At 34.4% G+C, this 72,089-nt stretch overlaps 1 protein-coding gene across 2 annotated transcripts; it reads left to right on the top strand.

Moving 5' to 3' along the window:
* The first annotated feature begins 2,551 nt into the window (after window positions 1-2,551).
* Window positions 2,552-56,917, top strand: FERMT1 (FERM domain containing kindlin 1). 2 transcript variants are annotated; one of them, XM_051975949.1, is made up of 15 exons: window positions 2,552-2,972; window positions 6,550-6,717; window positions 16,767-17,000; window positions 20,409-20,555; window positions 21,633-21,846; window positions 22,873-22,975; window positions 27,235-27,342; window positions 28,116-28,247; window positions 32,671-32,720; window positions 36,004-36,128; window positions 38,987-39,093; window positions 40,467-40,688; window positions 44,411-44,535; window positions 50,621-50,762; window positions 54,955-56,917. In XM_051975949.1, the coding sequence occupies exons 2-15, from the start codon at window positions 6,567-6,569 to the stop codon at window positions 55,126-55,128; spliced, it is 2,034 nt and encodes a 677-aa protein (XP_051831909.1). In that variant the 5' UTR covers window positions 2,552-2,972; window positions 6,550-6,566; the 3' UTR covers window positions 55,129-56,917. The 2 variants fall into 2 exon arrangements, with proteins under 2 accessions (XP_051831909.1, XP_051831908.1); XM_051975948.1 differs by lacking the exon at window positions 2,552-2,972 and adding an exon at window positions 3,273-3,564.
* Window positions 56,918-72,089: the final 15,172 nt, after the last annotated feature.

Genomic DNA, 72,089 nt, shown 5'->3' on the forward strand with positions numbered 1-72,089 from the left:
TATCAGTATTAATTCATTTGTAAAAAAGAAAAGTATTTTATCAGTATTCATTTAATCCAATTCTAAAAATTTATTTTGTCTAATTCTAAAAAATCAAGCTACAAACATTTCAAATTTTCAAATTTAAATTTTAAAGAATTAAACAAAAAATATATGCAAGATAAGCAAACATAACTACTATAACATTTTAGTTACTGTATTCTAGTACCAAAGGAAATACTTTACATCTCATTGACATGTAAATGGTGTGGTCATTAGCATCCTTGATGAAAATGTCAATTCTTCTGTGATTTGTTTAAAAAAAAAAAAAAACTTCCAGAGTTACTATAATCTCTAAAGCCAACAATAAATCTTTTCTAACCATACTGGTCCATTGATAATAGGCATACAGCTAATAAGTAGGCACATTCTTGGAAACATTTAGAGTTTTAAAGGATCTGCCTTTGTGCTAACTTCAGAAATTCCTAGAAAGACTTACATGAACCGATGCTTAATGGAGTGAGTAAAACCAAGAGAAATTGTAGGAGCAATAAGTGTAATGACTCTTTTCAATGATGAGGTGATTGTTCCAAGGCAATTCCAATAGAACTGTGGATGGAAAGAGCCATCAGAATTAAGAGAAAAATCAAGACATTCTACTCAGAAAACTTTCCTTAATCGTTTATTCAGGAAAATAAAAAATAAAAAAAAAAGCTTACTTTCCTCATTTCTGTCTCCTGGCTTCCTTTAAATCCTAGCTAAAATATCACCTTCTACAATAATATTTTCCAGATCCCTCTCAATCCTAATGTCTTCTCTTTATTATTTCCAATGTATGCTCTATATAGCTTGTTTGCACATAGTTCTTTACATATTGTCTCCCCCCATTAGATTGTGAGTTCCTTGAGAACAGGGGCTGTTTTTAGCTTTCTTTTTCCCCTCTTTTTTTTTTTATACAATGATTTTATTGATGTCTTCTGTTTCTTCCACCAGCATAGTTAACCCCAGTATCTTTCGCTCCCTCTCTGAAAGCCATTCCATGTCACAAATAGTATTTCTTTGAGGGGGAAAAAACCCTCTAGCAGATTGATACATTTAAAAAGTCTAAAAATATGCAATATGTATGACTAGTAGACCTCAACCTCCATGAAATAGTAGCTTGGTATTGTCTTCTCATTTCTCTTCATTTGAGTCATTTGATTTTGTTATTTTCACTTCTGATTTTTTGATGTGGTTATTCTCTGTATTTACATTTAGGTGGTTATTGTGCATATTGTTTTCTTGGCTCTACTTATTTCACTCCACATCAATTTATGTAGATCTTCCCATGCTTCTCTGTATTCATTATATACATCATTTCCTACAGCTCTGTAATATTGCATCATGTTCATATACCACAACTTGTTTATCACAACTTGTTTATCCATTCCTCAATTCGACGATATCTCCTCAATTTCTTAGTCTTTGCTATCATAAAAAAGTGCTGCTCTAAATAATTATATGTGTATATGGGGAATTAACTTCTTACAGATAGCTTCCTTGGGATATAAGGATATATAGATTCTCTAACTGAAAGGGTATAGAAATCTTAGTCATTTTATTTGCCAAATTCCTGATTACTTTCCAAAATTGATCTTCTTAGTCTCCAGAATTTAGTACAAGGTAGGAACTTAATACATATTTATTATCATTGACTATTGACTGTAACAGTGGCATTTCTTGTTGTTATTTATAAAGTACAAAAACTGAAGCAATTTAGTCTTTTCTTTAATTTCAACATCTTTTACATTTTGTACTGTAGACCCAGCCATTAGACCTCCTCTCATTTTAAAGTTACTGTGACCAAAATGTATACTGTTATATTACATAAAATTTTTATTTTAATGTAATAAAATTATTTCTTTCTTTTATCCTAAGATTTATTTTATCCATTTTGTTAGGTGTTCTTTAAAAAAAAAAAAAGGCACATTTGATAATAAAAGAACATCATATCCACAGCCAGTGATGGATAACTGTATAGTGAAGATTAAGCAAGCTAGGTTTCAGCTTGTCATTAAAAGCAACCTAGTGTTATTTTATAATTTGCATTAAATGGAATTTCTCCTTATTCTAACATTAGTTCAGAAGTGGCTACCTGATTACTATATCTTTGATGTTAAAACACCACACTTTGTAATATTAATAGAAAATGAGACACTACATGAAAATGATCTTGCAAGCTGGATTGATTTAACAGCCCCCAAATAGCCAAAAGTCAGGGTAAACTCCATCTGGCACTAGATCAGATCGTCAGGATATCTTTAGAATTTGACAGATCATTTACTAATCCTGAAAAAAAGAGTGAAGTGGTAATTAGTGACAAAGATAGAACAGGGATGTCCAGACTTAGCAAATTCACCAGATGAGCCATAACAGGAAATTTGGAGTCATTACTTCATTGGAATTTTTTTTTTGGTGTGGGGAGGGCTGTTAGGGTTAGTTGACAAAGCAGTGGTACATTTCCCTCTTTTGTTGCTTCCCTCCAGTCTGAAAAGGACTACACCCCACGTTAGGGTTGGGACATTATTGGGGGGAGGAGTATTACGTCATTTTGTTACTCAGAAGGATCTTAAATCATCTTTCTTTCCCACCCCTTCAACGTAAGTCTCCTGGATGTGAGAATGGTCATTTGCCTTTTTAACACATTTTTATCTCAAGGAAGCGAAGTCTTTGAACAAGAGTGAAGTCAGCGGCCAAAAAAAGAAAACAAAACTGGCTTTTGAGACCCGTAGAAAAAATCCAGCGGAAACCTGTGGCTGGAGGGTGAGCAGAGTACAAACTTGAATCATCAGGGTGCATCTCTGGCAAAATTCCAGAAGCCCAAACCCGACGCCCCAGGATCTCAGGGAGAAATTTGAAGGAGTCAAGCGGAGAGAACTGCTTAATGCAAGAGGGACTGGGACGATCACGTCCAATCCAGTCTTTCATCCCTAGTTGTAAATGAGGTTCTTGAGGTTAGTTTGGCTATCCAATGTCCAGAATGGAGTCTGAGGAAGGCGCCTCCTCCCTCAGAGGAATGAGACTTAACACGTCTGGGGCTGGGCTGGGTTGGGCGGTATGGGTTCTCTCGTGACCCACCCCTCTGCTCCCCGAACCCTGCAGGCTAACTTTTTGCTAGAAGGGCTGGGGAGAGGAAAAGGGTTTGCTTAGGGGCGGGTGTTACGCGGAGGGAGGTCCCGGGGGCGGTACTGCGGCTGCTCTCCAAAATGACCTGTAGTTACCTGTCGCGGAACAATCTGAGACGGGCCGCCCGGCCCCGCCAGACTAGGCGGGCTTTGCTCCTCAGAGTTGCTGCAGCTTTGCTGCTTTTACTGTGCGCCCAGTTGGCATCCTTCCTGGGACGCTGACCCAGCCTCCCTAGGACCAGGGGGCGGGGACACGAGGGCAGTACCCAGGACTTCTGAGCTCCGCTTGTTCCCACCCTCCCAAGCCTCCTCCCGAGCCCCAGGGAACTGTGCCAAACTTGGGAAGCTATCTCCCCCTCCGCTCTCCAGGAGCTGCAGCTGAGGCTGGGAGGCAAGAGGGAACAAGCCCACAGGAAAGGAGGTGAGCTCTGAAGGGGAGACGAGACTCCTTTTGGGGTCAGGAGGCTTCAGTGGGGCTGGGGTGAGGGGAAGGGATACCGTTTCCCCGGGACTGCTGCGTGGTCTAGCAAAAAGAAATCCAGATCCTTCCTAAGTCTGCCCCGCACTAGTCGTATGATCTTGGGCAAGTCTCTTCCCTTTTTAAAGAATCTCAATTCCCTATTAAATTGGGGGGCAGGAGTTGGATTTGATGGGCCCGTTCGGTTCTAGCTACGATCTTATACATCCCTTAACTTTCATTGACTTTTATAAGTTTAGGTGCCAGCCTATACTATCTTCACCCATTGCCCTTCAAACAAGTTAGCTAACCATCCCACCTCAAAGATGAAAATAAAATATAGAGATCTCTTTTTTCTCCTCCTACTTTCCCAGTGAACGGAGCTCGCTGATATCTCCGAACTGGCCTCCCCTATTTGCATGGATACCTTCTGGTTTGGAGTATCTCTTCCCCAAGATGTGGAAAAAAGTAACACTTAGGGTTTTGTGGGAGGGAGGGGGCTTTTCATCACTTTTACGGTGAACACAGGTGGAAGGTGATGGGCTCTTTTCAGAAGCACTTATACACAGGATATGGGGAGTCCCTGCCATACTTATATTTAGAGTGGATTTGAACTACTCTCTTCTTTTATAAATGAGGAAAAGGAGACCCTGAAAGGGTGACTTTACCATGGTTCACACAAGTTTTGAGAAGAATCAAGGTTTGAACCCAGAGCCTCTGATTTCAGATGCATTGTTGTTCATATACCACAGTCTCCTATTTTTGTTTATTTTCAATCCCAACAGTCCTCGGGTCAGTTATCTCAAAAATTGTTTGCTATAACAAGTAACAACTTGCATGGAAGAAATTATGTTCAAAGTTCATTCAAAAATGAAGGCTTGAGAGGAAAGGCTAGAAAAGGAATGCGGGGGAACCAGATTTTCTTATTTTAGATTGAAATTGTGTTTCAATAAAATAACCATCCCTTCCATAAATCGAATGTTTGTTTCCCTAGACTGAGAAAAGAAGGTCAGAGGGGAAAGTTCTCACTAAATCACCACAGTACTTTATTTGGTTCTTTAAATGCTCTACTAGAGAAATAACGATCTGGATTCAATAGAAGGAGCATTTTTGTTAACAAAAAAAAAAAAAAAAAAAAGATTAAACAAGTACTGTTTGTTAGCTTAATGTGAAGTGTATTGAAGACTTCTCCCATATAAAGATTTAATCAGTCCTGGCAAAGTCAGACCTAAAGTTGAAGAACTTTTCCATGAGCTTTCCCTCCAAAAACAAAATTATATTCAATGGAGTAAGTTGTACATTCATTTATGTGAGAGTGTGTGTGCATGTGTATGTTTATAAATGTTACCTAATATGGCTTTCTCTAAGATCAGGTGATCATTTAAGATACACAGACTACTTAGATTCTGACAAACTATTTTTTTAGTCTGCTCTTAATAGGGGAGCTTCACTATAATTATCTTTGTGCATATTTGCATTTGTGAACCAGTATGACTACTAAATTATGTTGTTTTTTTTAAGTCCTCATGATTTCATGATAGGATAAAGGTAGTGGTTCTAAAGGAGAACAGAATACTTGCTAGTCCTGATTTTCTATTTTATGATTGTGTATTTTGAGTGTTTTTTTGGGGGGGAGAGGGGGGGGGTGAGACTACTTGTCCTTAAAACAGAAAAAAAAAAAAATTCCCTTCACTATTGAATCCTTAGCTTCTTTCAAAGCACCGCTCAGAGACTACCTCCTTCAAAATAACTTTTAAATTCCATCCTCCTTTCCTGCTTCCACCCTCCAAACCCAGTTGTTAGGGCCTTCCCTTGAAAATGACCTAGTAATACTTCTTATTACTTTGTCTGTACTTTGTATCTATTTGTCCAGCTACATGCTGGAATTGTCTGGTTTTATTCTATCCCCTTGGCCTTGCTTACAGAAGGTGTTTAATAAATTCATATTGAACTTAAGTGTTTATTTTTGTTGTTTTGCACAAATTTCTAATTCATATGGGCAAAGGCTTGTGGAGAATACCATATTTATTGAAATTTGGTTATATGCTTAGGATTTAAAAATCTAATATATTTAAATCCTTCGGAAAGTATCTAGATTGTAAACTCTGGGAGGGCAGGGATTGGCTTTTGCCTCTATTTGTATCCCCTGTGTTTATAACAATCTCTGTAGTACTCAATACTATTAGGAACTTTTTTAGTAGAAAAGGAGTGTGATTAGATTCTTCTCACCATGAGACCTGAATGTGAAGGAAGAGTAAATGGAAGGTAATCTCCACTAGAAGGCAACATAGAAGGAAGAGAAGAAAGCTGTCTCTAATTTTGAAATGAGCTGTAGAACAAGAATGGGTTTTTAAAGAGATTATCTCACATCCAGTTTTAGTCTAATGAGAGATATTTAGAGTAGAGGGAGTAAAGAAAGGAAGGAATATAATTGATCTATAACTTTATGGGCCACATGGAAATCTAGCTTCATGATAATCTGGGATCTTTCAGACTAGGATTGGACTGCCCAAACTAGAGCAAACCCCTCAATTCCCTCCAAATTAATTTAGACATAATTCTTGCTCTCAAGGTGCTTCAAATTGGGGACTGAGGGACAGCTAGTAAAATAGTGACTATGTGCTAGATAGTATATATCATACTAGAGTTGAGAATTATGGGAGGAATCATAGCTACATAGGAATCATAGAGAAATATTAGAAAAGAATACACATGAAATAGTCAGCCATTATTTGAAAGAGGAGGATGGAGGAATAGTAAAAGATGGTTGTAGATGCCCTTAAATTAAGATTCCACATTGAATATTCTGAGTTATTGGGGACATTAGAAAAGTTGGTGAGGAATTGACAAGCTTGGAGGGGCAAATTTGAAAAATTGAAAAACAAAGAGGCCAAATTCTCATACTTTTTTTAAAAATACATTATCTTGATTTTGATTTTGATTTGGCAGGTTTTTGTATTGCCGAGATGTTTTCTTCTAGTGACTATGGAACCGCCTCCTGGGAGCTTATTATCCGTGTTGATCACCACTATGAAGAAGAACAAAAAGAATTCACACTTAGAGTATCTGGAGACTTGCATATTGGGGGAGTCATGCTCAAGCTAGTAGAACAAATCAGTAAGTTAATTTTAATGTTTTCTAAAATTTTCACTCTTTCTCCACATGCACAAATTAGAAAGGTCTTGATGAACAAAGTATACTTTTCATTTCTCACTTGATCATGTACTTTATTTCTTATGTGTGTAATCAAACAAATGAACAGGCTATATTGTATTCATCCTCCTGTGCTCAATAGTTTAACAGTTTAACAGTATTTCACAAATGTGGGTACTCACTAATGGCATTGATTAGTCAATGACAAATAGTTGTAACCCAGCCATGCCTTTAAACCTGTAAAATCATAATTTGTACAGGGTCCCTAAATAGTATTATTTCTCTTATACTAGTTAGCTCCAGACAGTGTTAGTAATATCACTTCTATTAGTCATAAAGATAAGGTCTGATAACCAGGTGTTGTCTGATTTGATTCATGATGATCTGTAGTTTTTTTTACAACATTCAGAAAGATTTCTGTTCAAGTAGAACATCAGCTCTGGGCTGCCTCAGCTACTTATGTAATCATCAGTGCCCCAAACCACTCGTCTGTGCCTGTTGAAGTTTTAATAGGAATTGCTCACATGCACACAGGAAAGAAAATTGGGCCACAGGTATGTAGAGGAGAGTAGCAAACATATTGTTTATACTGCCAGTGATTTCATCATGAATTTTGCAAGCAAGCCAAAATTCAGAGTTTGGAGAATGTAATGAAGGCAGAAAATCGAAACATTAAGCAAAGTGTGTTCTAGGCTGAGTTATCTGCCAAGTAATGATAAAATTTTTAAAATGCAGCCTAGAGAAATAGAAATTAAACTTACAAATGATAGCTGATAATGCAACACTGTGGTGGGCACTGCTTATTTAGTTTAGTCTCAGGTGAACAAACCAGTTGTATAAGCAAAATAAAGGATTTTAGCCCTCTCATGTATTCCCACCCTTACTCCTCTCCACTTCTGGGGACATTCTAAATTATCAGTGTATGTCCTTTCAAATAGTTTCAAGACAGTTCATCATAAACCAACTTTAAAGCAAATTCCTTTGTTTTGATTCAAACACAAGTGTTAAAGGATTTCATGGAGATTCTGATAATTTAGTTACAAAGCTCTTTTAAAAGAAAATGTTAGAGAAAAATATCAGCTTACTCATTTACAAAGTAGTCAAGTGGTCTAAATAAGAAGTTACACATTTACAGAAAGTTAAAACTGATATTATAACAATAGCCTTATATTTATATAATTTATATTTGCTTTTAAAATAATGAGGTTAATGCTATTGCAACCTGTGTAGTAGATTTTGGTAAAGACAACTGGATGACCTCCAAACCTCAGGATATTTGTTTGATTTCTGGAACTAAGTACATTAAGTAGCATCCTCAAAAATGTTTGGTTCCATTCTCTGTCATATTCATCTTTCTTTTTTCATTTTTCTTCTTTCTACTTACGCCTTTATTCTTCCATTGGCACCAACAGTCAGCCAGTCAACCAGTGAACATTTATTAAGCAGCTTCTACACTCCAGGCACTGGAGTGATAGGATTACAAAAAAAAGGCACAAGACAGTCTCTGCCTTTAAGGAGCTCACAGCCACAGCTTTTATTGACTATACTCAATTAGCTTGCTGACTTCTGTTCTAGATGACTATAATGCTAATTTGGATTTGAATTGACAGATTTAGAATTGATTTGCTGAACAAATATGCTTTTTCACTGTGATTTCTTCAATTCAGTGACTAGATTCATAAAGTCAATGAAATGTTAAGATTCTGTTTTAGATGACACTATTGAGTCCTTTTGGTATTCCCCTTGCCATCCATTATAAAGAGTTGGCTCCATAATAGAACTATTTTTATTTAATCCATATTCACAACTATCCATAAGGCTTTGAAAGGCAAACTGAAAATTGTTTTATGCTTCCTGTTTTCTGGAGAAACTCTTTTATCTCAAATGATTTAATTGAATTGAGAGAGGATGCAAAAGGAATTACTGTGTTTCAAAATTTTAATTCATTTATTAAGCAACTACTTTATATAATACACGGTGCTAGATACTGGGAAAAATTGTTAAGGTAGGTCCCGGTACTCGTAAAACTTTACAGTTTAGCAAGAAGACACAAATATGCATAACCATGCATCATAACATATACAGATGTCACAAAGAATATTGTAACTCTGTGCAAAGACAGGAAGAGAAGCTGTTTCCAACTAGGGAGGAGTATACCCCAAGAAAGGTTTCCTAAAGGATGTGGCACATCAACTGGGCCTACAATGATAAATATCTTAAAATATAAAGCAGAGAATAAGGCAAGTCTTCCCAAATGTACAGAACAGGCAGGTGGTCTGAACAAAGATAGGACAAAAAAAGTGGTGAAAGTATTTTATAGGATATGGAGTAGTCTATTGTTACTGAAATGTAGTGTAAGTAGAGAACTTTGAATTCTAAATAAAGAAGGAATTTATCTAATGGGGAGAGTTTTCTTAAAAATTTTCTTATATTGAATATATTGTAAGATATGTTTAATTTATTAGTTTTGCTAAACTTTTTTTTCCTCTTTTCAAATTCTCTATTACAGAGCATAGTTCTCTGGGGAAGGGAGTGGAGAGGGAAGTATTTGGAAATAAAAGTGATGTAAAAGCAAAATATAGCAACAAAATTTTTAAACTAGCATAATGAGTCATTTTTCAAGACAGAGTCCAAGATTATTCACAAAAAATAATGATGTTCTACTTACTGAATAGCTACACAAGTAGAACCTACTTGTTCTAACTAGTCATACAATGTTTGAGCATATTGTTCTCTCTTTTCTTTTAAAGTAAATCGTTTTCTACTTCTCTTAAATTATACCCACTTTTTAAAAAAATCTTGATTTGTTTAATCACCTCCACTTATGACCCATTCTTAACATCCAGTTGGGGGAGCTAGATGGTTGAGTAAATAAATTACCAGTCCTATACCAGAAGGACCTGAGTTCAAATCCAGCCTCATAAATTTACTAGCTGTGTGACCCTGGGCAATACTAATTGCTTCAGAATGAAAGAAAGGAAGGAAGGAAGGAAGACCTAGTTACTACAAATACTAATTATGAAAAATTTTAAATGCTAAAAATAAATTTATATTTTATCCTTGAAAGAGTAGAGACCTTCTTGAGTAGGGAAGTCAGAGATGAGCTTTAAGAATACCAGTTTTATAGTTCTGTGGAAGATGGAAGTTAACATGTTATTAGAATAATTAAAAAAAAAGATGATGAGGGCACAGCTCATTGTGGGATCAGTGGAGAAAAGTTAACTTGATATAAAAGATTTTGATGAATCAGCACAACTTGGCAGCTGTTTGGGTATTGAGGGTTAAAAGAGTGAAAAGCCCAAGGATGTGAATTAATGAGTGGGAATATTGTGGTACATATAAAAGAAAGAGGAGGATTAAGAGGAGGAGTGGGTTAAAGGGCAAAAAGTGTTACATTTTTAATATATTGAATTTTAGATGCCTGTGGAACACTGAAGGGAAAATGTCAGCAAGAATTTAGTAATGGTACAGTGTTGGAATCCTTACTAACTGCTAACCAATTAGAGTTATCTAAATGTAACACAGGTATCTTATTAAGCTTGGAGCATTTTGCAGAGAGTCTGAGACTGAGACTGAGAGAGAGAGAGAAACAGAGAGACACCACACAAAGACAGAGAGACACACACACACACACACACACACACACACACACACACACACACAGAAAAAGAGTGATACACAGAAAGCCAAAGTCAGAGATAAAGAGAAAGGGATGGGGTTCAGAAGCTGGGGACAATTAGAAGAAATACATATTCCAAATTTCCAGCATGGTTCTTTGGAGACTTTAGGGAACTCCTTCTTGGGTGAGTTTGTGTTGTGATTTAGTTCAGATGGATCTGAATCGGTCCCTGTTTGGGTGCCAAAATGTGGTGAGCTTTTTCTTCTCAAAGCGCAGCCAGGTGATAAAAGTTCAGATCTTTTATTATCTCCAATATAGCCCGGTTAGCTTAGAGGCCTATCTCTCTGCTTGGTTCCAAGAGCTCTCTCCAAATGTCACCAAATCCAAAGGTCTGGTCCTTCAGCCTCTGCCTCTGCTTTTCTTCAGCCTCCAGCCAGCTCCATTCTTCATGTCATTCTGGTGAAATCTCTCAAAGTGCTCTGTGTCTGTTTCTTTTATCCAAGAGGGAGGAATTGTGGGATACGAGAGAGAGGGATTATGGGTTTTCTCCCATAGTGCTCTCTGGCCCAATGAGCTTTAAGGGAGGTGTAGAAAGTGTACTTTGTGAAGCTAGCATACTTGTGGACTCCAGTGAGTAAAGGTGTGAACACAAGCCTTGTCTTAATTAGTTCTACTTAGTACCTTGTTTCAGGTTCTGCCCAAAACATCTTCTTGTAAGATTAGATCAACTCTAATTACTTAGCAGTTAGTAAGGATTCCAACAGTACAGAGCTAGAGCTCAAGAGATAGGCAAAGAATAAATATGTATATTTAGGTATCTTCTACATTAAGATGATCACTGAACCAATAGAAACTGATTAAATCATAAAAAGTGATGAAGAAAAGACAAGGGGGTCCTCCATAGTATCCTGTAGTACATCTATCCATAGTGATCCAACAAAGGTGACTGAGAAGGGAGAATCAGGGAGGAATAAAAAATGTACGGAGAGAATAGGATTAAAAAAACAATTCCAGGAACTGAAAGATGAGGACTGTGAAAAGGCCTTTTAATTTGTCAATCATTGGTGACCTTGGAGAGAGCAATTTCAGGTTAGTAGTATTGTAAGACAGATGACAAGAAGCTGAGTAGTGAGGAAATGAGGATTTTTCCTAGAAGTTTGGTTGTGAAAGAGATGAGAGAAATAGTTTGAGAGGGATTGTAAGAGTTGAGTCAAGATTTTTAACGATAGGAAAGATTTCAATGCTTTTGTAGATACAGAAAAGTCAATGCTGAGATTTAGAATACAAAAGATTTGTTCAGTGGGTTTTTTAACTTTTCAATATAAAGTCCTTTATACATTGTTAAGTCCTTTCAGTCCCATATGGGATTTTTTGGCAGACAATGGTTTGCCATTTCCTTTACCAAATGATTTAAAAGATGAGGAAAATGCAGCAAACAGGATTGAATGACTTGTCCTGAGCCACACAGCTGGTAAGTATCCGGGCCAGATTTGAACTCAGAAAGATGAATCTTCCTACTAGGTCCAGCACTCTATCCACTGTATGACCTTGAAAGAAAAGGGATCATCAAAATGGAAAATCTTGAAGGAGTGTGGGATCAAGGGCGGAAGTAGAGAAGTTGACATTGGCCAGGAAAAGAGACACCTTTCTTTTTGAGCCCAAATGAAAGGAAGGGAGAATGGGGGGATTTTGAAGGGATTTAAGATGTAGATTTGAGAAAAGGGAACTCATAGTGGGTGATTTCTGTTTTCTTTGTATCTAGTACTAACAAGCATCGGGGAGAATATTTTTAAAAAGCATAACACATGGTGGCTACTCTCTAGAAGTTTACAGTTCATTTGGGAACATGACATCTGTTAGACAAATAAGTAACAATACAAGGAAGCATGTGGTTTAAAGCTAATATGAGGGGTGGAGACAACATGTACTATGAGATTTTGGAGAAGAGAGAAATCAATATGTTAGAGTGATCCAGGAAGCACTCATGGAGAAGGTGAAACTGGAAAGATATCCTTAGAGAAAAGAGAGAGCACAGAGCATGTAGGAGGTCATTCTAGGTGAGGGGAATCAGTAAGAGCAAACCAGCAGAGAGTCAGAAGCCATGATGGCCTATTCAGGGACTATCCCTCTTAAATTTCATTAGACGCCTCACTTGATTGAAGTTATAACTTTAATGTTATGGAGTAGAGGGAGATAAATTTTAATATGCAGGGAGGATACAAATTATGGATAGGCTTTTAGTGCTTATATTTCATCCTACAAGTACAAGAGATTCCTAAGCAATTAAGTGTTTTATAAAATCTGGCAAAAACATATAGGTTCAATCAGTTAAAGAATGGAATGAGGTCAGAATCCGGGTTATCATTTATGTATGAGGTGTTGCAGCAATACCCTAATTATGAATTGATGAAAGTTTAGACTGACTTGCTGGCAATAAGAATGAAAAAGGAAGGACTAAGTGTGAAAGACATATCAAAGTAAGATATAATAAATTAAGATATAATAATCATATCCCCTGCTAACTGTTCTGTCTTAGATGGGGCAATAATAATCTCAGTCATTAATTAAATATAATCTTAGCTCAGGGCCAATGGTCAAAAGCAGAGATGACTGGTTAGATTGTTGTTTAGTTTCAGCCACGAGCAGAACCATAAACTGTAAAGGAGCATCAGAAGTTACTAAAATTTAGAAAATACTAATAGCTAATAGGGGGCAAGTAAGTGGCACAATGCTGGGTTTGGAGTTAGAAAGACTCATTTTCATGAGTTTAAACTCTATACTCAGATACTTCCTATCTGGGTGACTCTAAGCAAGTTATATAATTCTCTTTGCCTCATTTGTGAAAGAACTAGAGATGGAAATAGAAAACCAATCCAGTATTTTTGCCAGTAAAACACCAAATGGGGTTATGAAGAATTGTACACGACTGAAAAAATGACTAAACAAAAACAAATAGCACTGAAAAAGGAGATGGCAACTGGAGCAAAAAATGGCAAATTACTCAAGTATCTTTGCCAAGAAAACGATGGCCATTATGATTCATAGGTTCATGAAGAATTGGACAAAACTAATGGACTGAACAACAATAGCACCTTGGTTCCTTTTGCAGCATAAAAACAAATTAGTATCACCGAGTTAGCAAAGATAATTAATTACAATAATCAGTTCCTCCCTATGTCATAGGCTCCAAATAGTGACCTGTTAGATGGTTTTGTGTCTCCAATTACAAGAATTCTGTCCTCTTCCCAAATGAATTTTTCCTTAAAATTTGGAGGGACTTTTGTTACATGACCCAAAGTAAAACACAATCAGTTTAGCCAGATTTGCGGGGGAAGGATTAGAGGATGTTCTTAATTTTTTTCACCCTGAAAATGTAAGTAGGCCAACTGACATTACCAGTTTTTATTACAAACTTCTACAACATTACAAAAATAACTGGCATTTATATAACACTTTGAAGTTTGTAAAGTGCTTTATGATATTGTCTTTATAACAACCCTAGATGATGGATGCTAAATGCTATTATCATCCTATTTTACAAAACAAGACATTAATCTAAACAGAACTGAAGTGGCTTGCTCAAGGTCACGTTACATAAGTATTTGAGACAGAGGAATGATACCTAATTGAGTAGGTCTTGTAGGTTTCTGAGCAAAGAGATAGCAAAAAGAGAATAGTTTGTCATCATGTGAGCAATAAATAGGAGGTAGTAGAGACTAGAGTCAAAGAGAACAGATAGTTCTTTTCAGTAATCCAGAGATGGGATCATAGAGGTATAATTGATGAAGTTGGCAGAGTAAATGAAAAGAAAGGAGCAAATGGGAAAGCCTTTTCCAGAGAAAGTAACAAGAAGTGAATGACAGGAAAACAAAATTGACTTTCAGGTTTCAGATTTCAAGATAGAAGAACAAAATTACTCTTAACTGAAATAATGTGATCAATTGAAATTTGCACTATTGTTGGCAGTTGGAATAGTATAACATTGAGTTTATAGGCTATTTATTTGTACTTTAATTGGAGATGATTAGCAATTTCTTGCATCTCAGTACTGCTAGGTCACATTTTTGAGAAATAAATAATGTTGGTCAAACGTAGAGCCATGTTTTATTATACTATCTCAGAGGTTAACTGTAAGGAGAGATTTGGCATTGTATCATGAAAAATTTTCTTATCTAAGTGCTTCCTCTACCAAGTGGTTGGACACTGAAGATGAAATTCAACAACTATTAATTTTTTTATTGGTAAGAAATTTTTTATAAGACACTTAGAGAGAAGCCATATCTTATTGCACCTATAGGAAAAAAAAGAGGAGTTTCTCATAAGAAGTTATTGAGGAAGAAGAAAATCTATAAGATTTATATTGTTTCCTCATTCTCCCAGTTTTTATCCTACCTTTCTCTTTAGTCATCTCTGCGTGATTATCTTAGGCAACATCGGGAACATAGTTTGCAAAAGCCTAAATTGCCAAGTTAAAAAACATCTGAATTGTTGCAACTGTGAGACCAGATCTCAGTTTTCTAAGTTTTGCACAATGATAGTAAACTATAAAATATTCTTTGGTTAATTTTTCCATTCTCTACCTCTGGCATTTGTAATTTTGTGGAGGAGGGAAGCCAGTTTTAGTCTCTTTTCATTATAGATATTAGCAAAGGGCAATACATTGCTAATGTTGCTCAGTCAAAGAAGCTGCTAAGCCAGTAGCAAGGTGAAGATGGGAAAGGAAGGGGTGGGGGTGCTAAGACTACTCATCGTGTCTTCTTCAAATAAAAATATAAATTTCTTATTTTTACCTTTCATCAAAACAGCAGCATCTCTATGTCCTTTTAGATTATCAACAATTCTGAGATTAAACTTCTGTTATTTTTTTTAATTGGCAGAGAGATAAACTAAGGACAAGCTAGTTAGTTTAAAAAAAAAAAAAAAAGCTGAGTAAATGGGGGAGGGGAGAGGAGAGGGTGCTGCAATAGGTGGGGCAGTAGATAGAGCACCAGCCTGGAAGTTGGGAAGACCTGAGTTCAGATGTGATCTCAGATGCTTGCTAGCTCATTGTCTTTTAACCCTGATTGTCTCATCTTTGTATTCTCTTATCTCGGGATTCTCTCCACTAGTAACAGAGTTAGAAGAGAAATCAGGTTTAAGGAAAGAGCAACTTCTTTCTTTCCCTTACATACCAAAAAATGATTACAGATAACAAAAACCTGGAACCATGTTTGTCCCCATTTATTTCCATTCTTTGGAGTAAAAAAATGGAAGATATCAGACAGTGATATTTTGCTCCATTCAGGATGAGCTGGGAGGAAAAAACTATATTATCTAAAGAATAAAAAAAATTCCTACAGTAATTTTGTTTAGGGGTCTTGAAGGAACTGATGGGAAGATACAAATCTAAAAAACTCTGTCAAATTGAAAAATTGATGCTGAGTCTAGTGACTTGTGTCATTGATCCCAAGACTCATCCTAGCCAAGTGGGAGGGAGCCTTATAACTAGGTTGTTCACAAAGTAATATACATGCTTTAGCCATGGCAGCTCACAGAAGCTTTTAAAGTGTGGAGCAGTTCTTTGAAGGAAATGACCCGCAGTAACTGGTAGCACAAGTCCTTAAATCATTGAAGTAAGGGGCAGTTTGGTTTTCCACATGGAAGAGTTTTCAAGGTGAACTTTACCTTGTCCACTTACCTCAAAAAAAAAAAAAAAGTTTCCTTTGCCACAGAAATAATTAATACTTTAAAATAGATGGTGTTTCAACATCTGTCACTCATAAATTCTGTAATTATCTATGTATTTTGAATTATCATTTTGTAATTTCTTACAGAAATTCTTACATCTATCAAAATGTATCTGTGAATTTTTGTTTTAATTGGTAACTTATTAGATAAGTTGGTGGGAAAATAATGCTAATGAGATCAAAGTCATGGGTCTTTGAAACCTTTTTGAGCTTTATCTTCATTACTTTCTCAAGTAAAATTGCCTTGTAATTTTAACTCTAGCTAACCATTTCACAAAATGCACATTCCAGCTTTGTTTATTGCCTGCATATATAATGACAGCATGATCTTGAATGAATCATCATCTTAAGACCTCCTCAACTGTAAAATGAGAGGGTTGTTCTTGATAACTTCTGTAAGGTTCTTTTCACAATGAAATCTATGATGATTGTGCTATGTCAAACATACTATTAAGCTAGGACCTATTGAACAAGTATATAGGAATAGCTGTGAACAAGTACATCATTTCTACATCTAAGCATCTTATTGTTATCATTGTGACAAAAAAAATCCTTAAAGTTTGGCATTTTGGTTGATTTTCTCATGTAATAAAATTGATTTTGAAATTACCCTACTCTGTGTTTTTTAATTACCTGCCATTTTATTCATCATGTTTTTGTACTTGCAGATATACCTCAAGACTGGTCAGATTTTGCTCTTTGGTGGGAACAAAAACATTGCTGGCTTCTAAAAACACATTGGACTCTGGACAAATATGGTGTCCAGGCAGATGCAAGGCTGCTTTTCACACCTCAGCATAAAATGTTATGCCTTCGCTTGCCAAACATGAAAACTGTGAGACTAAGAGTCAGCTTCTCATCTGTTGTATTTAAAGCTGTTGGTGATATCTGCAAAACCCTTAGTAAGTACATTTGGAATGCATCTAATCCTCTGAAAATCTCTTACTAAAGGAGGACAAGAATAGTATATCTACTCTATACTTTTCAAAAACAACCTGAGGAAAATGCAGGCACTAATAGGAGAGTGGTGTCTGTCTTTTTCAAGTCTTTTCTCACTTTCAACTTCTCCCTCTCTACTAGATCCTCTCCTCTGCAGACTTAAAAAGATTTCTATTTCTTTGACTATCTCAATTTATCTAACTTTTTACTAGCTACTTACTTTTTTACCCATTTCCAATTTCTGTTCTCACCACTCTACTAAAACAGTTCTCACCAAAAACATTAATTATATTCTTATTATCAATCTAATGGATTTTTTCTTGCCTTTGACCTCTTTGGAATTTGATGCTTTAGACCATTTTTTCTGGTTAACTTTTACTATTCTATCTTTATAGCATAGAATTTTTAGGGTTTACCTCCCACTACTCTGTTCCTTTTCTACTTTCTTAGATGACTTCTTATAGTCCTGCCCCTTAAACATATGTATTTTCTAAGGTTCTATCATAGACCCTCTACACTATTTCTCCCTTGTTGATCTTCACTGTGCCTTCCTGGTGCCTTCAAAATGCACATTTCATTTCCATCCTTAAACTCTCATTTTACATCTCATTAAATATCATCCCATAATTCTCCTTCCTTTTGTGACAAAACTCCTTGAGAGAAATATCTACAGTTAGGGTCTCTAGTTCTAACCCCTTTTAACTTTATCACTCAAATGAAACCACTATCCAGAAATATCTTAATTGCAAAATCCAATGGTTTTTTCTCAATTTCATTCTTCTTCAAAACTCTATAGTCCTTGACATCATCTATAACATTTTTCCCCCTGGATATTTGGTCCTCTCAGACTTTTTGTAACACTATTCTTTCCCAATTCTCCTGCCTTACTAACTGCTCCTTCTCAGTCTACTTTGCTAGATCTTCATCCAGGTTCATGCCCGATAATTATGGATGTTCCCCAGGACTTTTTTTTTCAATTTTTTTTTTTGTATCCTTCTATACTAAGGATCAGTAAACTGTGACCTGTGGGTCAAATCCATTCATTACCTGTTTTTAAAGCACAACCTCAGCTAAGAATGGCTTTTACATTTTTAAATAAAGTTTTATTGTAGTTAAAAGTGAAAATTCTAGACTTCATTTATAGACTGTAATAAAATAGATGATGAGCTTTGTTTGACCCTTAGTCAATAGTTTTGTCAGTAGTTTGTCAGTGTCTGCTTTATACTGTCTTTCTTGGAGATCTTAACAACTCCCATGGATTCAATTATTATCTCTCTATAGATGATTCTCAGCTCTCTTTACTCTAGTCCTAACTTTTTTTCTGAGTTCAGTCTCTTATGACTAGCTACCTTTTGCATATCTGGAACTGGATGTCCATTGGCTTCTTAATCTCAACATATTAAAATAGAGCATTGTAATATCACAATTACTTCATCAACACTTCGCTCTATTAATTAGCTCTATCTACAGAAGTCATTTGTGAAATTTTTATTAAATCATCCCAAAGAGCTTTGAGATACAAATTTTCAATTATAAGTTTATATATCTGTCATGTTGATTGATGCTAGTATTAACAATCATTTATTAAGTATTTGTTATGTGTAAGGTACTTTTCTAAGTGCAAAGGATACCATTAACAAAAGACAAAAATCACAGGCTCTCCAGGAGGTATAAATTTTACACAAATGCTCTTCCATTACAAAGGGACCCACAAAAGATGGGTAATCTACTCCATAGACATTTTTATATTTTGCAATTAGCAAAGAATGTGGGAGGACTATATATAAGGGCCTCAAAGAAAAGAAAAATATGGCAATTTAGTTTATACCAGTCATTTTAATAATAAAAATCAGAAGTGCTAAAATTATTTTCAACATATGGGAATAAATAAGAGACATGAAAATTATCCTCTAGTTTTCAATAAAATACCAATGAGTCAGAACCCATATTTGAAAAGATTGCACATTCCATTTACTCTACTAAAATAAAAATCTTGCAGAAAATAACAGGGTCAACAAACAATGAGACCAATTGGACTTTTTTCCTTAATAATTTTTTTGGTGGTTCTGACTTAATTTTGCTTTTAAGGTCCTCCTTTCAATATATAATTGATATCAGATCATTATAAATAAACAGTTGATTTAAGTATAAATTTGATTAAGGGTACCATGAGAATGATTTTTCTTATAATTGAGAGGGGAAAATGAAAAAGTACATACTAGCCATATTATAGTAAATTAAATTTATACTAAATTATAGTAATTATGGTAAATTAAAATTGAAGTGAAATGAAGTGAATTTATAGTGAATTGACATTGAAAAAAAAAGAGAGAAGTCCTTATAATTCTGAATTCCTTGTTCAGTACAAATGCAAATCAATTATTCCCAATATCCACTGAGGAATTAGCCTTAAAGTAGTGTGTGGATGTTTTAAACATACCCCTGAATAAAAGTAAAAGGACAGCATGACTTCTCAAGAAACCCATTAAGTCTTAAGAGATTTTGTTGTTGGGATAGAGATAAAGGGTGGTTCATAGAATGTATATGGAATTCTGTACTCAGTTGAGGAGTTGAATACATCATAGATTTGTTAAGCACATCAAAAAGCTTCCTTTATTTCTGGGTCATTATTTTCTCTGCCATTTCTTTAAAAAAAATTAACAATGGAAAATTGATATTCAGCCCAATTATTTGTATTTTGAACAGCTGAATACGTAATTACCTAAGCTTCACTCAGATTCATTTCACAGCATAAGGTAACCTCATGCAGATCTTTTTTTAAATCTTTATTCCATCTTCCCCTACCAAAAAAAATTAATTTACTTTTTAAGGACTTTCTGAGCAGTGATGATTTTGATTGAGTAAGCTTTTATTAAAAGGTCTGTTGTATGCAGAACAGAGAATACACTGGGTACTAGAACATTTGGAGGGCTATATAAATTTGAGCTATTGTGATTGGTGGCATTATTAAATAAGATGTGTCCCTGCCCTCATACAAATTACACTCTGGCATAAAAAATGTATGAAATAATGCATGATGAGCTTATTAAAAAAGTATTTGTCAATGTGAAAAGTTGTGGGAGTGGGGGGAGATTACTATTCACTATCAGAGGTTTCATTTGAAACCAACATTTGAATTGGGCTAGATAATAATTTAAAAGATTACTACAGCAATGTGGAAGTTGGGAACAGTATAAACAAAAATATGGTGACAAGAAAATTCAGTATGTTAGGTGACAGTTTGTTTGGAACACTGAATATTTAAATAGAACTATTATGAAATAAAATTAATCATGATGAAAGGAGCAAAATTTTACATTTTTAAATTGCCTTAAAATCTGAATGATAACTTTTTTTTCTTTGTTCTTAAGATATTAGGAGATCAGAAGAACTCTCTTTGTTAAAACCACCAGATGATTATTTTAAAAAGAAAAAGAAAAAAGAAAAGAATAACAGAGAACCTATAATTGAAGACATTTTAAATTTAGACAACTCTCTAACTATTTCAGGTTCTTCAGGTAAGACTACAAAGTAATGCTATATTTGTATTTACGGTATTTCTTAAAATCAAGAAAAGAAATGATTCTTCTTTCTTACACTAAAAAAAAAATTGCTGTACTTAGAAAATATCTCAATATCTTTGAAATAAACTATTTCTAATTTTCTCTAAATTTTTCAAAGCACTATTTGACAATTTATTTAAATGCTATTATTTTTCTAACAAACTACAAATACATTCAGTGGCATAGCTGTAAATTGGAGAGGTACCAGTCAAAAATTTCAAAGAGGTCTTGTTTACCATTTAATAATTATAAAATGAACACGCTTCTCTTTCCCTTACAATACAGGGGCTAGCTACTTGGGCAGTATTTACTCCTAGGGAAGAAGGGAGGAGGAAATTTGTAGCTCCCCTATGCAAACCAAAGCCAGGTGAGTTATTAACACAAGCCAAGTACTAATCTTCAGGAAGGGAGTATTTAATTTAAAGAATTTATCTGGAATGATTATGGTATGTAACTAAAAAAGAGACTTGAAAATCTCTGCTAACATTGTAAGTTCTCCTTTTTAAATTAGTATGTAGGAAGTATTTCCCCTTCTCTGAAATCTGAATGTGTTCGCTTGGGACCTTTTCAGCCTCTGAGTCACAAGCCTTTCATGATCTCAGAAGATACTATACCTATCCATAAATCCTATAAATGCTTTTTATCTACATATGCTTAGGGACCATGATTCATAAAATAAATTATTTGAATTTTTAGAGTTTAAAATATGAAAATTGTTTTGGTAAAGTAGGGTGGCACTACAGAGAATTCATTTTAAGAAGATTTGGCTTCTAGGTAAGCATCTGAAATGTATTGGCTCTGTGATCTTGTATTTCTCAGTGCCCTAAACCTCTCAGACTGTAAGTTGCAAAACAGTAAAAGATTGCCACAGTAGAAAGTTTTATTTTTTTCATTAAGGGCTCCTTTACAACAAAAATGCTACAATCCAAACTGTAGCTTTAGTGATTTAATATTGTTTTAATGAAGTATATCCTTAGATTGTTGTTACCTATAAGTTCGATATTACATTTTGTGTTTCTTTTTGCCTTACAGCAAGTCCTGGCTTATACAGTAAAACAATGACTCCTATATATGATCCTGTCAATGGAACACCTATTTCTTCTACCATTACTTGGTTCAGTGATAGTCCTCTGAGAGAACAAAGCTGTAACATACTTGCTTTCAGCCAACCCAGCCGTTCACCAGAAACACTTGCTGAAATGTTTCAACCTCGGTCTCTACTTGATAAAGCCAAACTTAATGCAGGGTAAGAGGTATCTTTCCTGATTGAGCCATTGTAAGCTAGTATTGGCATGATAAAATAAATACTTATATTGGGGAGCTGTGTGCTTTTAAAAAGAATCAGTACTGATTTTGATATGAAAATCAGGATTTGGAAATTTAAGTAAATTTATAAATTTAATAAACTTGACATACTCAACTTGTATATTGGTTTTTATTGTTTCGCTGTAGTTGAAGTGGAAGAGAGACCCAGGCAGAACTTCTAAGCCCATATTGTTCCTGAAATTCAAAGCCACTCCTTTATGGATGTTTTCTTACACTGTGTGCATGTGTGTGTCTGTGTGTGTGTTTTTGTTTTATGGATTGAATGGATATGAGCAATCTGCCACAGATAACATATAAGTAAGTTGGAAGAACTGAATGTCATTTGAGAAATAATTGAATCAAGAGAGAGAGAGAGAGAGAGAGAGAGAGAGAGAGAGAGAGAGAGAGAGAGAGAGATGGCCTTCTAACATGGGCAGAACAAGGAATAATAACTAGACAACACAGATGCTTCCTTATTTCCTCAGTGTCAAGTAAAAGTGAGAAATTGAGAAGTCTCACTGTGGTAAACTTATGGGAGCACATGAAGAAGGGTTATAGAGAAGAATTTTTGTAAGAATGGATGAACTAATTTATATGGAAACTTTTTTAAAATTACAAAGCATTATACAGCTCTATAAGTTATTAAGTCATCATCTTCATCAATTACTTGTTTAACTCAATCATTCTTGCCCAATGACTTTATTTCAAGGATCTAAGATAAGAAAGCCATAGCATAGTGAAAAGAGGACTGGATTTGAAATCCAAGAACTTGAGTTCTAATTTAGTCTCTGCTATCTGCTGCCTAAGTTTCTTTGGGCAAATAATATCTCTGGTCCTGAATATACAGTGAGAGGTAAGAGTATGGGATTGATGTCTTCCTAAGATACTTTCTGATTTTTTGTATGATCCCATGAAATAAATTTCCTTTGTAACTCAGTTTTTTTTTTTTTTTTTTTTTTTTTTTCAGATGGTTAGACTCATCCCGCTCCCTTATGGAACAAGGCATTCAGGAAGATGAGAAACTATTGTTACGCTTTAAATACTACACATTCTTTGACTTGAATCCCAAAGTAAGATCCTATTTCTTTTTTGAGGGGGGTCACATTCAATTGTCAAAGTGTAAATTCCAAGCATTAAAGAATTATAATTAAAATAAACTGATAGATATCTATTCAGTGAACTATTTTTAGAATGATAACATTTACACATTGTATTTTGTTTGGTCATTGTAACCAGCTCTTAGCTAGAATTTAATAGATGTAAGATATACTTTCTAGTTTCTTTTCTCCTCCTTTTTATTGAAATTCCATTTTAAATTCCATTTTTCTAGAAGAATAGCAAGTGATTCAAGTAATTTTAACTTAAAGAACACAAGTCATTATGTTCTTTTAAAGTCCAACTCTTTTTATATTCACCTCTCTGATTTGTCTAACCTACATCCCATTCTAATATGTTTTTTCTACTTCAAGCAAAAAAAGTGAAAGATGTATTCAAAATAAGGAAAAAACCTGAATATTTCTTGCAAATATAGTGCAGTTCAAAACTGAAATTCTCTCCTTTGTTTCATATCTGTTATTTGTGTCTCTCCTACTAGCTATCATTGAGAACAGCTCAATCATGCTTTTTCTGTATTCTCTACCATTCTGAGCCATAGCAATTGTTTACTAATTGTTTAGGTAATTGATATAGCACAATAACTGTGAATCATGATTGAATTAAACTTGGCTGATATATGACCCTGTCACAAATTCCTAGCTAAAGAGAAGCCCTTGTAGTTAATCTTTGAATTCCAGAACTCTTATACAGTTGTCCTTCTTTGACAGTGCACATTTCAAATTATCTTCATAATTTCTGAAAGTGAATTAAAAGTACATTTTGATGTTAAGTACTCAGATGAGTTGAGTTCTTAAATGAATATTAAACATGAACTGATTGGGTTAAACATTTTCTTCATTTTTGGTAGTGATAAAATAAAATATACTTTTAAAGGTGACAAGAATATTATTCTAGTTCTTCTTAGAGGGAAACAAGTAACATTCAAAGAGGGGACAGCGTGAATAACTTTTTTCAGTAAACCAGAAGAAAAGGATTAATGGAAAGGGAGAACATTGAGCTAAAGCAATAAAGACCATAGGGGAAGGAGATGGCAAAAAGAGACAGAGAAAGCCTAAGTTTGACAGGAAAAGAAGAAAAACAGAAAGATTAACATAGTAATATTGAATGTCCTTTCCAAATTTGCAAACATATTGATAAAAGTTTGAACTGATTGGGTTAAACATTTTCTTCATTTTTGGTAGTGATAAAATAAAATATACTTTTAAAGGTGACAAGAATATTATTCTAATTCTTCTTAGAGGGAAACAAGTAACATTCAAAGAGGGGACAGCGTGAAGAACTCTTTTCAGTAAGCCAGAAGAAAAGGATTAATGGAAAGGGAGAACATTGAGCTAACGCAATAAAGACCATAGGGGAAGGAGATGGCAAAAAGAGACAGAGAAAGCTTAAGTTTGGCAGGAAAAGAAGAAAAACAGAAAGATTAACATAGTAATATTGAATGTCTTTTCCAAATTTGCAAACATATTGATAAAAGTTTGAATTTCTTCAGTGATATAAAAGAAACTATGGACAGATGATTCAAGATATTATTTTTAAATTAACTTAAAAGTAAAATATAGAATTATAATATACTGTAATAAATGATATTTCAGAACAGGCATAATATGTGGAAGATGACATTAAGAATGTATTCCAATATTAATTTATAAATGATTATGTGTAATCAGTATTAGCCTCTATTTGTTTTATAAAAGTATCTTCTACTGTGTAATCAGCTGCTAACTGCTTTTAAATCTGAACTGATCACTTCATGGCAGAACGTTCCTTACTAGGAGACTCATATAACCCAAGTAATGTCATTCTGGGGCAGTTTATTCCATTTTTTGATAATTCTGATTTTATTTTTATATGTACATACATATAAATACAAACACACACACTCACATATACACACGTAATGTATCTCAGTGGAAAGTTCAATAACTTGCATAACTAACTCTAAATCCATGTATTAAAAGTATCTCAGTGACTTGTGTTCTTTAAGTTAAAGTGACTTGAATCACTTGCTATTCTTGCAGAAAAAAATAAAGACCTGTCAACAAGATAGATGACAGTACAAGTAGATGGCACTGACACTGGATAAATGACTGGACCAAAGAAAGAGGATCATAAATTTAAAACTTGCAGGAGCCTTGGGGAAGTAATATAGAGGGAAGAGCATCATCTTTATAGTCAGAGACCCTCAGTTTGACTCTCAGTTCTTCTTCGTATCATGTGTGATCTGGGACAAATTTTTAACTCCTCTGGGTTTCAGGTGCATGTCTGTAAAATGAAGGAGTTAGTCTAGGGATAAGTTTTTTTCTCATTCTGAGGATACTATGCTACAATGCTGCTATCTGTAAAAGATGGAAAGTATAACATATTGAATGACATAGGTTACAAAAAAAGATTTTGAGAGATAGAACATTGCTTGATTCTAATCAGATGGGATTTCATAAGGATAAATATACTTTGATTTAAAATAAAAACTTCATTCCTATAAAATGAGGGACATTTTTTGGATGGCAGTTTGAAAAGTATTTGAAGGTTTTAGTGTACTGTTACAAGTACAATATGAGTTAATTGTATGATGGGGTAGCCAAAAAAACTGATATGTTGAGCTTCCTTGAGTGGTATAATGTCCAGAATCAAGCAAATAAGAGTTGTACTGAGCACTGCTTTAGTCACACCAACCCGTAGAATGGTTTTCAATTCTGGGTACCATATTTTAGGAAGCACAAGGATAAGCTAGGAGATAGTCTAAAGAAAGGCAACCAGGAAAGTGAAGTGGCCTAAGATCTTGGAACTTGAGGAGTTTCTGTTAGAGAAGAAAAATATTGGGTAATGGAGAATGGTAACCATTCTCTAATATTTGAAGAATTTTTAGGTGGTAGAGGAATTAAAACTTGTTCTGCATGGCCCCAATTAATGGAAAGACAGTGAATAGAAGCTGCAAAGAAATTACTTTAGACTTGATACAAAGAAACCTTCCTAACAGCTGTAGTATACCAGAGCAGAATGGATGCTTTATTAAGGATGAGTCCTTTCTTCAAGTAAAGGATAGATAACTATCTATTGGGGAGACTGTTGAGAGAAGGGATTCTTGTTCACGTACAAAAAAGCTTGGAACACAAGATTTTGCAAAAGTGAATGTTGAAAACTATCTTTGCATGTATTTTAAAAATTAAAAGCTATTATTAAAAATAAAAAATGTGTAATATCCCTAAGATGTTTTCAAAACAATAATTGAAATTCACTTTTCTTGGTTCTTCACCTATACTCTGTTTTACTGGAAACTTCGTATCTAATTATACCTTTATCTCTTCACAACATCAGTAAGAGACATGTCTGAACAATTTTTCATATTACTTACTTATCTAGGAGTGTAGTTTGCTGATTTTGGCATAACTAAAATGTTTATCTCATGTTTATAATCTTTTCTCTTAGAAACTATAATTATGTATAAATGACAGGTAAAGCACAGAAAATTACAGAATTACAGAGAACTTTAGAATTAGAAAGGGCCTCAGAAATTATTTAGTACAACTCTTATCTGAATCATGGATTCCACCAAGAGTATCCCAAACAAATAGTCATCTCACCTCTTGATTGAAGACTTCCAGAGACAGACAACTCTTTATATCAAAAGAAAGTCTATTCCATTTTTGGAAAGCACTAATGATTAGAAGGTTTTCTTTATACTGAACTAAAATCTATCATACTGCAACTTCTATCCTTTGATCTTAATTTTCTCATTTATTACCAAGCCGAAAAAAAGTGTTTTATTTCCCATGTATTGCAAGCTAATATAAGATAATAATTCCATTTGGGAATTGTCTGAATCCCTCATTTCTCTTTGCTTCTCCCTCCCTCTGCCTCTTTTTCACCATTTTTCACTATTTATTCGTATTTTTACCAGTGCAAGGAAAGAGAAAAGATTAATGCATTTCACTTTTTATCTGTTGCTCTTGAAAAATTTTTCATGACGAGATGCAAATTAAAGGCAAAAATAAATTGAAGGGATAAAGATAATGGTTTCTGTATCTTTGTACTAACCCTTTCCCTAAATAAGAGAGATTATCTGACATTTCAATGTGTTGTACAGTTTATCTAACCACATAGATACTTTTAACAAATGTTTGAATCAATGAATAAACAAATATATTTAATCTAAGACTTGCAGTTTAATAAATATAATCTTTTCTCTTTAAATGCTTTCCCCTCTAATCCATAGTATGATGCCGTTCGAATAAACCAACTTTATGAACAAGCCAGGTGGTCCATTCTCTTAGAAGAAATTGACTGCACTGAGGAGGAAATGCTGATCTTTGCTGCTTTACAGGCATGTATTTAGTTCTGAATACCCTTTGGAGCAAATAGGCAAGGAGAATCCATTGGGAAATTTATTATCATGCCATCTTATTTAAAGTTTTTAGTCTTGTGAGTTTTTTTTTTTGTTTTGAGTTAGAGTGTAGGAAGCAGGGTTGGTTTTTTTCCCACATTTTAAAATGGTCAGCATAATTCACAAAAAATAGTATATATCTATACACATATGTAAATGTGTATGTATATATACAAATGTGTGTGTTTGCTTACTTCAAGAATCTATAGGTATTCCTTTCACTAATTAATATTACAACTTTGTAAATGGTATTCAAAAATAGTTCTAGCTGAAAATTCACTAACAGTTGGTGATCCACTCCAAACTAAGCTAAGCTGGTCTTTTGCACAGTAGTCATATACTCCATCAATGGGCGCATAATCGAAATTGTTGCAATTTGGTAAGACTGAAGTTCAACTTACATACATATTTATAGGGAAGCATTAGTCTTTCCTTGCTAGAATCTAAAGGAATTCTTCCCATGACAATAGGAAAATTGATTTGAGGGGAAGGGCAATTATGATTTAATAGCTTTTATGAAACAATTTCCAAAAATCTCAGAATGACCTGTATAAAAAGATTATGTTAAATTCCCTGCATATTTTGAAGAAGGTTCACTCGTGGTGATCTTTTGATATCGAGATGAGGCAGGGATTAGCAATAAAAATTTTGATTGCCAAAATATTATTTTTGTATTAATGGCATTTATAAAATTTTCTCTCTCTCTGTTTTAGTATCACATTAGCAAATTGTCATTGTCAGCAGAAACTCTGGATTTCACAAATGAGTCTGAAGTGGATGAAGTAGAAGCTGCCCTCTCTAACCTGGAAGTCACATTAGAAGGTGGAAAAACAGAAAACATTTTGGTATGAGATTCCCTTATGAGAAATGATTTCAAAACAATGACTGTGTTTTTATGCCTATAAAAACAAATTGATTCTTTCATTTTGTTTTAGAACATTTAACCTCATTTCTCAAAAGAAAGAAGTTCCAATCTTGGATATAAATCCATCATTAAAACCTGATTGCACTTTCTCAGATATTAGATATATACATTTAGAATTGTTAATAGCAATAACAAAAACTATGCTATGTGCAGGGAAAAATGTGAGCCCCTGGGAATACAAAAACAAAGAGAAAAAAGAAAAAACTTCAAGAAGCTCTTTTACTGAAGGAGTTTAGGGTTGGAGAACAACATAACATGAACTCAAATAAACGTTAGTTAATTTCAAGAGGACAGAGCACTAATGGAGGTGCTCAAAAAAGGCATCATAAAAGAAGTGCATTTGAGCAGAGCTAACAGGCAAAGATAAGAGAGTATATTTCAGGGACAGAGCAATAATTTGTGCAAAGGCACAAATATAAGAAGGAGATTGTCACCTCTGGGGATCACTTCAGAGTCTAGTATAGGTGGATCATAGAATTCCAGAAGAGGAGTAACAAAAAGTCAACATAAAGTAGGTCAAAAAGTGTTGGCCATAGATTCTGGAGGCCTAAGTACAAATCTTATCTCAGACCCTTACTAGCTGTGTGAACAGGGCAAGTGACTTAATCTCTCACAGCATTAGTGTAAAGTGAAGTTAACAGTCCTTACATCAGCTAAGTTCTAGGATAACTCTGTCAGTCTTAAAGTATTATCTTAATTTGAATGACTGTTTTTAATGGTAGGTCAGAGTTAGATTTGAAAAGCCTTATTTATATCTCAGGCTGAGGACTTTTATGTTTTATGGTAGAGGCAATAGGAAGTCACTGTAAGTTTTTCTTAGATCTTTCCATTTGGAAGAATGTTTTGACAGCTAAATGGGACATACCTTGAAAAAAGGAGAGACTTGAAACAGGAGGACTCAGTTATGAGCTAGTAATAATCTAAGGAAGAATTGATAGGGGTATGAATTAGCCACAGCTATATGATTGGAGAAAAAGTGATGAATATGTGAGAGATTATGGAGATAGAATTGACAAGTTTTAGCTTACTGATTATATTTACTATTACAGAATTATCAAAGCAATGCATCTCTTGTTAAGGAAGAATAAGGGAACAAACATTTATTTAACATTTACCATGTGCCAGGCATTGTATTAAATGCTTTGCAAATATCAACTTATTTAATTCTTACAACTTTGTGAAGTAGTTGTTGTTAATTATCCATTTTACATCAAGGAAACTAAAGTAGATATATCAGGTGACTTGCCTGGGGACACACAGCTAACAAGCATTTGAGCTGGGATATGAATTTCTGTATTCAGGCCTAATATTCTGAGCTCTGTGCTGCCTAACTTCCCCTAAGGACTAACTAATTAACATGGTGGATAGAAAAAGCACTGAACTATGTAACTATGCTGCTCACTTAACCTGTGTCTGGTTCCTCTTTTGAAATATAAAACTAATTTATATTAGTTATATGGTAACATTTGTCTTACCAACTTCAATAACTTACTGTGAGGATTAATTAAAATAATGGACTGGTGCATTATAAAGTATTTCAAAATCATTTTGAAGAGGAAAGAGTTGAGAAGTTTGAAACACAGAACAGAAAGTTATAAAGGTTATAAATAATGTTAAAAGTTATAAACAAAAAATCTCTAGTAAAATTGCATTCAGGGCTTTTTAAATGAATGGTTCATCTATGGAGAATTTTAGCAATACTTCAGCCAACAATGAGATTGCCACTCCTATTTGATTCAGTCTTTGACTTTCTACTACTTTTTGTTTGCCTTCTTTATCTTAGAAATAATTCTGACCTTAATGGTATTGACACATGATGAGAGAGGAAGTGAACTATTGGCACACAATTATTGAACTATAAATAGTCAGAAGGAAAAAGGAAAAGGTCATAACTGTGAAGTGATACAGAATTATACACTTAGTATGTATGTGGTTTTTTGATCTGAAAACTTAAATATGCAGTAGTTCAATAAATATTTATTAAGTGCATACTATGTGCAAGATAGAAAAGAATATATAACAGTTTTATAGTTTGCAAAGCATTTTTTATACATATTACTTCACTTAAACCTCAAATCCAATGGAGGAGGTCTGGCAGGCATTTGTTATATTCATTTTATAATGACATGGGCTCAAGAGGACTACATGACTTACATGTTGCCACACAGCTAAGAAGCATTAGAGTATGGTTTAATCCAGATCTATCTTTACCTCCAAGTCCAGTGCTGGATCCAAAATTGTATTCTCTATAAATTAGATATCATAGAAAAAGAAACATTTGAGAAAAATCATGCTAAATGAATAAATTTAGAAAACGTCCATTGTATCTACTTCAGAAATGAATGTGAAAAAAAAATTGAAATTGATTCTATATTGAAAGTAGAGTTATCATATAGAGGAGCACTGATACTTAATTGGGAGTTTAGTGATTTGAAATGGAAGCTACAGTGCCACTATTCCTATAGATCAGTTTCATGGTGAGGCAATTGGATGGCTTAGTGGATATAGCACTGGGCTTGAGATCAAGAAGATAAATCTTCATGAGTTCATATTTGGCCTCAGACACTTACTGTGTGACCCCAGAAAGTCACTGTTTCCCTCAGTTTCCTCATCTGTAGAATGAATTAGAGAAGAAAATGGCAAACCTCTTCAGTATCTTTGCCAAGAAAATCCCAATTGGGGTCATGAAGAGTTGGACACAACTGAAAAGAGTGAAAAACCAACTATAAGGAGCACTGGGTCTGCCACCAGAGGACCTGGGTTTAAATCCTTCTTTTGACATTTATTACTCATATACCTTGGGCAGTGGCAGATCATCAGCACTTTCCTCCCTTCATCTGATCTGTATCCCCTGCCCCCTTATAAAATAAGGCTAGACTAGATAGTTTGATTTCCCTCCTAATTGATGTTATTTAATTTGTTTTAATCTACTAAATGCTGTAGATACAAAAAAAACCAAATGAAACAATCATTCTCTCAAGGATCTCACAATTCTGTGAAACAACATTTATCATAGAATCATTGATATAGAACTAAAAGGAGCCACAGGGGCCATCAGATTTACAACCCTCTCATTTTACAAGGAGAATCAGAGAGGTTAGGTGAATTGATCCAGAGTCACATAGGTAAGAGGTAAGACTGAACCTGGGATATTGTTCCACATACACATAAGCATATGCAAAATAAATATATGCTACTTGAGGAGACTAAAAGAAGCTTTATTTAGAATAGAATTTTAAACTGGTTTTTGTATAATAGATTCCACTGGCAGTCCAATAAAACCTAGGAAAACTTTCTCATAATAATGTTTTTAAGTTCATAAAAAAAGAGTGTTTTATTGAAGTTGTTCAATTATTTTAGTTGTGTCCCAACTTTTTATGACTCTTTTGGGGTTTTCTTGGCAAAGATACTGGAGTGGTTTGCTGTTTCCTTCTCCAGCTCATTTTATACATACATAAACTAAGGTAAACAGGGTTAAGTGACTTGCCCAGAGTCAAACAGCTAGTGGGTATCTGAATCTGGATTTGAACTCAGGAAGAAGAATCTTCCTGACTCCAGGCATTCTATTTACTGAGCTCTACCTAGCTGTCCCTACATTGAAGTACAGCTGTCAAAAAATTTTTTTAATAAAAATAAAACAATTTTTAGTTACAAATCCTTGGTGTAAAAAGTCGTTGCTTGATTTGAGTCTTGCAGGAATGCAAGAATTCCAAGAGATAGAGGTGAAAAGGAAGAATATCCCACACATGGGAGATAGCCAATGCAAAATGACAAGAGATGGGTGGTTGAGTATCATGGATCAAGAAGAACAAATAGGCCTTGAGACTGGCCAGACCATGAGAATGTAGACGATAATAATGTTTAAGAAGACCAGAAAAGTAAAAAGTGAAAAGCTTTTAAAAAGTTTTTAAATGTCTGAGAAATTTCTGTTTGACCCCAGAGTTTTTGATCTGTTGTCCTTTAATTAGCATTGCTTCTCATACATTGCCTATATTAGAAAGAAAACATGAAACAGTAGTGTTTTTTGAGTAACTTAGTTTTTGGATATTGTTCTATGAAGCTAAATGATAGACTAATTTTAAAAGATGTATTATACTTGTATTATAAAATGAACTTGAAACAGTTTGTTTCATGGTAATAATCTGATCAACTGGTGTTGATTTTCTGCATAATTAAGAGATCATTTAAAACAAAATTTTAAATTATTGAGCAATAAATGAGTTATTTTGAAAACTATTTCTAGGAATTTTTCTCTTTGTATAAATGGAAGAATTTTTCACACATGTTAAAAAGAACTCAAGTATGCAATTATTGCTGGTAAAAAGCTGTGTTCTTTTCCATAGGAGGACATTACAGACATACCAAAGCTTGCAGATTATCTCAGATTATTTCGGTGAGTAACTAAAACAATTACACAGAAGAACCAAGAAATCATTGGTAATCAAGTTTTATGGATAAAGAATTCTCTGATATTTAATGTCTAAAAAGAGACCCATATTAACAAAGATGAAGCATTAACAATTGTCTTTCCCTGAGCACCAATCAAGGCCCCAAGTGGGAGCTATGGAGATCAAATTAGAGATCAAATCACTATGGTACTTTGAACTTTCATGCTATTTTTCAACTTGACACAATTAAAATAATAGTTAATAAATGGTAATCCTACTATAATAATTTATCAAAATTAGTTACTTAAACAGTTTTGCCTTAATTTTGAGAAACAAAAGCTCCAATGGAAAGAGGTGACCGTTGTACTTCAGAGTTGTATGATTTTATGTCACTGAATTTAGATAGTTTTCACTGCTACCCTATTTAAAGGCTTGCTATGTTGTCAGGAAGTTTATTCTATAAAAGAAATGATTGTCAAATCTGTGATAATGCTTAAGGTGGGTTAAGATGAAAGAGATGAGCCTTCTTTGAAGTTGTATCAGTTACTCATGCCATATTATGATTTGTTGATTTTTCTCAGCAAATAGACTTAGAGCGCTTAACTTAAGAAAACAAAATCACCACAACACTAACAGGTTTGTTTATAACCAAGTCAAAGGGCAAAGGAAAGACTTTCAAAAGAAATGTTCAATGAATGATGACATATAAATATAGCACAAGTGTTCAAAGGGTGGTTTGTTATATTGTATTTCTGATACTGAATCAGTCACAGCCAATATTTTGTGATTCTGGCCATGGATTTACATAACCATAATCCTATATTTCCCTCTTTCTAACAAATATGCTAAAAAACAAAGTTATAATTGGAAATTCAGTTCTCTAGAAATTAATTTGCTATATTCTTTAATCATTTTATATTTCTGAATTACCTTAAACCAAAACATTTACATATTATTTTATTGGTAATTACAGAATTATGAGATAGTGTCCTCCAGAAAAGGACTAGGTAGATAGGACAAGTGCTTGATCTACTTTGGTAAAGGTAAATTTCTCAGCCTGAGTTTCCTACACTGATAAAATCATGGATCCAGACTAAAAAGAAAAAATTCAGTATTTTCTTTGAAGACTTCCAGTAAAAACTAAATCATTTATTTTGCGGTCCATTGCAGTATAATTATTAGGAAGTTTCTCTTTGCCCTAAGTCTTTTCAATTTCAATTTAATAACTATACATTAAAGATTTACTATAGCACAATTCTGTGTTAGGCGCATACACACACACACACACACACACACACACACACACACTAAAATACCAAAAATAAATAAATACAACCATTCTTACCTTCAAAGAATTCAAATTCTCCTAGCAAAATAATTCCTCTATTCAAGGAGGAATGTGCGAAATTCTTCCTTCTGCCCTTTAGAGCCAAGTAGAACTAATCTTATCCTCCTTTTAAGTGGTACCTACTCAAATATTAGAAAAGAATTATCACGTCCACATTAAGTATTTTCAGACTAAACTTTCCCACTTGCTTCAATAAGATCTTCACGTGACAATAGTCTTCAGACTCTGCCCAAATAGGAACCCACCTCTGGATCAACTTCACATTAGTGGCATAAAATCCAAAAATCATAGCTTTAGAGCTAAAAGAGACCTTGGACATTTTACCCCTCTTACTTTAAAGAAGAAAAAATTGACTTAAGGAAATTAAGTCAATCAATCAATTAACAGTACGTGTCTACTGAATGGCAGGCATTCCACTTAGTGTTAGGAATTTTAAAAAGTGTTAGGAAAAAAAAAAAAAAAGGCAAAAGATAGCCCTCAAAGAACTTAATCTAATGGAGAGATATTATGCAAACAAATATATGCAAAGTAAGCTAAAAACCAGATAAATAGGAAATAATTAGCAGAGGAAAGGCATTGAAATTAAGAGGGTTTGGTAAGGACTTGTTATAAAAGATAGGATTTAGTTGTGATTTGAAGGAAGCCAGATCACAGAGGTAGTAAGGAGCAGAGCCAGAGTTCAAACCCAAAAGTTCTGATAACAGAAGCATCGACTCTGTTTTGTACTGTTTATCAGTGTCCTTCCTAAAACAAATCACTCAGAATATTATCATTTCAAAGAGGTAGTCTGACTAGGGCATAGCACTGGGGGACTGTAACCTCCCTATTTCTACTTTTCTTACTTTAGTCTAATACCATCTTAGTTTTATCTTTTGGCTGCCATAACTTTTTTTTTTAACTCATATTCAGTTTGCACTCTTTTAAAATCCCAAAATCTTTTCCAGATAAATTGCTACCTGATCATACCTCCCCTATTTTATACTTAAGAAGTTGGGATTTTCTAAACCATCTATAGGACTTTACAATTATCCCTATCAGTTTTGTATATTATTGTGAGCATGATAAACATTAACAGATATAAACATTCCCTTACATAAAGAATATAAATGGAGATTTGCTTATGATAGTATGAAACTATAATTTTAACTTAATGGTTTTTTGCTTTTAAATTTTTTTGTTTTTAAAATATTTTAAATTTCAAAAGGTTGTTCCAACACTGCAGGGTTTGTTTTGGGATACTCTTTTATGGTTGTTTAGAGATTGATATGGGAGAGTTACAGTGACATACTGCTTACTCTGCTATCTTGGCTCTGGGAAAACTTCCAAAAATATTTCTTTTAAAATTTGGGTTGTTCAAATCTCAGCTAGCATTACCTTTTTAAAATGTATTAATTAAAAAATAATTTCTCTTTAAACTAAGGTAATTTTCAATGTTAACCAGAAATTTTTGATAATTCTCTTAAATATATCATGTAGAAACTAACAAAGTTTTGTACTTGTTCACATGAATATTATTTTCTTTCTAAGAACTGTTCTAAAAGTCCCCAGGCTTTTGTTTTTTTCATGCAAAAACCTAATTTCAAGTTTTTATAAATAAATTAGTAGGCAGCAGGATATAATTGAAAAAGAACAATACCTAGAATCAGAAAACTTGTGTTCAAATCTTCAATCCCAAATCTGTTACTAACTGCCTGTGTAACTGGGCAAGCCACTTAACCTCTCTAGCCCTGAGTTTCCTCATCCATAACATGAGGGCAGTGGACTAAATGGACTCCTTCCAACTCTAGATTTTGTAATCCTCAAATTTCAAAAGGATTTAATTTATTATAAATTGTATGAAAGGAGCACTACAGGAAAGTAGCCTTTTTTGTATCCTGTTCAAAATTATATGTGCATTTGTTTTTCTTGGAACTACTAAGCTATTATTCTTTCATTTTCAGGGCCAAAAAACTAACATTAAAAACTTTCAAACAATATTGGTTTGTCTTTAAAGACACTTCAATAGCCTACTTTAAAAATATGGACCTTGAACAAGGAGAACCAGTTGAAAGACTACATCTTAGAGGTAAGAATATTCAATGTCAGATTGAATTATCATGATTAATCTAACAGGTTAAAGGTAGAAAAGCCTTGGAAATTACGAGATTTAGTCCAATGGTAAAATTATTTTGCATGCCTGTGAAAAGGATGTTTCATCCCCTACCCCGAGTATAATCTGCTTCAAGGTCCCATTCCACATGTAGAATAAGCCTCTATTTTGGCGCTATAACTTCTTCAATCTAGCATCCTGTTTATTAAAAACTTTCCATTAACCAGTATTTCCATATATTTAGAGAAAAATAAATGATGTTCCTTACAGTGATGCTAAAGTACTACAAGATCCTGAAGTGCCTTTTGACTAATTGAAGATTAAATTTAATTCAGAATAGTTTAAGCAATGTTTTTTATTGTATTGCACTCTATTTGAAGGTAGTAATTCATGTGTGACATATATAATATCTTACTTCCTACTAGGGAGGAGGTATATTTTTAATAAATGTTAAATGAGTGAATAGTAACTGATAACCAGACTATTTGATTAGTTATATGCCTTGCCATACTGAATGAAAGGAAAATGCATTTGATTTTTTTTAGAGTTTTATTCTTAGTAATAAGTATATATGATTTAAGGTTAACAATCCCAAACTAATGAATTACATTAATGAGTAATGAATAATTTTGCTTTTTCAATCAATTATTAATGACTTCTTGTTAAAAAAAAAATCTGTTTTTTCTGTTCCATGTTTTAAGAGAAAAACCTAAGGAAAGATCTAATATTTTATTTCAACAAACAAGTACTTCCCACATTGGCAAATGTTGTCTAGGTATTAGCAATACAAAAATAACTAAAATACAAACCTTTATCTTAAAAAAGCTTATAATGTAACAGTTTTAAAGTGATACAAAAAGGGAGGAGAAAAAGTCAAATTTTGGCAAAATTTTTTTGACAAATGTCATGAGGAATTGGAAGGAAAGAGCTCACATCCAAGTTATGAAGGAATCAGAGAAAAAGGTCAAGAAGGAGATCTTGCAATTTCATCCTTCAAGGAAGGGAGAAACTTCAACAGATATAAAATGGGGAAATCCTTTTTTGGCAGGGAGAAATAGCATGAGCAAAGAGAAGGACAAAAATGGAGAACAAAGAAAAGATTATACAGTTTGGCTGAAGTAAATCATATCATAAGAAAAACATTTAGGTTGGGATAAAAATGTGGACCTGTCTTTTGTCTCTTTTTTATGTTCCCAAAACTTAATACAGTGTTTGGCTCATAGTAGATGCTTAATGAATGTCTATTGACTGATTGACTTTAAAAGTCAGAATCTGGAGTACTTATATTCTACTATGAAGGAAATAGAGATCCAATTTAAGTTTTTGAATAAAGAGGTGATGTGATTAGAACAGATTACTCTAGCAGACACATTAAGTATGGAACAGAAAGGAGTTAAAATGATAATTAACAGACCAGGTTGGAGACCATATAAAGTGAAAATAGGAACTTAAATTTAAGGCAGCTACAATGTGAGGGGAGAGGTACAAGTACCATCACAAAAGAAAAATCAATACAACTTGACAGCTGATTGGATTTTAGGGATAAGGGAAAGAAAAGAGTTAAAGAAGAATTTAAAATTGTAAGCCTGGATAACTGAAAGGTTAAAATCTCATAAATAGAATAAGAAAAATGTAATAAATTTCAATATGATATGATTTCTATTTGGATATATTTTGAGGTATTAGTGGTACATCCACCTGTATTCAGCAGAAAAATGTGGAATTGGAGCAATTGAGAATGGGGAAGAAAAGATATAAATTTGGAAATAATCTGCATAGAAATCTAAATGCAGATATGGGTGAAGTACTATATGAGGTCACAGAAGATGAGAATGAAGGGAGGGCCAAAGACTTCAGAGACAAAAGAATAACCAGAGAATTGAGAAAGCTATAAGAGTATTACATTGTGGGAGCCAAGGGAGGAGAGAGAATACCAAGAAAAAAAAAAGTGGTCATCCACAATATCCTGTTCTATTTATCAAGGAAGATGAGAGCAATACATCAGAGACAGGGCATTATATTTAGAATCCATTACTGCCCTTGGAGAAATTCATTTCAGTAGAATAATGAGGATGGAAGCCAGGTTGGAAGGAGCTGAGGAGAAAGTAGAGAAAGTGTAGACTTCTCTTTTTAGAAGTTTGGCAATGAATGTGAAGGGGAAAATATGTTTATATTGAGAAGCAGAATCAAGGAAAAGTTTTCTATTTTTAATAAAAGAGAGGTAGATATGTTTCTTGACAAAAAGGACTCCGCAGAGAGAGATAATGAAGATTATCATAATGATAATTCACATTTCTAAATATTTTATGGTTCACAAAGGATAAGAGAGGAAGAGAATTATCATTCCTGCTGAGGTTCAATAAATGGAAGGAACCATGAATAAGGACACAAATTTAAAAGGAACTTTAGGGATTAAGTAGAGATTAGTTACAAGCAAAGCAAATTGGGGATTTAAGGAGAAAAGATTGGATCCAGTGTTATTGGAAACAGTAAATAATTGATGGATAAATGGATTGATGTATAGTAAGGACCCAGTTGAAATTAAATAGCAAAATTTTTGATCAACATAGTCAAAATTTCAAGATTTCTTCCAAAAGGGATCAGCATCTTGGAGAAGAACAGGTAAGAGAGGAGAAATATAATTTCAAGACCAAGAGATTGCAGTCATAGAAGATTTAGAGAAGTTTAGAGATAAAGTTAAATTTGGATAATATTAGAATATAAGGCATGACTAAGCTGATGAGCAACTTCATGATTAATAATCCACATCCTTTTCATAATATGTAAAATTGAATCCTCAGAAATCAACTGCTTTCCCTGCCCTTTTTCATTAGGCTGTGAAGTTGTACCCGATGTAAACGTATCAGGGAGAAAGTTTGGAATCAAGTTGCTAATCCCTGTGGCTGATGGTATGAATGAAGTATATTTGAGGTGTGACAATGTGAGTAAAATAGGTGCAATTGAATGAATGCTTAATTGTTTAACATTCTAGTGTGTCATAGCAAATAAAGGATTTTCTCACATATATGCTGTTAATGTTTGGAGGGATTATTGATTCAGTTCCCTCTAACTTTAATCATTATTCCTGTTATTCTTTTCTTCCATACTTTCAAAGCTTAGATCAGAGAGGAAAATAGACGTGTTTATACAGTAAGCAATGATAGAGTCTGCTTGTGATTTCCTTTTCAGTATCCCTGTGCCATTGGTTGCACACCCCTCTAGTAAGATCCAGGTAAGAGAGTAGTCAGTGGACTATAAGGTGGCAAATGCAATGAAATTGTTTTAATTTATTTCTCCTAAAGGGAGAATAAGGAAAGGAAAGCAAATGTGGAGAGTGATATCTTCAAACACCTGTTGTTTTGATTTATTCATACTCTGTCATTGATTTGTTTTATTTTTTTGCTGAGGCATTCAGGTTTAAGTTGCTTTTCCAGGGTCAGCTAGTGAGGGTCAAGTATCTAAGATCCAATTTGAGCTCAGGTCCTCTTGACTCCAAGGTCGATGCTCTATCCACTGCACCATCTAGGTGCTACTCCATCACTGATTTATTTAAGTGCCAGTAGTATCTAGGTATGGTGTTAGACACTGCACAGAACATCATAGAATTACTTGCACTGTAGCAACCTATTAACACTACAGAGTATTAGTTAGCAATTTTATGCTAAGTAATTTAAAGGAAGAAATTGTACTCAAGTTTTTTTTTTTTTTTTTGGAAGGGGAGAGAAATCATATCAGTAATCTTATGGTATAAGGAGATCCTAATAAGGAAATTCCCTCTGCCAATATATCTGGGTACCTGCTCTACAACTTACACTCTTATAAAGTTGCCTGCATCCCTGCATTAGGTGACTTCCTCTGTCACATTGCCACTAGATGTCAGAAACAATACATAAACCCAGGTTTTGCTGATTAAAATTCAAACTCTGTGGCCACTTTTATATAATTATCCTCCTATAACCAGCTTTTTTGGGGGAAAAGGGAAAAAGAGGAGTTGATGAGACAATCTAAGTTAAACAACTTGTCCAGGATCACACAGCTAATTCAGACTCGGGTCTTCCTGACTCCAGGACTGGTGATCCCCCAGCTGCTCCTATTAACCTACTTTTAACGTCATCTTTTTATTGTGTCAAAAGTGTTGGTTGCCTGTTATAATAGAAGCCAGTATACAGGTAATACTGACATATCTTCCTGATAACATGGAAAATATAGTTACTGCCAAGGATGTATTCTTTTTGGGGGGAGAGGACCCACAACTTCTATTAAAGTACATTGTTTATGATACTATTTTAAGGTCCTGTCATATTTGTGTTATAGGAAAATCAGTATGCCAGATGGATGGCTGCCTGCATCTTAGCTTCAAAAGGCAAAACTATGGCTGATAGTTCCTACTGGTCTGAAGTAAACAACATTCTTTCATTTCTGAAGATGAAAAACAGAAATACAACCTCACAGACATCTTCTGACCCCGAATGTATGGATATGAAACCAGAATGTTTTGTATCACCCCGGTGTGCAAAAAAATACAAGTCTAAACAGGTAATTCTAACATTTGCAGAGATATAGCAATGTTGGCAGAGCCTGCAGCCCTTGGGTCTTCACTCCAGAAAACCTAAAGGATTCAAAAATTTAACATATGCTGCTCCTAAGTAAAAATAGAAGTAAATGAGGGAAGCGCAAATTCAAACATCAGCCAAGGAGAGGACAAATGGACTTTGGAGTGGAATGAAGGCTGTTTACTTTTATGTTTTTCTCCTGACATCCTCTAAGGAATTCCCCCTTTTGATATGCCCCTCCTTAGGACTGTGCCTTTACCCTTTTCCTTTCCAAGAAGACCAACTTCTCTTCTGCGTTCTTTCCATAAGCAGTGATATTTTTCTCCAGGTAAGAGTATCTACTTTGCTGAAGCCTTTCTGGTATAATAGAAAACAGCATGGAATTTCAAACCCTATAGGTTAGATTAAATGATCTCTGTCATATTTTTCACCTATTAAATTCTCTCCCCTAAGCCACCAGATTAACTAATTTTATCTTTTATTAAACTGAATTTATATTGATTGCTTATTGTATTACATATATTCTGAATTACAGTTTGCTCAGAGGCCCCTTTTATACTTTTTATACAATTACTTATTCTTGATAGTGGATAGTGGCTCTAAAGTGACTGGTTATGGCACTGATTATTAGCATGATTTAATAGTAATTCTTAAGTCAAAACACAAATCAAAAAAAAAGAGGGAAATAATTTATAATTATAAATAAGGATATTAATAATGAATACTTATTGAGCAATTGCCTCTATAGGCACTATTCTATACAATAGAGATGAAAAGGATATATACTGATGATGATAACAATTAAAAACAACAATAACAACAACAGCAAGCATCGTTGTGGTACTTTAAGGTTTGCAAAGCATTTTTAAAAATAAATACTATCTCTTTATCTTTATAACAATTATGAGAAGTAGGTACTATTATTTACTATTATTAACCCCATTTTACAGCTGAGGAAACTGAAGTCAGTAGATGTTAAGTGACCAGGGAGAATTTGAACCCAGGTCTCTAACTCCAAATCCAGTTTTTTATCTATTAAACTGCTCACCTATCTTGATAACATAGACTTAAAATTTTAGTAAGATTTAAATATTTAAGGTTCACTTAATAGGACATCCTAAACAAGTACAAAATAAAATGTAATGTACAGGGAACAGGAATAGCAAATTGACAAGGACTAAGAAAAGAATTGGAGCAAATATTCCAAGTAGAGCTCGGATTTTATATGAAATTGTCCTTGCTTTCATCTGATGTTAATTCTCTGCTCTTTCTCTTGAAATTACATTTTATTACTTTCGATTTACTTATCTAAGTATGTGTCTGATCCTCTCTCTTTTTCCCCACACTCTATAAGATGTAAGCTTCTTGAGGACAAGGTTCCTTTCATTTTTGGCAATATATACTATTTTTTTTTTTGCCTAAAACTGCAGAGTCTAGGAAATTAGTGTCAAGAAACAAAATCTGGTGCTTTCTGAAAAACAGTAATAGCAAATACTATGACTCTGGAACATTCTGCTGTTTTCAGTTTCAATTATTTAAAAAGCCACACAACACATTTATTAAGTGCCTGCTATATAAAAGGCAGTATGTTAGGTACATATGTATTTTAGTACAAAGATAGGACTTAGATCCTACTCTCAAGGATCTTACAATACAAAATGGAACACAAAACAAATTTATAATCGATTGTGACTCAGTGTGTGATAGCTACAAGAGAAAGACCCAGACAAAGGGCCATGACAAATTTAAGGAAAGATAGACCATTCTTGAGCTTGTAAATCAGAAATTCTTAACTGGGATCCATGAAGTTATTTCTTTTAAAAGAATTTTTAAATTCAGTGTAATTGGTTTTCTCTGTAGTCCTATCTATGTATTTTGTACATTTAAAAGGATTATTCTGAGAAGGAATAGACAGGTTGCCAAAGACGGAGGTAGGGAGGAGGGAAGGAGATAGTGCATGAGTGCTCAGTAGAAAAGGATGGAAAGGGGAAAATATATAACTAAGATCAAGGGAGAGACTTGAATTAAAGGAGATGAAAGAAGAGTTCATTACAGGAAGTATAGCAAAGACTTATAATAGGAACAAAAGATTCAGGTAACTCCACCAATTAATAGATAGGTCCTTGATTATCTTCTGGGCATGTCCTATCCTAGTAAGGATGACCTTTTCTTATCAATAATTTTAATTCTATCCTTGTCCCCATTTGACTTGAAGTCCAAACATTCATATTTTCTATTAAGTGCTGAGTAACTCCAAACTCATCAGCCTCGTATTCCAAAGCCTGATCCAAAATATCATGTTTATCTTACTTCACAACACTCTCTGTCAATTATTACTTCACAACACTCCCTGTCAGTTATTACATGTTGTCCAATAAGAATACTCCCCATTCTCAAAATTTACTCTCCCCTTTTTCCTTTTATTGCTTGTAATATGCATGTCCCTCATTCCTGATATGCTTTTCCTCAACTTCTTCAGACTTTCCCTCAGTCTTCCCTATTGAAATCTTATTGTTCCTTCAAGCGTATATGTCCTGTGCTAGTCATCTCATTGTGCATTATTGGTAAGAATTCTTAACATTTCAATGAAAATTATTTTACATCATTAGCCTTTCTACAGCAACCCTTATATTCTTAACATGAAAATTACAATGATGTTTCTTTAGGAATTTGTGGTTTGTAATACTCTCTCATACATTTGGCCTTCAAAACATCATTCTTGTTAAGTAAACAAGACAGGTATTGTTATTTTTGTATCACAGAGAGGAAACTGGTGCAGGTGGCTTACTTGGCAAAGGACACATAATTAGTAACTCAGTCCAACGAATATTTATTCAAGCACCTGCTATGTGCAAGGTGTTGGTGATACAAAGACAAAAATGAAACAGTCCCTCAAAAATAAAAGTCCCTCATGGAAATTCTCTTCTAATCCACATGCTATATGAAATATTTTTAAGACCAAAAAAGAAGGGAAATTTCAAAATCCTTTCTAAACTTTACATATTTCAAAATCTTTTCAAATATGATTCCAATTACAAAATGTAAATGACTGTTTCATAAAACTTCTTTGATATCCAAGGAGCATTTCCTTGCTCCAACTAGTAAATCACATTTGGTCTGGAAATTTCTGAGTTCCAGAATCATATCCCCATGCAACTACAAAATTGCATACTTGGGACTAGAACCCAAGGATTCCACCTCTGAAGTCCAAGGATTTTTCCAATGTGTCACATACTAACACATAGGATTTCTGCCAAGAACTCTTCCAGGATGCAGAAGAGAAAGTGTGACTAAGTAAATAAATGGTTTAACAAATGGCAATTTCATCTGAGCAAGTTAGCAATTATTTAAAATAAAGTGAGAGCAGTAACTAAGATATGATCAAATAGTAACTGATAATACATTGTTAGCGGATAACTTTCACTTTGAATTCTGATTTCAATGTCTTAAAACAATTAAGGATGAGGAAGTTATTTTAGGGTCATTCCTAGAATTCTTATTATCTTCTTTGAAGGGTATTCTAGAACTAATGATGATATGAATTCTGATTTCAATGTCTTAAAACAATTAAGGATGAGGAAGTTATTTTAGGGTCATTCCTAGAATTCTTATGATTTTCTTTGAAGGGTATTCTAGAACTAATGATGATAATAACAGCCATTGACTGGCCTTCAAAAGTCGTCAGACCATTCTTATTGTTCCTAGTTGGCAGCTCGAATTCTGGAAGCCCACCAGAACGTGGCACAAATGTCTCTAGTTGAAGCTAAGCTCCGTTTTATCCAAGCATGGCAATCTTTACCAGAATTTGGTCTCACGTACTACATCGTCAGGTAATAATAACATTGTTTATTCTTTCTTATATAGTTTGATTTTAAATGACTTACTGGGAATTTGGTTCATTTTCTATTGGTATAAATTTATATTCTACAGTTTTACTAATAATCAAAGATTTTTTGACAATTAACAGAATTTTTTTATATGATGAAATAATGCATCCACAATATAAGAACCCTGAAATGCAGTTAAAAGTTAGAAATGGTCTAAATTTGTTTTTAAGAAACCTTTGTTGCAGGGAGGAAAGTCCAGTCCCTTAGTTTCCTAAAAGTAAATAGTAGCTCCTCATTGTCCTTTTTAAATCAGTATTTATGGAGTTGAATTTGATCCTCACAGCATGGCAGAGTAGATACTATACAATAGTCTTTTCATGCTATAACTTTATACAGCATTCTAGGTATTTTATTTCCATTATAGACATGTGAAGTATCAATTTAAAATATCAAACAATGCTTTTTAAAATATGCTTTTTATTATAAGCTTATCAGTAACAAAACAATTCAATTTACAAGAGCAATAAATGAGAATTATGACCATGAATGCTCTTGTATGCAATTTGCTTTTTAAGAATTATTATTTATTTCAACATATTTACTTGTATTTAGTAATATGTGATCAACATCACATATATTTATATATTAGCTACATCTAAAAAACACATATAATTATCTGTTTTGACACTGACTGAATGACAGTGATTCAACATCATATATATATATATATATGTTGTTATATATACATATACATACATGGTTACATATATATTATATATATAATGATTTTAGATCATATTCTGCCATCAAAATAGTTAATAGTGCCTCTTATCTCCTATAAGAATTGCATTGTAATCTCCTTTCTTTCCCTCTCCCCTATACATATAATGTCAGAAGAAAATAGCAGCAGACAAAATGGTTTCAAATAGGGGTATAAATAAATGCTGAAATTTCCATCCATCATTCCTTAAGATTAAAAAAGAAAAAGAAATGTTGTTAGTCATTTTCAGTCATGTCTGACCTTTCATAACCTCATTTGGGCTTTTTGGGAACAAAGTTAATGGAATGGTTTGCCATTTCCTTTTCTATCCCGTTTTACAGATGAGAAAACTAAAGCAAACAGAGTTAAATGGCTTGTTCAAGGTCACACAGCTTGTTTCTGAAACCAAATTTGAATTCAGGAATATCTGACTTCTTGACTTTAAGGCCTATACTCTACCTGTGCCACCTGCTGCCCTAAAAAATAAATATATGTGTGTGTGTGTGAATACACACACACACACACACACACACACACACACACACACACATATACATACATTCATTATTATCCAAGAACCCATCTTCTCTCTCTAAAAAAAAAAAGGTCTTCCCTTGTTAATTAATAAATGTGCATGTGGTCAAGCGGTTATGATAAAACTTTTTTTTTTCAACCAGACTGAACTACAGAATGCTTATTGCCCCTTTCTTTAGAAGTGAGCTTTGGAGCCAAAATGGATTGTATGATTATAGAATAATTATGAGAATTTAAAAATTTGAAGGGCCCCAGGAAACAAGCAGGCCAGTTTTTTAACTTAGGGTCCATGAAATTATTTTTTTAAAAAACTCTGATAATTGTATTTCAATATAATTGATTTCTTTTGTAATCCTATATATTTTATTTTAAGCATTTAAAAGCATTATTCTGAGAAGGGATCCATGCCAAAGGGGTTTATGACACACAAAAAAAAAAAAGGTAAAGAATTTCTAACCTAGTTCAATCCATATCCATAAGGAATTCCCACAGTTATAATTATATATTGTATATGTTATTATTTCCAGCCATTTCCTCCAAGGAGGAAAAAAAACCACTAGCTTCCAAGGAAGCCTATTTTACTGTTAGACAGCTCTAATTGTAAGGAAGTTTTTCGTGACACTGTCTAGATTTAGTTCTTTGCAATTTCTACCTTTTGCTCTTGGTTCCAGCCTTTGGGGACAAAGAGAATAAGCACAATCTATCTTCCATGTGACAGCCCTTCAGATATTTTGAAAATAAATTATAATCTCCTCTTCCCTCATCTTCTCTTTTAAAAAATTTTGGTCTCAGTTCCTTTCACTGAGCTCCACATTATTTGGACTTCAAACTCTTCACCATCCTGGTTGGTTTCTCTGGACACACTCTACTTTATCTTTGTCCTTAAACTGACACCTCAAACTGAACAAAGTACTCAAAATGAGGTTTGATAAAAGCACAGTACAGTATGACAGTCACCTCCTTATTTTTTGAAACAATACTTCTCTTAATAGTTCCAGATTTTGTTTGTTTGTTTACTTTTTGAGGGCCAAATAACACTGCCAAGTCACATTGAGCCAGCTCTCCACCAAAACACCTAATTACTGTTGTTATTTTAAGACAGACTAATGCTGTCTAATGATACCTTCCATACTATAATTCAAATTATGATTTTATCTTTATAACTATTTAATTTTATTGGATCTGATCCAAACTGTCAAAAGCTCTTAGGATTCTGACTTTGTCATCCCATGTCAGCTATCCAAATTTTGTTATCCCACAAGTTAGATGAGTATGCTATGTGGGACAGGTGCTAGACCCCCTTTCCCAATTAACTAATCAGAGACATCTTCAGGTACAAAGAGAAAGCATTTATTCAGTGCCTGCAGGGAGAGACCCAGACACACACCTGGGAGGCATCCCAGCTCCCGCCACGTGCTTGTGGAACCTGACAAGCCAGAAGTAGAACAGCCAGTTAAATAGGAAAAGACCCAAGCCTTTTCATTGGATAAACTAAAAGGATGTAACCATCCTTAACCAATGAATGGTCCTTAGTGTTGTCTGCGTCCTGTGGGTCACATCACTTCCTATAATTTCACTAACTTCCTGCACCCCAGGTTTCAAGGTTCTTCCCTCCAGAGATCATGTGACCCCCCCCCCACCAGGGTCCTTCCAGGACCAGAGTTCAAAGCCCAGTCTCCCAACTCTGGGAACAGGGATCATGTGGCTCAATATTGAGAAAACTTCATCCCATCAGTCCCATTCAATGTCATCTATGCCATTATTCATAGCATAGAATCAAGCACAGATCTCTGATATACTTCTGGAAACCTGTTTCATTGACATTAAGCCATTAAAATCTCCTCTTTGACTTTAATTGTCTATCCAGTTCCACATCTAAAATTTTATATAATCATCTATTCCATATTTTTTTCATCTCCACAAGAATGGCATATAGTAGTCTACAAAATGTTTTCTAAAATCTAGATCATTCTTAATTACATTTCCTTCATCTATCATTTTAGTCTCATTTCCTTTTTTTGACAGAGTTATTAAAGTGGAATTTGGCATAAAACCACACTAGTTCCTTGTAATTACAGCTTTCCTTTCTAGCTATTCACAAACCATCTCTTTAATAATGTACTCTTGAATTTTTCAAGGAATTGAAGTTAAGCTTCCTGGGCTATATGGCAGACTTTATTCTCTCCCCTGTTTTGAAAATAAAGACAATACTTGCACTTCTCCCCTTTTTCATCATGTTTTGGTTCTTCTAAATAGTAGTGGCTTAGCAGCCATATCTGCCAGCTCTTTTCAGGAACCAGGGATATAGTTCATTTGAGCCAGGGACTTGAATTCATTAAGAGCTCTTTTACTAATTCATTTATTACTTATCTTGGTTATCAACTCCCAGTTACCCATTATCATGCTTTTGAATGTCAAGTAATTCTCCTGGACAGAGATAAGAAAACCAAAATGAAAGTTTGAGCAGATGTCTTCTCTCTGCTGACAGTTATTATCATCTGATCCATCTCCAATAAAAGTGCTGACCTATTTTTGATATTCCTTTTTTTCAAAAAAAAAAAACTTTTCAGTTTCTCATGGCTTCAGGACACTCTGAGGTATTTATATTTACCTTCTGTGAATTGAACCTGCTTGTTTTTTGTACTTCTTATTTGAGTTCTTCGCAGATCCATATTGATCTTTTTAGCCAAATTTTATTTTTCCTCATTATTAGAATTGTTTATTTTTGTGACTTAAGAATTTCATTTTTGAATGTTGCATCTACCGTAGGCTAACTTCCCCCTCTATAATTTTGTCAATTTGAAACTATTCTTCCTCTGGTCTCTTTAACATTTGTCTTCCTAGAATCTAGGTTGAATGTCAGATCATGTCCAAATAAATTCCTAACTCTAGAAGGTTATCTTAGCTTTGCTCACTCCCCATCCTTTTGGTCGTGTCATTTTTGCTCTGACTTCAAATGTGTCCAATTCCCTTATCTAAGAGAGGAGGAAATTGCAACTCAAGAGTTACTAAATTATTTAGCCAAGGTCACATAGATAATAGCATCAAGTGAAATCAAAACAGAACCTAAATCTCAACTTCCAGTTTTCTGTTTTTATACCTCCCTAAGGTTAAAAAAAAAAAAAGGCAGCTAAGTCCTTTAGAATGCTTAACTTTATTTTTAAAAAATGGCTATATTGCTGAAAAGTATGCACTAATAAAACCTTTTGAAAGTTGATTCACATATTTGAAGAAATTCTGTGATTGCTACTATAAACAAGGAGTTGCCGTATCATTTATCCTTTTTGTTACATAGTGGGAAAAACACTAGATTGGAATTTAGGAGAATCTAGAAGCTAGTAATAGCTCTACAGCTAACATATATCATCTTGAGCAAGTCAGTCTACTTTTTTAGAATTGAGTTTCTTCTCATATAAAATGATGAAATTTAGCTAGATTATTATTCATGTTCACTTTTGGTCCAGAAACCTATTATTCAATCATAAATCTAGCTGGTCAGGTCCTGGCTTTGCATAAAGCACAGTTATGACTCTTCTCAAAAACTTGACTTCATCCTTTGCCTTATCTGTAACAACTCTCCCCTAACAGGAATAGTTTTAGGGAATCCATGGCTCTCCTGTTTCCTGAAAAAACCTAGCTAATATTTATTTCTTGTCTCCAACTTATAGTTAGAAAAGAAAAAAAAAATAACCCATTCTTAATTCATCCCAACAAAGTAACTGAACCTGCAGCTATTCTGCTATGTTCTTCTAGAGTTAATCCCCCTGAGGCAGAGTTTTCTACTAACCCAAGGAAAGTATCCCATAAAGTTCTGTTTTCCCAGCTTTTTCCTTCTCCCTGAAGTGTTTCCCTTATTCTTTCTTTTGCTTCCCCCATCCATGCACTACCTTTCTCCTTACCATATGTGTTCTGCTCCTGTTTTGGTGATTCATAATAATGTACCCTGACAGTCTTAAGTGCAGTGGTTTTATGATTATCAAACTTTCCATGATTTGATCTTTCTTGTGCAGCATGTGGAAATATGTTTAGAAGAATTGTGTATGCTTAACCTATATTGGCTTACTCGCTGTCAAGGAATTTACCAGTATCCTTAATAAAATGTAGATGGGGTAAGGTGAAGGGAAGAAGGAAAATTTGGAACACAAAGTTTTGTGGAGAGAATGTTGAAAACTATCTTTGCTTCTATTTTGAAAATTAAAGGCTATTATTTAAAAAAAAAAAAACTTTCCAAAATATGTGAACCAAGAGCATTGATCATATTTACACACAATGGTATTCAGACATAATCCTTTAGCCACTGAGTTAACGATTCACTCATATAATTTTTAATTTTGTCAGCAAAAAGAGTGAAAACATAGGTGAGATTGAAGAAATGTTATGGCATATAGCATGGGAAGAATTAAGTTACACTTTCATTTAATGCTATATTTTCTTATATGTACTCAAATTTTCACTGCCCGTCTTTCCTCTGTTAATGAATTTTATTTAGAGATTTGAGGGTAATGATATTTGATATCTGTTCTTGTGTACCATCAAGGAGTGAATTTATAATTGTGTCATTCTTTCTTATATGGCCTATATTACAATAAAAAGGTGTACTTCACTAGAACTTGTTGATGAATTGTCTCAGCTTTTTGTTATCCTAGTGGAATGGTGTAGAGATATATGTATCTCTTTTGTCTTTTCCAAAAAAGAGAGAATTGAGTGAGAACAATTTATCTAAAGTTCTCTGTTATAAAATGATTTCCAGTTGAATCTTGCTCTCTTAATGAAATACAATAATCTTTTTTACAGGTTTAAAGGAAGCAAGAAAGATGATCTTCTTGGAGTGTCGTATAATAGATTAATTAGGATAGATACAGCCACAGGGGATCCGATTACAACATGGAGATTTGCAAATATGAAACAGTGGAATGTAAACTGGGAAATCCGTCAGGTAAAAGTAATTTCTTTTTTTTTCTCTCCTAAACGGATGTGTTATTCCAGAGAATTGTATGTTTTTCCAGAGAATTGTAGATGGATTCAAAGGAGGAACTTTTGATTCAAAAGCTAACAAACCACAAAGGTTTTGTAATTGTATATAAAATAATCACATTTAATTCTAGCCAGCTTTTTAAACATGTAAAGACCAAAAAATAACTGAACTGACATGGCAAAATTGTTTAATTCACATTTTGAAATATAGAATCTCCAGCTCCCTAAAATTGCTGAGCTGTACATGACATTTAATTGTACTTCATTCAGTATCAGCTTATGAGAAAGCTTAGATTCATCTTAGAGCACACATTGTTGAATAGCTGCCAACAGATTCTTTTGTTTGGAGCCTTAAGCTCCATTTGTCTAAAATAATTTTACTTATGAAAGGAAAAAAAGCAGTTAAATGACTCATTTGCACAGATTGGAAAAGATAAGCCTGTTAACACCAAGAACCCATAATTTTTAGGCCCTCAATAAACAATCAGTGCATTTCAGAAAGAATCACAAAACCTCAAAGTTGGAAGAAAAGACTTGTAGCATGACTCTGATATTCAAGTGGTTATCCATCCATCATATGAAGATGTTCAGTAGAGGGGAAGCAGCTACTTCTGGAGGCCTACTACCCTGAAACAACTCTAAATGTTAGAGAAGGCTGTTTCTTTTCCTCAAATCTACATTCTATTGCTTCTTTTTCTGCCATCAGAGCCAAGCAGATCAAATCTAATTGTGCTCATATCATACCTGATTGCAGTCATCATGTTCCCCCTGAGTCTTCTCTACTCCAGACTATACATCTCTAATTCCATCAATTGATCCCAGTATGACATAATTTTGAAGCTCTTCACCATCTTGATTGTCTTTATCTAAATGTTTTCTAATTTACCAATATCCTTAATAAAATGTGGAGCACAGAATTTAAACAGAATACTTTACATGTTGTCTGATCATGGTAGAAAGCAATGGGACTGTCTCTTCTGTATTCTGGGATACTTCGCCTTTCTTAGGAGTTCTTAGTTCAAATTAACTTTCTTGGATACCATATCACATAGTAAGCTCACAATTCTCTAAAATCCCTAGATCTTTTTCAGGTGAACTTCTTTCTAGATATAATTCCCTCATTTTATATATCAAAAATCTTCAAAAGTGGATTTTTTTTTAAGTCAAGGGTAAAATTTGGCACATAGTAAGTGCTTAATAAATCATTCATTGAATTCATTAAGAGTAACTCCCTAAATTACTGGGTTTCAAGAATTCACAAAATTAAAGAATTTGAGTTGAAAGGGACCTAAATAAGTCATCTAAACTTAAAACTCATCTTAAACTTGTCATTTTAAACTTTTTCCATGCTTGACCCCTTTTCACCCAATACATTTTTACAGAACCCCTGGTATACAGGTATATAAAATAGGCACACAAATAAAATGTTTATGGATAATAAATCATAAAGAAATTTGTTTTAAAATAATTCTTTAATACACATATAATTTCATCATTTATTAAAGATAAAAGCAAATTTGCATTCAATTAAGATGGATGTGCTTATTTGTTATTACATAAAAAATTAAATTTTGGTGGACTATTTGATACTTTTTACTGTTATTAACTTTTTCATGACCCCTACATTCTGTTATACCCATTTGGAGTTGCAACTTACAGTTTAAGAAGCTTTGACCTAGTCCATTCCATACCGTGAGGAAATCTCACTATAATTTTATTGAACCAGAAACTTTCCAGTCTCTACTTGAGGAAATACTAGGAGAAAAACTCCACCTACTCTTTAGGCTACAGTTTGAGATAACTATTTTTAGGATTTATCTAAAGTATTTATCAGTGCTTTTCAAAGATTATTCTTCTAGACAGAAAAACAGATGAGATGCCTTTTTTCCCCCTTGAATTGCTATTATCTCAGCCTTGAGCAGTCTTATTTATTCCTTTTCTTGATTTTCTCTTTTTTTTCACCAATTAACTTTTTTAAAAAAATCTTTATTGTCCTTAGCTTTTCTCATTAATTTCAGCTTTTCTTCTAACATTATTTTTATAGCACTATGTAATACTTTCCATTTATCCAAGTGAGGCTATAATATATGTCCTAGAAATGTTGGTATTAAAAGTGGTAAACTTAAAAAATATATATTGAAGCATATAACATGGGAAGGTTAAGCTCCAATTTCACATAATATGGCTTTTTCTTGGAATTTGAGTTTCCATTACCGATCTTTTATTCAGTTTTTAAGCTCTTTAAGACTTGCAAAGTGCTTTTACAAATATTATTTCCTTTGAGCCACACTGGCACCTATGATATGAATTTTTATTTAGAGATTTGGGGATAATTGTATTTCACATTATCTGTTCTTGTGTACCAGCATGAAAGAAGTCTACATTTTAAAGGGATGGATTTTAAGCTTAGCCTTTCTCATGTCATTTAAATAAAAGTAAAAAAGTGACCCTCAGGTCTCATTTCTATTTTCTGTACATGTCTTTTTTTTTTATTAAATTGTTTATTTTTTTCTGATTATACATGTATATTAACTTTTTTTGTACATTTTTTTAGATCTAAGTTAATTGAAAGAGTTCTCTGGACTTTCATATTTCATTTCCTCTTTATAACTTGAAGCACTTTTTTTTTCCTTTTCAGAATTATTTTTCCTTGTTTATGTATTCTTGAGAACTTCTTATCCCTTCTACACTGACTGTCCCCTATAGAATTCTAAGCACTGGGATTCTTACCTATTAATAGCTGCTCCTAATTTTGACACAGTTTGAGCAAATGTTCAAATAATTAAAGTTCCCCATCATCACCATTGTATCATATGGCTGAGTTAGGCTTAAGTTCCATTTTCCAAACATTCCCTTTTCTTTTCACATGGTATATGGCATATGTCAGTGACAATATTGGTTCAATTCTTGCCTCAGTGCCTCTTCCTCCAGCTCTCTTTCAACAAGTTCTGATCCTCTGGTTCCTTGATTTTCCTCTTATAAGTATATATTCTTAATGTAGTGCTATCTTGTTCCTTCCAGTTAAGGTTTATCTCTTCAGAGGCTTGCTCTGTCATGGGTCTCATCCGTCATACTTAGGAGTTCAGATATATCTCTTTGCATTAGCTCTCATTATATCTACACTGTGCATTTTAGTATATGAATTGACATCTGAGATGGATTTTATTACTTCTTTTTTGTTGGATTTTGCTGAATCTTTTCTTTTGTTGGAGTTTCTGGGCATCTTAGCTACTATTTTTCTTCCTACATCATAGCAAATTTCTATGATATCCAGGTCAGTAGATAACATATGTCATTTTTTCTCCTACCCTCTTCTTTCTTAATTTAAAATCCATTTAATTATGTAATTGAGATTTAAAAACTGATTGGCATTCTGGGATTTGTTATTATAGGGACAAGCATTACAATTAGATTTGTAAGGTTATATGTGAATACATTCTTACAACACACACACACACACACACACATATAGCCATGATTTCATACTCTGATAGTTTTGTGTCCTTAAATAAATAACTCTGTAAAAAGCATTTTTACCCTTCCAACAGAAATCTATGAGTATAGTATAGTAGGGACACTTAAAACTCTAAAGTCACTCTGATCTTGGACAGTCAGCCAAAAAGCATTTATTAATCACCTTTTATGTGCAAAGCAAACCACCTAACTTCTCTAGATCACCATTATAATAGTTGCAAAAATGAAGAACTTAGACTAAGGGGTCTCTCAAGTATCTTCTATCTATCATAAAAATTTTCAAATTGTCTTTCTCACCTTTTATTAATTGTGGTATAAACTTACCTCCTATAAACAGAACACCTCCTTTATTCACAGCTTGCCTTATAATGTAGGGACCACTTGAACAATATTTGCATCTCATATCATTCAATCAAATATTGATTAAAGACCAATGACTTTCAGAATTTATTTCTTTAAAAGTTGCTACCACAAGAGGGCACCAAATGAGCAGTAAGTTCCTTATTCCCCTATCCACCCTCACCCTTTATTTTTAAGCTAAGTAAGCTGTTAATTGTTTGCAGACTGTTTCACAAGAAACCAAAGTCTAAATAATCATTAACAGCATGTTGAATTCCAATATATGATTGCCTGTCTATGTAGATTTTTTTCTTACTTGTGCTCTGCATTTTTTCCCCCAGGTTGCCATAGAGTTTGACCAAAATGTCTCTATTGCTTTCACTTGCCTAAGTGCAGATTGCAAGATTGTACATGAATATATCGGTGGCTATATCTTCTTATCTACCCGTTCCAAAGACCAAAATGAAACACTTGATGAAGAGCTCTTCCACAAATTAACCGGAGGTCAAGAGTGAAACAGCTGACTTGGTTGACCTTTGCAAACAGTACAACCACATCATGATTTTTGATTTTGAACATAGATTTTTTTTTTTAATCCTTTGACCATTCTTGACCAGTACAATATAAATACTGCAATACTTCCCATGTTAAATCCCTAGCAACATCTTTCCCTTCTTTTGTTACTAACCATTGAACCCACATTTTGTTTGATGCACAAGCCCATGCACATTCATTCCCTTCCTTCCCAAAGTATTATCTATGGTGAAATTACTTGAACCTGAATATTATGACCTAAAGTTTGCTTTCAGCCCTCTGGTGGCAACAGATTAATGGAGAAAGAAGATGTAAAGTAAAATAGTTCTTGTACATACTCAGAAGCAAATGTTTGGTATCACTCCCATGAGGTATCCTGAGATGATCCCATCAAGGATTCTTTCTGATTCCCAGAGGAACTAGAACTTATCAACAAATTTTGAATGATATGTTTCCTTTTCTGAAGCTAAAAAATGAGAAGAGAACTTGGAATTCAAGAGTAATATAATACATATAGAATAAGATCCTCTAATATCTAATTCTCTGACTAGACACAGATGAGGCAAATCAGGAAACAACTTTCAGCCCATAGGAACAAATCTCAAGATTTAAGGCCACCTCTAAGGCTTAATTTGACCCTTGGGCCCAAGGACCATGTAGTTCATGTAATAACAAATATATTTGAAACATCTCCTTTTGACAGAAACTGGTAATATCAAACTTCCGTAAGTATCATTTATATATCTAGCTTCCTAATATTTCAGTTTATGGATTAGAATAATATTTGAAGTATGCCGTCTATTTGTCACAAAGGACAAAGTTGTACATAATATGTCAAAATGAGGTTTTAATTTCAGCTGAATAGTTTGTATTTCCCATTTGTCCGTGATTTCCATAACTTTAACAGATATTGACTGATTTTTGACCAAATTTTGTCCAATTTTGTCTGCAAACAAGAGTTACGGGATAAAATTCAAATTCCATTTATGGGTACTTGGCTATCCGAAAGAAGACAATGTCAGTCAAATGAAATCTTCCAAATGAGTCATTTGTACTCAGTAGAGATGCACTTTACAAAAAGTTTAAATTTTAGACTAGCTCATTGTCCTCTTAGAATATTAGATTTCTAAATAGCCACAAGAGGTCAACAGGTATTTATTAAATACTTACTGTATGCCAAGCATTGTATTAAATAGTCTATACAGTTCATTCTTTCTTCTGTGTAAAGCCATTTGAGTCCATATTCTTCATAGCCATCACTGTAAAATTTTACACTAATACATGCAATTTAAAACTACTTACTTTTCTATCTGTATTAGATGGGAAAAATCCATTTAATTTTTTTATATGGATGGGTATAGGAATTAGAAATAGGGACGATGATTTCCTTGGTTGAGTATACTCCTAAGTGAGGAAGTTGCCAATATAGGCTGACTTAGTACCTTTTCTGCACTTGGGTCCTTTTTAATTTTGAACTTGACAAATGGCAGATAAAATAAGTATCTCCTTATACATCATAGAACAGAGAAAAGATTTTATATGTAACTGAAAATCCAATATATACAGTCTGCTTTTCTTTGAAAATATCGGATAACAATTCTGCACTTATAGGCTGAGTGGCCTGGAACACTGAGAGTTAAGTGTGAGAGTCACATAGTTAAATGTTAAAGGCAGATCTTGAGCCCAAGTCAACTTGGTATAAAGGCTAGCTCTCTAATATTATGTCTTGTACTTTAACTGCAATAATAAAATACACAAAGTTTGTTGGTATTTTTTGGGATCAGTATTGTTCTGGCCTAATTGGCCCTTTTTCATATAGCTGTCTATAAACTAAGGTAAGTTATGTCTGCTTTTTTTGTTGTTATTATTGTGGTTTGCCCTTCGTTCTCCAAGAGGATCAGACATCAGTGAGGGGATGACATGACATGCAAGTAAATTGAATTTAAATGAGGGAGGGCTGGGCAAGGTCATCTGCCTCACTTTCCCTTGAGAGTCATCTGGGTCCAGTGGTAGGACATAAATCAAGATGACTGCAGTTGGCCTTGGAGGAAACAGGAAATCTTGACCTTTTTAAGCTAATATGATTTCTCTGTTACTAAGAAAACACAGCTTTCTGATTTCTTTCATCCTTCCTCATAACTCCAGAAAGAAGCTAGTTCTTATTTATCCATGGAAATAAAGTAATACTCATAATCTGAGCAGATAAGGATGATCTGAAAACATCAGTTTGTTCATGAATTTTAAATTATTTATGATGTCCAAAATTCCAATGAAAGAAGAAATGGCACTCCAGTTCTTTGCTACTCTTTCCACCTTTGAGAAGAATACAAATGACCAAGGTAGACACTGAAAACTTGGAAATAGCAATTGCATAGTGAATTATAGGTTCAATATGAGTCAGGAGTTTGATGAGGAGCCTCAAAAAAAATGGGATCAAAAACTACAAGCTTTCATGAATAAGGTGATCATTCTTCTGCACTGTGCCATGGTCAGACCAAACTAGGAGACAGGGATGAGGGAGAACATTCCACACTTGGGAAACAGTCAGTGAAAATGCCAAGTCAAGAAATGGAGTATTTTGTACAAGAAACAGGTGTGGGGGCCAAGGATGATAGATTTGGAGTACATGGAGAGGAATAAGCTATTAGAAGAATGGAAATGCAAGAAAGAGTCAGGTTATAAAGGACTTTACAAGCCAAACAGAAATTTTTATTTGTTCCTTAGAAGGAAATAAGCATTATTGATATCTGCGATGTTCCAGACACTGCATTAAGTGCCTTAGAAATACCGCATCATTTGATTCTTACAACAGTCCTTTGAGGAAGGCACTGTGATTATCTTCATTTTACAAATGAGTAGTCTGAGGCACAAAGTCTTGACTAGTCCAGTCACACTAGTAAACTAGAAAGTGTCTGAGGCTGAATTTTAACTCAGTCTTCCTGAGCTGACGGCCCAGAGCTTTTGAATCATTACTGTCCAGCTGCCTGTAATAAGGAGTTCCAGGAGTTTATTATTATTATTATATTATTTTAATTATTATTATAAGATTAGTAAGTATCTGGGTTATATGGTCATACCTATGCTTTAGGGAATCAATATGACAGCTTAGTGGAGGATGGACCAGAAGCTTGAGGTCAGGAGACCAATCAATAAACTATTACCTATAGCAATAAAAACCTGAATCAGTGGTAGCAATATCAGAGAAGAGACATAAATGAGAGTTGTTATGAAGGCAGAAATAACTGGACTTGGCAGCTGATTAGGTAGAAGATAGAATTAAGGTTGTGAGCCCACAGTAATAGAGTATTTTGACAAGATATAGGTGGGTAAAGTTGAGTTCCGTTTTGGACATGTTGGTTTTAAAATGTCTACAAAATACCCAATTCAGGATATCCTGTAATATCTTGGAGATGGAAGACTGGAGTCTGGTTACTCAAGAAGTATTTAAGTACTGACTATAAGCCAGGAAGGGTGTTAAACTTGGGGAATACAAATAGCAAAAAGAGAAACAGTTCTTGTCTTCAAGAAATTTACTTACTAGTGTTAAAAGACATAACATAAAAGGAAACTAACTGAAAGGGACTGGGAGGAGACCGAGGTATTTGGTGAGGTGGAAGGGAGTTCTGGTTGAGAAAGTTAAAAGAGTACAGCTAAAAAAGAATGAGACCTGGCTGGCCAGAGCACCCTCCTTAAATTGGAATTTGGGGAGGAGCTATCCAATCAAAGGAGAAGGGTTTCAGGATACTTCTAAAGAGGAACTGGGCTTCAGAGATAAAAGGGTTTCTGAATTTATACCACGTGACAAGATACAGACTGTAGACTGATTTAATCAGTTTCATTGTATGCTTCTTATAATTAAATGGAGATCAGGCAGAATGGTCAGGCAGAGAGTCACTTTGGATTTGGAATTAAACATACCACTTCTTTAAGTTCTTTAAACATAAATTCCCTTTTAGAGGGAAAAGGGCAGGGGAGAGGTTCTATCTGGACAAATAGATCAGAAAATCATCTGAAGAGGTTATAACTAAATCCATGGAGGCAGATGAGATCACCAAGTGAAATAACAAAGCAGGAAAAGAGAAAAGACTCAGGAGAGGTAGGGAGTGTAAAGCAAGGTGAATGAACATCCAATAATAGAGACTAAGAAGTAGGTTGGTAGAAATGAGAGAATAGCAGCATGAAAACCTAGAGAAATGTGAATATCAAGAACAAGGTAATTGTGTCAGAGACTCCAGAGATGAAGAATAATGAGGATTGAGAAAAAGGTATTAGATTTAAGAGATCAGTGGTTGTTTTGGAGAAAGTACTTTCAGTTGGATAATAGGATTGGAAACTAGATCATAGAGTTGGGAAAAAGGGGAAGTAGGGCATCAGTTATAGCCTTCTTAAGGAGCTTAGTTACAGTAGGGAAGAGAGAGAGAGTGAGAGCTGTGTGAACTTTGATCCATACAAGCTCAAAAACTAAAATTTTGCTCCAAAACTCAAATCTAAAATTGTATTATACTCTGAAACTCTTCTCTTGTTATTAACATAATATTTATTTCTTTTTGGCTCTCCGGCCCTTTCTCTATCCCCTAATCCCTTGAAAGTTCTTCCTCCTTATTGCCACCTCCTGACTTATCTGGCTTCCTCCTCCAAACTCTCTTAATTCTAGTACCTTTTTTTCTGTCAACAATTTCTTAATTATCTTGTGTGGTATTTTCTGGTTGCTTTTCTCATTAGATTGTGAACTTTTTGAGAGGAGGGACTCTTGTCTTTCTCAGTGCATAGAATTGTACTTGGCATATTGTAGTAAATGCTTAGATAAATAAGCATTGACTTCTCAAACCCTATCACACTAAGAACCTCTTCTAATCTAAATTAATACTCTAATGCTATAGTATTTTCACCTTTTTTGTATTGTTGACTTGTTTTTTCCTTTCTTGTGGTTTTTTTTTCACTTCTGATTTGATTTTTCTGGTGCACCATGATAAATATGATAATATGTTTAAAAGAATATACATATTTAACCTCTATTGGATTGCTTGCTATCTTGGGGAGGAGGAAGGGAGAAAGATTTGGAACACAAGATTTTGCAAAGGTGAATGTTGAAAACTATCTTTGCATGCATTTAGAAAAATAAAATACTGTATTAAAAAAAAAACTTTAATGCTAAAAAAAAAACTTGACCCTTAACTCCTATTCCAAACACCATATAGAAAGTTTATGCATATCTTGACTGCCATCACACCACTATTTAGTTATGTGCCCCATTTACAGAATACAGATTTAGTTTCCTCATAGTATCTCATGAAAAAGGACAAACATAAAGAAACTGGAAATTAGCATACGGTGTGCTTATAATGAAGCCTGTAATTTTTTTTTTTTTGCTAGACAAAGAGGGAACTGTATAATTAATTACATAATTATAACACTATAATTTATTAGGTAATTATAAGCAATAACTACTTTAGATTTGCCACTAACATGCTTTATGACTCCTGGCAATAAATGACTTTTATATCCATGATGTTCTCTTAACATTCAGATTTTCTTTGAAAATCCCCAGCTTCATGTTCCTCCTCACTGCCCCACTCCTCTCCTGCAATGAGAAACTACTACCTTACTTTAAGAAAATGAACTTTCCAATTCAGAAAGATGTCTATGTATCTGTGTATACAAATTGGACAATGTACTAGAAAATTTCACAATTTTTTGTTGAATGAAAGCAAGTGAGAAGTTCGTTCTTTAAAACTTCCCCCCCCAAAAAAATTGGTAGAATAAATACATTCATCCAATAGTTATCACTTTGTTAATTATATTCTCATTTGATACAATTGCATGAGGTATTTTTTGGTTTTGTTTTTACAGGAACTTGTGATTTTTATGGTGGTGGGAAGTCTGGTGAGGAAACTCACTATTATGCTTTGAAAGTCCAACAACTTTATCCATTATTTAATTGACTAATTCTCTCTATCCATTTTTATTTCTGTATTAAAGTTGAAACAGATTCCATTTATCATTCAAATATATAGAGAATTTAAAATGTGGTTTTCAAGAAACCTAGAAGAAAAGTGGTATAAAATTTCAAGGCTCTTTTTTCCTGCTTAAATTGAGATAAAAGAATGTCTTTCTTTGGTCACTGTTTACTTGCTCCCAACACAAATCAGTCAATACTTCACCTTCTAACTGGAGTTTAAGGATGAGATTTGAAACATTCCAAGTTCAGTCCTTAGGATTCTAAGGGATAAAACAGATTTACCTGATAAGAGTCGCAAACAGAACAGAACATTAGCCCTTTTTAGAGAAGAAATCCTAAACTTCTAGATAACATCACATCTCTAATGTTTAGGAAGGATATTGATAAGCTAAAGATCATCTAAAGGGAAGCAACCAACATGAAGGCCTTTGAGGATTAGTTGAATGAAAAGAAAATTCTTGGTAGAAAGAAGAAAAGATGGAATAGGGAAGAGGGGGAACATGGTAGCTGCCTTTAATGATTTTAAAGCTGTGATCTGGAAGAGTGATTAGATTCTTCTGCTTGGGTGCAGAAAGCTGAGTCAGTGATGAGTAGGAGTTGTCAAATACTAAATTCAGACTAATTATAAAGACAGATTTCCTAAGAATTAGAACTAGCCAAAAATGAAGCAAGTAATGGTAGTCTTCAAGTGTTGGGTGAAGTGTATCACTTGTCCAGTAAATTGCAGAGGTAATTCTTTTAAAGGTGTGGTTTAGACCAAATAGCTAATGGTGTTCTTTCCAATCTGAAATTCTATTATAAATAATTCTCCAGAGAAGTTAAAATGAAGATAAGGGTTGATTTCCAAAATCTTTAGTCAGTCCAGTCTTGGGGAAAAAAATTTTTGAAAGGAGCCTTATCTGGACTGTTTTATCTTATCCTTATAAATTTTTTATAAATTATCTACCCTTATTTATTTCTATAGTTCCCCTCTAGTGGTGAAGGAAAGCTCTGGGCATCCAGTGAATTTATTAGTTTGGATATCAAACTAAAATTATGTGGAGGGGAGGAAATAGTTTAGAATTAATAGGGAAACCTGGGCTTTTAACTAGGTCTGAAAAATATAAACATGAATTACAGAAGAAGTCTATGGAACTAAAAATTTATAAATCCTTTCAAGAGTTCTGAATAAGGCAGAATTTTCTGGTCTCTCAACTTGTTCTTTGGACTCTCTCTGGCCAGTAAAATTCTTTGGAATTCATCAAATATGAAGAAGTGAGTGTGTCCCAATATATTTTACCCCATCTCCACCATGGCAAGAATTGTTAAGTTGTCTTAAATTTTTTATTAATGGGAAAAGTAACTTTGTGCCAAACCAATAATTTTGTATCTCATATGATAAGTCCCTGCAGCTACATGTTGGGGAAATAATAATAAATCCTACAAGGAGTCAGAAAGAAACATTTAAATATAAAGGAGCCACAGTCAGGATTACACGGGACTTAGTAGTTTCTACATTAAAGAATCAAAGGATCTAGAATATGATATTCCAGAAGACAAAGAGCTTGTATTACAACCAAGAATCAACTCCCCAGCAAAACAACATATTCTTTCAGGGGAAAAGATAGACATTCAATGAAATATGAACCTTTCAATCATTTCTGACAGGAAGAACTAAACAGAAAATTTGATATTCAAATACAAGATTCAGGAGAAATATAAACAGAAAAGAAAAAACAAACAAACATGTTATTCAATAATAAGGTAATACTTGTAAGTCTTAAGGATAATGTCCTTATTAGGGCATATTCAGAAGGGGGTATACATAGACAAAAAGTGTGACTATAAATTGGCTTTTATGTAATAATATAAAACAAATCTAAATAGGTAGAAATATCATTGCACTGGGAGAAGATAGAAGGGGAAACAAAAAGGGGGAAATTAATCACATGTAGAAGCATAAAAGACCTATTACAATAGAAAGAAAGGAGGCAGGTGAGCACTGTTTGAACCTTCATCTTATCAGATTTTACTCAAAGATGGAATCACATGTCCACTCAGATGGATATAGAAATTTATCTTAGCCTATAAGCGAAGTAGGAGTGTAAAGAGTAAAGAAAAAAGAAGGGATAGATAGAAGAAAAGTAGAAGTAGGTGGAGAAAGGGGAAAGAAGGGAAAGGATGGATAGATGAAAGGGCAGAAGCAATAGGGGAAAATGGAAAGAAAACAGGAAAGTTGTTAGAAGAGAAGGCAGACAGGCAGTGATCAGAAGCAAAATATTGGTGAGGAAGAATAGTGAAAAGAGAAAAAAGAAGTATAAATAGGGGAGAAAATAGGATGGAGGAAATACATAATTGATAATTATAATTATGAATGGGAATGGGATGAACTCTCCCATGTAATGGAGGCTGAGAGAGTGGATTAAAAACTAGAATTCTAAAATATGTTGTTTACAAGAAACACACCTGAAGCAAAAAGATACATAAAAAATAAAAATAAAAGGCTAGAGCAGAATATATTAAGCTTCAGCTGAAGTTAAAAATTTTTTAAAAATAGGGGTAGCAAGTCTGACCTCAGATAAAGCTAAAGCAAAAAAGGATCCTAATTAAAAGAGATAAGGAAGGAAACAGCATCTTGCTAAAGGTACCATGGACAATAAAGTAGTATCAATAGTAAACATATATGGACAAAGTGGTATATATCCAAATTCTGAGGAAAAGTTAAACAAGTTACAGGAAAAAATAAATAGCAAAACTATAATAGTAGAGGACCTAATCATCCCATTCATAACTAGAAAAATTTAACACAAACAAGAAAGAAGTTAAGGAGATAAATAGAATTTTTAAAAAGTTAAATGTAATAGATCTCTGAGGAAAATTGAATGGGAATAGAAAGAAACATTCCTTTCTCAGCAAGATATGGCACCTACATAAAAAATGGCTATGTATTAGGGCATAAAAACCTCACAATCAAATGCAGAGAGACAAATAGTAAATTATTGTTTTTTACATTATCATGCAGTAAAAATTACATGCAATAAAGGGTCATGGAAAAATAGACTGGAAATTAAACAATCTAATCCTAAAGAAGGAGAGGCTCAAAAAACAAATTATAGACACAATCACTAAATTCATCCAAGCAAATGACAATAATAGAAATAATATACCAAAATTTATGGGGTGCAGCCAAAGCAGTACTTAGGGGAAATTTATATCACTAAATGCTTACATGGATAAAGAAAGAATAGATCAATGAATTGGGCATGAAACTAAAAAAGCTAGAAAAAGAACAAATTTTAAATCCCCAATTAAATGCCAAATTCAGAAACTCAAAATAGAGACTAATAAAACTGAAAGTAAGAAAACTGTGGAACAAATAAATAAAACTAAAAGCTGGCTTTATTTTAAAAAATATATAAAAATACAATACACTACACAACTAGTGTAGTGGATAGAGTACCAGCCCTGACAGCAGAAGGCACTGAATTCGGATCTAACCTCAGACACTTAACACTTCCTGGTTATGTGACCTTGGGCAAGTCACTTAACCCCAATTGCTTCAGCAAAAAGAAAAGAAGGAAAGAAAAGGAAAAAAATACAATAAAAAAGTATGTCTTTGGTTAATTTTTTTTTAAAAAAGAAGAAAATCTAATTATCAGTAGCAAAAAAATGAAAAAGGATGAATTCACCACCAAATGAAGAGAAAATTAAACAATAATTAGGAATTATTTTGCCTCATCACAAGAAGTGATGAACAGGAGGATTTCAGAAAAGTCTGGAAAGACTTATATGAACTAATGTGAGTGAAATTAACAGAATGAGGAGAACATTGTACACAGTAACAGCAACATTGTGTAGATGATTAACTTTAATAGACTTTGTTCTTCTCAGGAATACAAAGATCTAAGACAATTCCAAAAGACTCATTCATGATGGAAAATGCTATTCACATTGCCTCATTCAACTGCCTAAGAATATAAATTGCAGAACAGTTGCTGAAATACTTTGTTAGAGGAAATGTCTTCAAGGGAAGTTTCCTATAACAATGAAATTACAATTTCTAAACAAAAATGTAAAAAAAAAATTAGTCAGTTAGTTGGTCCTTTGTTCTCAAAAAGGAAAAAAATGACATCACTACATTAGTCAAGTTAAAGTTTATCCAACTATGGTTGATCAAATCAATATAATTTCAGAATGCTTTATTACAGGACAGACACAAAACTCCACGTGAACATTTGAGGTGGATTCTGAAAATTTGCACATCTCACAATTTTTTGGAGCTACTTCAATTCTGCTTTGCTCATAGGGCACAGCACCTTCTCTGATGAGGGCACACCATACTGGGGTCCTGTGCCAGTGCCTCCTATGTCACACAATCAATTCCAAAGTCCTTAAGAGAGACCTTGAGAGTGTTCTTGAGCCACTTTTTCTAATCACCATAAGTGCTTGTCCTGTGTGAGTTCTCCATAAAATAGTCTTTTTGAGAAGAATATATTTGGCATTTGAACAATGTAGTCAACTCATCAGTTCCACTCTGCAGTAAAGTTGGAATGCTTGGCAGTTTTCTTGGAGAAAAGACTTCAGTGTCTGGCACCTTATCCTGCCAGGTAATTTTTCAGAATCTTCCTAAGACAATTCGAATGGAAGCCATTCAGTTTCCTGGTATGATGATGGTACACTGTCTAGGTTTCACATGCATCCAACAATGGCCAGCACAGCTGCTCTATAGACCTTCATTTTAGTAGTGTTCTAATATCTTTTCTCTCTCACACTTTCCTTTGGAGCCTCACAAACACTGAGCTATGTCTGGCAATGTGTGTGTGAACCTCATTACAACTTCATCCCTGGAAAATATACTATCCAGGTAAGTGTATTTATTCACAGTATTCAAAACTTCTCCTTTTGCTATTAACCAGTGGTTATATGGTAAAATGCTGCCTGATGAAGCTTGTGTTTTCTTGGTTTTAACTGTTAGGCCAAAATTAGCACAAGTAGCAGAGAATCGATGGACACTTTATTGCATCTCAGCTTCAGAGACTGCATGGATCACAAATCATCTACAAATAAAGAATCATGCATTAACATTTCTTCTACTTTAGTCGTGCCATGTAGCCTTTTCAAATTGAAAAATTTGCCATAAATGAAGTAGCAGATCTTGATGTTCATATTTATTTAAGATATTTGACAACTTAGCTAAAAACATCATGCTAAAAAGCATGAACAAATACAAAGACTTATTTCACATTGGTGACTGAGAAAGTGCAAGAGCATCATTCATTATTCAGAACCTAGGCAAGCATGCCATTGTGAAATTGATGGACAATCCTGATGAACTGGGCAACCAATTTTTGTTTTTGGTTTTGGTTTTTTTGCTGAGGCAGTTAGGGTTAAGTGACTTGCCTAAGGTCACACAGCTAGGACATGTTAAGTGTCTGAGGCCAGATTTGAATTCAGGTCCTGCTGACTTAGGACAACCAAATTTTGACATAGTTTTCCATAAGCCCTCGTGACTGACAGTATCAAAGGCCTTGGTCAAATCTACAGATGCTATATACAGACTTCTTTTCTGCTCCTGGCACTACTCTTGGAGCAAATACATGCCAGCAAATATTACATTGGCCATTCTTCAGCCCTTTCTGAAGCTACACTTGTTCTCAGGTAGATGACCAAATGGATTTACAGCTGAATTCTACCAAACATTTAAAAAAAACAATTAATTCTAACACTGTATGAACTATTTGGAAAAATGGAAGACTACTGAACTTTTTTATGACACAAATATGGCACTGATACCTTAACCAGGAATAGTCGAAACAGAAAAAGAACCAATCTCCCTAATGAATATAATGCAAAAATGTAAATAAAATATTAGCAAAGATATTACAGCAATTTATCATCAGGATAAAACACTGATGATTAGGCTATCAAGAAAGACCCTGGCAAGAATTTTGCCAACAATGACTTAGAGAAAGATACCTCCCTACCCTCCACCCCCATGATTGTCACAGGACAACATATTCCCTTTATTTTTATAGATAGATGTAAAGGGCTGAAACTCTTGAATCGATGCACAAAGGTTGGTTCGAGCACTTAAGGCTAATTACCAATTGGACAATACGCTATAAGTATATGCTTGGAAAATGGCCTGCCCCACTATTCTGTGCTGGTTTGATAATTGGTGTATACAGAGAATTGTGGGAGGGACTAGAGGGTGGAGTAAGCCTAGCCAGAGTCTCTTCTGGGCAGGAGACGAAGAAGGAAGGTTGTGAAGATTCTGCTTCCATCCAATTCAATCCTACCTCTAAAGACCAAGAATAAAGACTGAGGACTTTTGCTTGTCCTGATTCCAGCTGATTCTAAAGTATCCAGGGTGCTAACGCGGTCATCACATTTGGTGTCCAACGTGGAACCAAGGCCCCTACTTTCACTGAAGAACTCTCTGGTGACCAGGAAACTGGGTGAGTATTTTAATAGACAAACAGGGAACTTACTTTGTTAAGGGCTAAACTAGTAGCCTTGTCTGGCTGCAATGGGGCAGATGTTAGGAAAAGATTCTCCCCCAGCCCCAGCCCCACACCCACCCCCTCCCTGAGGGGGCAATATAGAAAGCATGATTAAGTTGATCAAGGGACAAGGCTTAATTATAACTTGATTGCAGATTGCTAGACTCTTGGGTACATTAGGACGCACGTCCCCTTGATTCATAAAGGAAGAAAAGATAGGGCTAGAAATTGGAAACTGGTAGATCAACTATATGAATACTACAATGATAAAGGTCCTCAATCAATTTCCAAGAAAATATTCTATATATACAACATAATACAATTGGCCTTAAAGAATCCTGCAAGTTATAGAAAAAAGAAAAATTCTAAGAACAGCCAGATGAGGAAGTGTGAGGAAAAAGAGGAAGACAATGAACAGACTAATGGCTATATCACTGGAGGGCATGAAGAATTAAGTGAGGATGAAGGGCATGGTGATTCTCACTCTCACAAGAAAGCTTCAACCCCACCTAAACTGGAAATGGTTCTTGATCAACTCCACCTTCTGGGATGGAGGGAAAGGAGTAGTGGGAGGGGCAGTGACACCACCAGCACTTCCCCTACAAAAATCACCCCTTCCTATGAGTATATTGCAAAAGGCAGTACTTAAAGACACAGAGGAAGGGAAGGATATAGCTGATTTGAAACTAGAAATGTATCCTGTGATTCAACAGTTTAACTCTTCAGGTCAAGAAAGTAGAAGATACACTCCTTTTGATATAGAAAAATTATTATGCAGAAATTGCCATACAGATTAATTACCTCATAGCAGCATATGAGCAAATTGCTGCTGCTGCTATCAAAGCATGAGATTTTATCCCCAATAAAAACAACAAGGATGAAGCATTCACAAAAATAAAACAAGGGCCAAATGAACCCTTTGCTGATTTTGTGGGACGTTTGCAGAAAGCTGTCATACGAATTATTGGTGAAAATGCAGCAACAGAAATTATGCTAAGGCAACTTGCTAAAGAAAATGCTAATGAGGTTTGCAGACGAATTATACTAGGGCTGCGCAAAGATGTTCCTTTAGAGAAGATCATAAGACACTGTGCCACAATGGGCACAAATACCTTTTATACATAGGCTATGATGCAGACTTCCCAAGATCCGAACATGGGAAGACAGGGTCCCTTTTGACAAGGGATTCCCAGGGATACTCATCAATGCTTTCAATATGGTAAAGTAGGGCATCTGAAAGCTCAATGTTGACATAGAGACAGAATGAGAAAACAGGGTGGGAGAACAAGGCCCAATATCCCATGTCCAAAATGCAATAGAAGCTTTAATTGGGCCTCAGAATGTAGATTCAGGGAAACGGGATGAGGGGCCTAGCCCCAGGGCCCAAGACAAAACATACTTGGGGCATGATGGCAGCCAATGGTACACCCAGAGAGTGTCTAGAAGTTCAGTACCCAGACATGACCAGGAAGCCACCTGATGGCAGAAAGGAATTACAGTTGGGGAGAATAGAGCTGTATGCAGATGGGACAACTGAGATACTCCCTGGAGAAGTGAAATCTGTTCTTCTTCAGCCTATGGATCCCTTGCCTCCAGGCACAGTAGGCTTGACTATTTCACCTCCTGAATGTACTTACAAAACAGTGTCCATCTATACACTAATGTGGGAAACTGGAGAATGGGTAGATAATATCCCAGTCACTAATACAGGAAGGCAATGATTTATTAACCAGGGAAAGTAGTAGCATCAGGTTTACTGATACAGACTCCTAATAAGCAATCTGGTGATAGTCGCCCAGATTCTGACTCCAAGCAACAAAATCCAGGAATATACTGGATAGCAGCTGTGATAGCTGACCTGTTGGAATCCTTACAAAGTGTTAAGTCATTAGAATTGATAGAGACAATAATTATCTAATTTAACATGGTTCAGTGTGATTGATCTGATCCTACAAGAAGATGTTATGAGCCAGAACTTGAAACAAGGTAATAAATGGAATTGAGGAGACAGTGGTTAAATTTAGTTTAGCATTGATTTAATCCTACAACAAATAATGATTTCCCAGTGATATAATGATTGGTGTGTACTCAGTGTACAGCATATAAGCAAGAAGCTCTCAGGGCCAAAGAGCACTCTGGGAGAGACAGAAGCCCACTCTTGGAGGCGGAGACAGAGTCATTCCATATTCCACCTTTATGCTGGCTGGAGACTTTCAGAGGGAGCTAGGGACTGAAGCTCAAGACTTTGAAAGCCACAATAAAGGACTGGATTTTAACTCCTAGGTGTATTTGGGATGATTATTGATTTGAACTGAAACTAAAGCTGCCTCCAGAAAACCTTCCCAAGAAACCTGCTCTCACAGAGAACCATTATATTTTAAAGAGAAGAACACTACACTGACCGACCTATGCTCACTATATATATAAATGGCATACCATTAGAAGGATTGGTAGACACTGGTGCAGATCATACAGTTATTAGATGTGCCAACTGGCCCAGTCACTGGCCAAAGATTAAGGCAGACACCTACATGTCTGGTGTAGGAGGATCAATAGCAGCTGAAGTTAATGCTACCCCTTTGAGATGAATATTTGAAGGTGAAACAGGAATTTTTACTCTTTTTATAGTTGAAAAATCCCCATCAATCTATGGGGAAGAGACATTTTACAACAATTAGGATTAAAAATGAGTACTTCAGTTTTTTAGGCAGGGCTGCTGTTGAAGGCCTGCCAACACTGTTCCTATCCAATGGAAAACTGATACATCAGTGTAGATAATACAGTGGCCCTTAGGTAGCAATAAAATTCAGGCCTTATTAGATATAGTACAGGATCAACTTGACCAAGGACACTTACAATCTTCTCTAAGTCCTTGGAATTCCCCAGCATTTGTTGTAAGAAAGAAATCTGGAAAAATGGAGGATGTTCACTGATTTAAGAAAGGTAAATGAACAGATGAAAACTATAGGAACTCTTCAACCTGAATTTCCATCTCCTACTCAATTGCCTAGAGAATGGCCTCTTTAGGTTATAGACATTAAGGATTGTTTCTATTCTATCCCTCTAGATAAGGAGAATATGAAAAGATTTGCCTTTTCAGTGCCCAGCCTTAACTTAGCTGAGCCTTATAAAAGATATGAATGGACAGTTTTGCCACAGGGAATGAAAAAAAAGCCCTACTATGTGTCAAATGTATGTTGCTGCTGCTCTTATTCCAATAAGAAAAGCATTTTCAAAAGTAATGTTATTACATTACATGGATGATATATTGGGATGTGCACCTGAGGAACAAATGTTAGAAGCATGTCTACAAAACACCATGGAAACACTAAGGTACTTCAAATTGCACATAGCTCCAGAAAAAATTCAAAGTCATGCTCCTTTTCAATATTTAGGATATGAAGTATATCCTAAGGTGCTTACAGTATAAAAACTGTCCTTAAGAACAGAGAAGCTAAACACCTTAAATGACTTTAAGAAATTAATAGGAGATACCCAATGGATGCGTCCAGTGTTAGGCTTAACTACTTATCAGTTACAACCATTATATGTAAGGGGAGACAGTGCTTTAAACTCACCACACCAGCTTACAAAAGAAACTCAAGAGGCTTTGAGAGAAGCTGAACTAGTTTTATCCCATATGGTTGAAAGAGTCACTCAAAAAGGAAATATCAGTTTTTGCTACACAAGAGGCACCCACAGCAGTCCTTCATCAAGGAGACAGTGTGATAGAGTGGGTGAACCTACCTGCACAACCAGAGCAAAATTACCCAGTGCTTGTGGCTAGAATTTTATTAAAGGCCATTAAGCGAGCAGTACAATTATCTGGGATAAGACCTGACAATACTTTTATACTGATACACAAATTAATGTGTGCCATGAAACCATCCCAGAGTGGCAAATTTTATTGGCCACAGCTCCAAATTTTGCACATGGGTCTCCATTAAAGATAACCAGATTATTATATAATTGGCGATGGATTCTTGAAGAAAAGGTTTCTAAAGTTCCTCTTAAAGGACCAATTATCTTTACAGATGCATCCAAACACAATATTTGTGCTGTCTACTCTCATGACTTAACTATAAAGAGAGTAGTCAGAACTCCTTTTCAGTCCACTCAGCAGCATGAATTGTATGCCTATAACCTATTTAACATGTAAAGGACTGCTTGCCATCTAGGGGAGGGGGTGGAGTGAGGGAGGGGAAAAATCGGAACAGAAGTGAGTGCAAGGGATAATGTTGTAAAAAATTACCCTGGCATGGATTCTGTCAATAAAAACTTATTAAAAAAAAAAAAAGAATGAATTGTATGCAATCATTTTAGCTCTTACTTGTTATCCAGGAGATATAAATATAATATCTGATTCAGCCTATTCAACCCAAATAAAATTTGTAGCCTCTAATATATATCAGCTTTTTAAGGAACTTCAAGAGCAAGTGAGAAAGCATCCAGGTAAGATTTATATCTTGCATGTCCATTCTCATAGTGGACTTCCAGGTCC

The sequence above is a fragment of the Antechinus flavipes genome, chromosome 2 (assembly GCF_016432865.1).
Source record: "Antechinus flavipes isolate AdamAnt ecotype Samford, QLD, Australia chromosome 2, AdamAnt_v2, whole genome shotgun sequence".
NCBI classification, from domain to species: Eukaryota; Metazoa; Chordata; class Mammalia; order Dasyuromorphia; family Dasyuridae; genus Antechinus; species Antechinus flavipes.

Bases quoted from the DNA above. Each gene is read 5' to 3' on its own strand.
- FERMT1 (XM_051975949.1), top strand. From the start codon at position 6,567: ATGTTTTCTTCTAGTGACTATGGAACCGCCTCCTGGGAGCTTATTATC. The intron at 27,343-28,115 runs GCATGTATTTAG...TCTCTGTTTTAG, and splicing joins TGATCTTTGCTGCTTTACAG to TATCACATTAGCAAATTGTC. The intron at 44,536-50,620 runs GTAATAATAACA...TCTTTTTTACAG, and splicing joins CTCACGTACTACATCGTCAG to GTTTAAAGGAAGCAAGAAAG.